This window comes from Phaethon aethereus (assembly GCF_964289735.1).
Source record: "Phaethon aethereus genome assembly, chromosome: Z".
NCBI lineage: Eukaryota > Metazoa > Chordata > Aves > Phaethontiformes > Phaethontidae > Phaethon > Phaethon aethereus.
In genome coordinates this window covers 777,404-838,351 of record NC_138577.1, presented here as the reverse complement: position 1 = coordinate 838,351, position 60,948 = coordinate 777,404, and the positions used below count along the sequence as shown (strand labels likewise).

Below are 60,948 nucleotides of genomic sequence, written 5' to 3'. Positions count from 1 at the left end.
CAGACTTGACCGAACAGCAGAGCCGATTAGTTTAGTCTCAGTGCTGTGCTACTGCAGCCACCTGACTGCCAGCTTGCTCACTGGGAAGGCAGGGCAAGCTTGCAGTCACATGAAAAAATGCTTCAGAAATACAGACAGACACATTTGAATGCTTGATCACTGATTAAAAATGTTAGTAAAGTTACTGTCTAAGGCACTTTCAGTCCACTTTGAGCAAGTTATAATTCCAGAGAGATGAGAATTCCCCTTAGATCATGGCCACACCCATCTGTCCATTAGCAGGTGATGGAGAGCAGCCATGGAAATGTCTCTCCTCGGGAGACTCGTCCCAAGCAGTGCCTCCTCTCCCTTGCTAAAAGGCACGTAAGGTGCCTGACCCCTTAAACTGGGCACTTGCTTGCCTGGGAGCTGACAGCAGACTGGAAGGGGAGTATGTCACAGAGAAGAGTCCATGTCTGTGTTGGTTGCAGCTAGAAAAAGCTGTTTCTCCTCAAAACGAGACCCCTGCCCCCAATGTTGTATGATTTTTGCCTGGTTTATCCCCCTGCCAGACTCCTCTCCCTCTCACAGAAGAGCTGCTCCCAGCAATCCGGCCATGTCTGGCCTTCTCAGTGCCACCTCCCGTGCTGGCAGCAGGTCTCGGCCTCAAAGTCCAACACTCAACTTTCCCGTTTCAAAGCGGGTAGAACAGAGCCCTGACCGCTTCCCCACGCTGCCAGCGGCGCCGGAGCGCGCACTCCCGGGCCGAGGGCAGCCCTCCCCCTTCCCAAGGATCACGGTGCCCCCAGGCACAGACATGGCGAGCGACCCCTCAGGGGAAGGCGGGAAGCCGCGCCGCGCCTCAGGCGCGCGGCACCGTGCGGCTGCGCTCGGCGCGTCCTTCCGGGCAGGAGCGCCGCCCTGGGCGGGCCGTGGCCCGCTGGGGAGGCAGGAGCGGGGCGATGTCGGAGCCGGTGCGGAGCGTGGCGGGGTCCCTGCCTCTCAGCCGCCTGGCGGAGCCGCTGCTCCGGAGGCTCAGCGAGCTGCTGGACCGGGCGGCGCCCGGCAAGGGCTGGCGGGATCTGGCGCAGCGAGCGGGGAGCCGCGGCAGGGTCCGGCTGAGGTGAGGGCGGCCTGCGGCAGAGGGCGGGGAGCGCGGCAAGCCGGCGGCGGAGGCTGGGGCTGGGGGCTGACCCGCGCCCTGCTGGGCTGCCGCGGGGGGCGGGACGGGCCTGAGCGCGGGCGGGGAGGCCGCAGGGGGCGCGGGCCGGGCGGAGGGGTCGGGCGCGGTGGCAGAGCGAAGGCTGAGGCCGCGGTGGCCCCGCGGGGCGGAGGGCTGGGGGCGCGGCGGTCCCGGAGTCCCTCCCGAAGCCTTCCCTGCGACCGCGCTCTAGCGCATCCCTTGCGGAAGTCGCAGGGGACCGGTGGTCTCGGCCCCGGTCGGTGGCGGGGCAGCGAGGGCGCGGCAGGTGCGGGTTCGTCTTTGCTTGCCAGCTCCTTTCTAAGGCGGTACTCGCGCGAGTATGCCGAATGCTGCAGTTGTTTTGTTTCCGCTTCTACCCGAATGCAGAGCTGCCCAGCCTGCGTTGGCCAACGCCCCCGCCCGCCAGCCCGCACCTCATGGGTACCGAGGGAGGGAGCATCCCGCACCGGCGGCCCGGTGCTGGGGCAGGTGGGACCGAGGACACGGAGCCCATCTCGAGCGGGTGTTTGCTTAGTCCCACGTGAGGGCTTCCAGCGAAGAAGTAACGGGGTGCACGTAGCGTGGATTTTGCTTTGCCACCTTTGTAGCTGGAAAACATCCCCGCGTACGTCGCCTGGCTTGGCTCAGCGCGAACGCAGGCAGCTGCTTGCCCGAGGCAGGAGAGACGGAAAACGTTTCTTCTCTGTTCCTTGCAGCCCCTCTTGTCTATAGAAGGGTGAACGCGTTCATTTTCTTCACCTCCTTCTGCCTGGGTCACGGTCTGTAGATTGCTTCCTGATCGTTTTATTTCCTTTGGCTTTTCAAGACTTTCTTTAGAGGGTGGTATCTCAAAAAAATGAGGCATTTCAAGGGCAGCACTGAATGTACATTATGAAGATGGGTCCTTTCTCTGTTATGACTGTATATATTAATATAGGGAAATAGAACCTGAGGACTACAATGTGACCCCTCTGTAGGGCCTGCGGCTATGTTTGTTTCTCTGTATTAATCCAGTAAAATACTAGGAAGGGCTACTCGATAAGCAAAATATCTCTCCTCCAGGTTTGCCTGGCACTGCAATTTAACGAGAGAAACATTGAAGAATCTTTCTAGTGGGAATTCATAAACTTGCATTCCCTTTCCGTAGCTGCGTTCATTTCCTTATTATCTGTGTTATTTTAATCTGCTGTGATTGAAAGCGCATGAAGACTTAACACAAAAATTTAAAACTATTAATGTTTATACCTGGAAATTAATTTATTGGAGCACCTAACTGTACTGTAGCAGTAGATGTGTGTATCAGTTAAGCTGCAGCAGTCACTTCTTTTAACAACTACTCTGAAAATCAAAGTCTTCCTGGGCTTTCAAGTTAAGTTCTGACTCGTTCTTTATTACTTCTGAATTAGGCACAGGAAAATGAAAGGTGCTGTACTTGTTTTTCTGATGACACTTTAAGAAGTGAAAATTAGAAGATTTCTTAATACATTTGGTCAGAATTGTTAGGTACAGACATCTCTTGTTTTGTAGCATGCAGCTTGCTAATGCCACTTTCTGTGCATGGCAGTGTTGGCTGTATAACCTCTGAACCCCTGAAACTTGAAGGAAATACTGCAAACATGTCCAAATCAGCTAGCAATTTACCATCTCAGTGGGTTTTTTAAGTCTTTTTATTTGTCTACAAGGGATTTTTAACTCTGTTCCTTTCTGAGGAAAAAGCAGTAAGAAGGTCTATGCCATGACTTTATCATATTGTTTTGTAGCCCTCTGGATTTAGAACAGTGTTCCCTCAAGGTGCTGGAGCCAGAAGGAAGTCCCAGCTGGAGTCTCCTGAAGCTACTGGGAGATCGGGGTTGCACTGTGGTGGAGCTTGTGGAGTTCTTGCAGGCCCTGGAGCATACAGAGGCTCTCCAGTGTCTCAGCCATTCAGGTCAGTTCTGGTTTGTGCTTTCACTACAGTAGTGTGTTTTACACTGGAAACAGTGAAGTATTTGTTTTCTACAGTGAGTAAAAACATCTTTAGTGTTTGAATTCTCGTAATTGGTATTCATATGATTACCATAGTAATTGGCTCATATGATTCTGTGATTAAAAGTAAGCCAAGTGGATAGGCAGGCTTAATGCGGTATTGTTGTAGACTTAGACTTGGCTGCATGGGTATGACAGGTGCTGTCATTCCCTCTGCTGACTTGGGTTCTGTATCAAACTATGCCTTTGAGAGATGCTTATGGAACTGAAATGGTTGAGTTAGAAAGACAAGTACTGTTGCCAGCCATCTGTTCGGGCTGCAGGTTTTGTTAGCTGTGAATTAGCTTACCCTAATTGAAGGGGAAGGGTCCAGTTAGTGCCAGTTCTGGTACATATTGGATCCAGTCCAACTTGCTAATTGGACATAAAAACAGACTAACTTAGAATAGAATGAGATTGTTTTCTGCTAACACATTCAGATTGCTTCTTCACAAAAAGTCTAGGAAACGGGGCAATGCAAGGAAATGCAAGGTAAAACCATGTAGACCAAGTGCTTCTTGCTATAGTACAAAACCAGGGCCCTTTTTTATGTCCTCCTCCTTGAGGATGTGGTGAAATTCAGCCTCCTAGGAAGTTACAAAAGCTTCCCTTCAGAGTGGGGAGTGGAAAAGAGACTAGGAAGCTCCTTGCCATACTGATAGCTGTCCTGTTCTTTGGACAGTGTGAGAAAAGAAGCCATGGGCTGAGAACCATTGTTAAGACAACCTTGGAATTTTTCAGGTAAATTGTAGTAATGCTTTGCAGCCATTTCATCTAGTTAAGGTTGCTGTGTCTTGCTGTACTAGGAGGACCATGGTGTGACTGAGTTACGTGGTAGCGTAGTCTAGCTGATGTATACCATTGGAGGCTTGGTGGGAAGAGGGTGGTGTTATAGCAATGTGAGTGGATTGCGCTCACAGGGGCTAGAGTTGAGGTGGAGACGTAGGCAGTAGTATGCTGTCCTGCACTATGAATGCTTGTGCGTTTTTCTTGTTCTCCGTATGGTGGTTACTGAGGGAGTACTGAGGACAAGAATGGTCCTGGTTGACACTTGTACTGCAGAGTGCCTGCACTGAGCCAAAATGTTGTGCTTGCTTGAACTGGGATCATCTCGAGTATCACCACAGTTGAGTTGAGGATTTTTATGTGGCTGTCAGTCAAGTTACGTTTTGAAATATGTGATGAAGGCTAAGTCCTGAGTAAAACAGGAACTTGCTACATAGCAGAATTGTGAGATAATGGTATGAATTAGGGAGCTGGATAGATGGCTAAGATACCCTTGTATTGAGAACAAGCCAGTAAGTAGACTTTTTGTCAAGACCCCTTGGAACTGCAGAGATGGTCTTGTTACAAATGAATCTCTTGCAGAATAGTATGATCTGTGACAGAATGGATTCAGCCTCCTCTAAGGAGGACTGAGTAGCTTCATAGAGACTGAGAAACTGGAACCAAGAGAAACCAAAGCAAAAAGGGTATTTTAAGAAAGTTCAAAAAAAGAATCGGCTATTTAAAAATAGGCCTTGGTATTTGTGATGAGTTTATTTACGTGTTCAGGGGTGGTTGATGCTTGAAGTCAAAGTACAAATTCGTAACTGCCCATTTGTTCTAATACACCAAAAAGAGATTGAGTGTTGCTCGAGTTCCTTTAGGAATGGGATTGTTTAATGTAAGACCTCTGTAGCTGTTATACTGGTTTGTTAGACTGTTTTGTACCAGCTTAGATGATGCGGTTAAAAAGACACAAACCTTTGTGAGCCTATGAGTGTACTGGTTAACGAGTGTACAGTTTTGATGCTGCTTGGTGGTTTGTTTTGCCCATGATACTACCTCAGAACCTTTTTTGGCAGAGATGTGTTGTTACAAGCCAAGACATCACTTTGTTTGCAGCCAATACAAAGGACCTCTCGGAGAAACATAGACTCTCAGAACCAAGTTCCAGAACTTTTTTGTCTCTGAGACTTGCCTGTCACATTGCATTAACTCCATAGAAGATCTTCCTATAAAGACACAAAATAGTAGTAATAATAACTTTAAAACTTCTTTTTGGTAGTGAGAAAGCCTTGGCATCTTGTTCCTTGGGTTGCCTCTCTGTCCCTATTCTTCGCTTTTTCTTATCTTATGTTATGAACTTGCTGGAAATGAATGACATGCAAAGAGCTTTCTCCCAGGCTAAGAAAGAAAAAAGCCTTACTATGCAATTTGTGGTATTCCAGTCTAGTGCTTGTGCAACCTCACTGAGTTGTGGTGATTGAAACAAGAGCAAAGAGGTGTTTTTCCTCTGCAGACAGGTCTTCTACTGCTGCAGTTTAGGCACTTCAATCTGAATGTGAGTAATTGAGGCTGAGTTTACAGAAATGACTGAAAATGTTTACCAGTGTGTAAGCTAAGAACGTAACAGTTGGATTATAGTTAAGATTATGAGTACTTAATTTGCACTGCATGTTTCAAAGTCTGGTAACCATAAATGTCAGTTTGGCATCCTCGATGGTAAAACTCGAGCTTTGCATTTTCCAAGGAAAATCGAAGAAGTATTTATGTATCTTTGTAATCATTCAGAAAATTGAGCCGCAAGGTTTTCTTTTTGAATCATTAAATTCTGTGATGCTTGCAGGAAGTAGCTGTATAGTGCTGAATGAATTGCAGGAAAATAAATGAAACCGTGAAGAAAATATGAATCAGATTTCTTAGAACTTGTTTGTAATACTTTCACAGAGTACAAAACACTAATCTTTCAGAGAATTTGTTTTTCTCAACTACTTTCGTAAGAGATGTTAGTTAGATGCAAATCAGCAGAGATTTAAAAAAAAAAAGTGGAAGTCTTTGGGAAGAGCAAGTCATCTTAATTTTTCTGTCTTTTAAATTGAAAGAACATAATTCCTGTTTGTGGTTAATGTTAGGTGATTGTGATGCTCAAAACCTGTACTTAGCACACTCACTTTAACTATGAAAAAAGCAGAGTAAGTGTTAAATGAGGAACTGAGGTAGCGATCTTCAGGACTAGGGTATAGAGGGAAGTTATTTTAGAGAAAAAAGGCAGGGAATTTTCAAGTCCTATAGCTACTTTGGAGTAGCTGCCTGTGTGACCAACTATTTCAGAATAAGATTGCGTGTGGAGGAAGTTAATATAGCCCGCTTCCCTGTTAGACAAATATTATGTGATTTCCAAATGTCATGTTATCTCTGTTTCAGTCTGACCACATGGTTTTCTGCTCGGGTTTCAGCCTGCTGATCAAATTTTTATGTTTTTTTTCCTCAAACATTCTCTATTAGGAAAAAGTTCTGATATGTGACTAATCCGTTAAACACATGACGGGGGGGGAGCAAACAAAAAAAAGTCCTGACAGAGTGCATTAAGAAGGCTTGGAGCAAATAATAATCTTGAGTCTTGTACCGGGATATTTGTGATCTCTTTGCAGCTATTTCTTTTTTTTTTACACAGCTTCTGGTTTACTCTATACTATCCTGTAAGATTATTCCCCCAGCAATCTGGAGTACAGCTTCTGTACCAGACTACGCTTTCAGCTTCTGAAATGTGTTTTCATTAAACCTATAAAGAAGGAACTACTTTCTCTCAAAACAGGGAATTTAGACTGACTCTAAAAATAATAAAAAATTTAAAAATGTAGTATGTGTACCTATTTTGTATCTGGTTGTTCATTTCTGAGAGCTATGAAATGGTGATGAAGTACCTCTGTACGATTCACTATTTCTGTGCCTTTTCTGTAGGTAGTTGTAATGGGCCTGGCTAGGATAGAACTAATTTTCTTCATAGCAGCTCATATGGTGCTGTGTGTTAGATTTTTGACCGAATCAATACTGATAACACCCCAGTGTTCTGGCTTTTGCTGAACAGTGTTTGCACAGCATCAAAGCCTTCTCTGTTTCTCACTCTGGGCCCCAAGTGAAGAGACTGGGGGTGTGCAGCAGGCTGGGAGGGGACACAATCGGGCAGATGACCCGAACTAACCAAAGAGCTACTACTCTGTACCATATGACATCATGCTCAGCAGTAAAGGAAAAGAGGGAGTTTTGGAGGGCCTAGCCATGTTTTGCTTGGGAACTGGCTGGGCATCGGTCTATCCATGGGAAGTAGTGAGTGGGTGCCTTTGCATCACTTGTTTTGTTTTGTTTTCTTCCCTATTCTTCCACTCATCCTTTACTTAAACAATAATAATTGTTTAATGTTTTTATTTCGACCTCTGAGTTTTCTTGGTTTTATTCTTCCCTCTTCCCCCATCCCATGGGGGGTGGGGGACTGTGTGGTGTTTATCTGCCCATTTGGGTTAACCCACAATACTAGTTGTAGCAACTAGTCATTAGTATGTAGGACTGCTTGTGGGCCCGCTGGGGTTGTTAAATGCCTTTTACCATCCATAGCAAATAACACTTTCAACTAATGACTTTTGATGGCTTATCAGCCTAGTATGTGAACACCTTGCTCACAGGTCCGTGTATTTTTTGACAGCAATATGAGGTTAACCTTTCTGTTCTGCAGCTGATTTCCCCCCGCCACGCCTCCTCTTCTGATGACCTTGGTTATACCAATGGGTCCGTGTTTGGGGTCATGCTGTAACTAAATCTCTGGAATGGTCTAGGTTAAGAAAACAACTGGATCATACCAGACCGGTGTCAAAATTTCACTCATGCTATTTCCTGGCAGTTAAAATTTGAAGTGGAAAATTTTACCTTGCTGTCAAAAGAAAACCCCAGCCCTGTGCTCTACAGGAGTCAAAGGCATAAAGCTGAAACCAATGTTTCAGCTGATAAGGTTGCGTGAAGAATAGTAGAAAAATGCACTATGTTGTAGTTAAACTAACCCTTATTGTTTTGATCCACCCCTCAGGCTGTGCTTAATCTTAATCTGAAGATTAACAACTCAAAGAAGTTGTTGGGAGCGAGCAAACTCTTAAAACTGGGAGTACCTTTCCCAGAAAGGATCTGTCATGCCATTAGAAGTATTATTTGCTTTAGTGAGTAGAGAACAAAAGGTACTGAAGTATCCTAAAATTAAAATGTCTGAATGACCTACTTTAAATCTTTGATAAATGCTGTAGAATATTGCTTTAAGCATGAATATTGTGTAATGGAAGACAATTTTGGATGTCTGAAAGTCATATAACTAATTGGAACTGCACGTATACACAGTACAAATTCTTTTCAAGCATATTCAATGACAGAAATTTTCTTTGCTCAAAGGACAATTTAAGGGCAAATTTAAATTGTGGAGTTGTACTACTTAGTAACTTTCCTGTGTGTAAATTCTTTTTTAAAGGTATAAAGATTGTGGTACAGCCAGACTCTCAAGCAGTGCTCTCTGGTCAGGTCGTCAAGCTGTGTTGCTGGGCAACAGGACACCCATTTGTGCATTACCAGTGGTTCAAACAGGAAAAAGAGGTAATAGTTGATACAGAATATAGGGGGTTTTAAGTTGTGAAAATAATAGGAAATTTTTTTGGGTGATAAATTTTTTTATGACTGTTATTCTTATTTACAAGGAGAGAAGATGGCTATATATACTAATAAAAAAAGAATTTTAAGAAGTGCTGTGTAACAACCCTATCAATGTGCCAAAACGGTAAGGTGGTTCCTTATATTCAGACCACTTCATAGGAATGTTGACAGTAAGGAAACTCTGAGTTTAGTTGTCTCTCAACCTACCAAGAAGTTTAACACAGGCTAATGAGAAACTGCCCCACTGGAACAAGTGCCAGTCGCTGTTGGTCTTGGACAGATGGAAACTGGCTTTCTAAGAATGAACAGTTCAAGGGCTGAACTTGGTGGTGCCACAGACTTTTTCAGTAAAATACTGGAATGCGTGTGAGCTGGTATCTCTGGAATTGGAATGGCAGCGCTTATGCCCATGTTTCTGGTCCTGGTTATCTTTCTATGATATGAATGCACTTTTTTTCATAATGTTATTGTATTGTAAGTACTGTTTTTAAAAATGCGGTAAGTTTATGTTCTTTTAAGTTGCTGTTAGGACAGAAATTTTTAACTCATTTTCTGTACCTTTCTAACAGCTTATTTAGATCATCCAAAATATGCCTTAAATATGATTACAGTCATTTACTGCTCATTACAGTTAAAATACAGATGTAATAAAAAAATTATTTTTCTGTGAAAGAATGTTAGTCTCCCGGTCATAGTTGAATATATCTTAAGACTAGAGCTAAAGGTAACATACATGCTGGTTGGAGTAGTGCTTAAGAAATTATTCCAAGTTGTTTGTGAAGAAAGGTGAAAATTACTAATTCCAGGAAGAGCTTTTCAAGTGGCTTGAAAGCTCAGAATTGTCTTAAATAAGAGGTATAGGAATTATTCTTGGAAGAAAGCCTGTCTCTCATCTGCTAAATACATAGAACAAGACTTTCTCATCCAGAAGTCTAAAGTAAATGAAGGAGTTGAGGCTGGTGTTATTGACATTGAAATAAATATTCTAATGTTTGATCCTGGTTTAGATTAAATCAATCTAAATTTAAATATTTCTTGTTCACCTGTAATTCAGGTTCCCCATGGTAATTCTCCAGAGCTGGTTTTGAATCCGGTGAATGTAAACGATTCTGGCTTTTACATCTGTCGAGTGAACAGTGAATCTTCCTTTGCATTCAGTCGGTGGGCACGACTTGAAGTTTGTGATCTCCAGGGTACATCTCACGGTGAGTGGCAAAAACATTGTCTTCAGAAAGTCTCTTCCCACTCGTTAGAGGAACTTGGGTCCCGTTGTTGTCTTGCACAGCTGTGAAAGAAGGCTGATCAAAAATGCAGTATCCAATTATTGGACTCCTGTGCTGGTCACAAACGCAGAAGGGAAATGAAGTTCCACAGTGGTGGATAAGAATAGATAGATGGAAAACATACAGAGTCTCAGATCCTTTTAATTCTTAGGGGATTCTTGGACCAGAAAAGAAGTTCTTTAACTCTCTTGTTGTTTACCTGTTTACCTCTTGTTGCAACTTGCTAGTGATTGGACACACTGAATCTGTCCTGAACGTCCACCCCATGGGCTCTGGCCTAGTAGGCAGGACTCCTTGTTTCCCCTTCATCTGTGTGCTGCCAGTCTGAGAAGACAGGTGTATTTGGGTAAAGGAGAATCTGATGAGGTTCTCTGCCTTCCTAGAAAGAGGTCCTGCCTTACCTAGAAGGTCAGAGCAGTAAACTACTGAAGAGCACATGCATGCTGGAGGTCTAGAAGCTTTAGAAAACCTAGATACTGTGGAATGGAAAGAGTGTCAACTGCACTCTGAGGAAACAGGACTGATGTCTGGAATGAGGTTTGGCAGGTAGCAAAGTGATAGATTCCCTTCCAGTCACTTTTTCAGATCAGAATAGGCTATCACAATTTTAGACATGTACCAATCAGGAAAGGTAAATTGATAAAACCCCAGCTCGTTTTTTTCTTTGCCAGAACAGCTGGCGAAAAGAGAGGCTGGGGATTCGTGGATATGTCTATTGCAGAATATATATTTGCTAACGCAATCTTTTCAGCTTCACGTAACCAACCCAGATAATAGTGAAGACATGCCAACAATTTACTGAAATAAACATGTGAGAGGAAGAAACACATAAGTTAAACTGAAGGTTTTTTGGTGTGAATTGCATCTTCGTGGGTTTTATAAATGGTCAGCTCATAGTCAAGTGTATGTTACCTGCATAAGAAAAGCCATAGTAATTTGTACCAGTCTAAGTCCATACGAACTTATGGCACTGGCTTGGCAGTACCTTTGCTTCACTGATCTCCATCTGCAGCATAAGTGATGGAAGTATGGAAGTGGAAGAAGTGCGAAGGGAATGGAATAGTAGCAGAAAGCAAATGAGATTAAATAGCTGTTTACTCAACGGTATCCAGCTAGTACTGGAATTTGTTAGGAGGATGTAAAAAAAAATCTTGGAAATTTACTTTCTGGATCTAGTATATTAATACTGTGCATTTACTTCCAGTTTCTGAGGTAGCTGGAGTGGCATCTTTTTGTTTTCTGGTGTGTGCAGGTTTTTTGGGTTAGTTGATTGGTTTTGGTTTGTTTTTGTTTTTTACAGAATAGTCAGTTGCATTAAATAGACATTGACTCGTGCACTAAGCCTACTCTTTATAAAATTTCTAATTAAATAGTCTGGAGTTGCTTGCTATTGGCCTCAAGATGAGTGAGAGAGAAGTCAACTGCACAGTCCTCAGACTGTGAAGTGTACTTGTTTTGCCTTATATCATGAGTCAAAGGTGTTTTCCACTTGCATCCCACATATAATAATTATTCATGCAAGGAAAAGAGAGAGAGAGAACCGATCTTCCAGTAAAAGATCAAAAACTATTGCAGTGTCATTTGAGGTGAACTTTTTACATCTTAAGGTTCCAAGAACATGTTCAAGATTATCTAAGCAGTGATTTCTTCTGCTTTTTCTTTGCTCCTGCCCCAGGTTCTATTCAGTTAGAAACCTGCAGTCTTAGATCCTGCTGATTACCTCAGGAAGCTGAGATGAGTCAGCTTGTAATGACTACTTTAAAAAATTTGAAGAACAGCAGTATATTGTTTCACACCTGTGGCAAATTTTTGGTGGCTGAAGGGCAGCAGGTATCCACAGACTAGTGCCTTGCTTTATGTTCTGTGACTCTTGGCCAACCAAGAACCATAGCAGAAGTGAATTTTAGCATGTTTAGGTCTTGGTGATGGGTAAAAGGGTGAGGGGCAGGATGGATTGCTCCTTCCCATAACATTTCCCCTCAGGGTCCTTACAAAGAAACCTGAAAGGGGTATGTAGTGCATGCACTGAGTGAATGCTCTCTGTCTCCTGTATCATTTGGCCTGGGATTACTGGTGTTTCAGCTGAACTAGGTGACAGTGACAGTACCATTTCTGCAGATGTTGACCAGGTATGAAATCTTCTATTTCAGCTGCTGTCTTTTTCTGCTCCCTTGGTTGCTTTTTTTTTTTCCAGATTTTTTTTTCCTCCTCTGTTTTCATTGCTTTCTGTCTGAGGAGAGCTCAGCTGTTCGCCATTCTGTAAAAGCTGTCTTGTGAGGTTGTGACCAGTAAGGCAGCTGGTCACAATTCTGAAAGATACTGGTACAAGCTTATTAGTGTATTTTGTGAGCAATACAACAACAGGCTGTACCAAAGACAGCCTGTAAATGAGATGGCAGGTAAGGGGTCCCACTGGCAGCAGAAACCATCTATCTTTCAATCTCCTGTTCTCTTTCACTACTCTAACTTTTGTGTTCCTTGTCTTAAAGACTAATGCTGTTTAATTTGAATACAACAGCAGTTCTTTTCTCTCTTATCTTCCTTCTGTCTTTCTGCCCTAAAGGGAAATAAATTCCTTACCTTTTGTTGAAAGATCCTGATATCAAACTGGGGCATTGAGAGGGAGAGAAGGTTCTCTAAACAGCTGAGTGAAAGGGAGTAAAGTTTATTTTGACACATAAAAATCCTTTCTATGATAACAGTTACAGAAAACAAAGCTCTTTGTAAGGACCTCCCCCCCACACACACACCCCCCATTGTAGAAGTTGATAGAGAACATGGTAAGCCAGCGTCTCTGTATTTGAAATGCCGTACAGCAGTGGTCATAGAACAGAATATTTGCGCAGGTGTCTGTCAGTCTTTTTACCAGCATCAAGTCTGCATTAGGAAATACAGCTTTTTTTTAAAAATGCTGGTCAACATTGATCATAAATGTGAAACATCTATTTGTAAAATACCCGAAATACAAGTTTATAATGCGCCAAGAAGCTCAAACACTTGTGGAACAGAGATACTCGTATCAGCATCTCCCTTTGTTTTACTACGGAAAGGAAAATTTCATCACCCCCTAACTGTCAGTCATGAATAGTTCTGATGACAAAACATAGGTATACATACATAGTCTAAAAGATGAGGGACCTTGCAGCCAAGACAAAAGATCGCTGGTGTGTCCTGTACGAGTAGGTCTAGGCTTGCTGTAGTATGTGTCAGTTAATCGAACTGTTCAGTTTGCAGAGATCAGAAACCTTTTCAGTAGAGCATTCGTGTGTGTGTAGTGGATGTTAAATGAACACTTAGTTTCAATAAATTCTATTATATATAGAAAGTGGAGAAGTCTGTAATGCATTTAGCGTTTTCTGAATAGGTTTCTTTCCCAAAGACATTTCTGTATGGGGACATGTCAGTGGCTGATCTTTGTTAAGCGTTTTTAGCTTTGGGATTTTTTTAGTATATTTACCGTAAGGTTTGGTGCTCAGTTTAGAATGAGAAGAACAGGGATATGCTAAAACTAACTGATTTAAAGTTTGAAATTCTTATTCCTGTGTACCCACTTGCACACACGTTGAATCCTTAGTCCATCCTTCAGTAGCCACTCTTCTTTCCCTGGAGCCTTTGTAATCCTGCAGGAATAAATAATGCAGAGGGCTGCTTCCCCCTCCCCCCCCAACTTTCTGGGGTATATTTAATGTGCATACCTTTTTACTTTTCAACCGAAGAACTGGAAAGCCATTGCTACTCATTTTTAGCATACTCTTAAAGGACAAGTAACTTAATTTCTTTGCTATTAAAAGTCTGTGGTAGTTACAGGAAGATATGACAACGTGTCATCAATTCTTATTAGTCTATATGCAGTTAGATGGTCTCACCGTTTCTTGTCTTTTTTCTTCCCTTTTTGTTTTAAAGGGAGCTTAATTGGTTTGCCTGAAAACAAGTTGTGCATTTGTATTCAGCCTCAGCCACAAAGCCTGACAGTGGGGGATGCTTTGGTGCTAGAATGTGGAGCTGTTGGAAACCCAATTCCTCGTTACCAGTGGTTCAGAAATGGATTTCCCTTGGCAAATGGGAGCAAAAATGTCTACACGGTAAGTTACTGCAAAGTGACAGCCTTGGGGGACTAGTGTGTGAGCACCTTTAACTTGTAACATAAAGCTTCCTTGAAGAAAGTAACTTCTTCATATCCTTGATAACTTCTTACGGGAGTGCATGCTGTGAGTTGTGCTCCTGTTCTGTTCCTCACTGTCGTGGTTTAACCCCAGCCGGCATCTAAGCCCCAGGCAGCCGCTCGCTCACTCCCCCACCATGGGACGGGGGAGAGAATCAGAAGGGTAAAAGTGAGAAAACTTGTGGGTTGAGATAAAGACGGTTTAACAGGCAAAGCAAAAGCCGCGCATGCAAGCAGAACAAAACCAGGAATTCATTCACCACTCCCCGTGGGCAGGCGGGTGTTCAGCCACCCCAGGGAAGCAGGGCTCCATCACACATGATGGTGACTTGGGAGGACGAACGCTGTAACTCCGAACGTCCCCCCACCCCTTCCTTCTTCTTCCCCCCAGCTTTATATAGTGAGCATGATGTCGTATGGTATGGAATATCCCTCTGGCCAGCCTGGGTCAGCTGTCCTGGCTGTGTCCCCTCCAGCTTCCCGTGCACCCCCAGCCTCCTCGCTGACCGGCCAGCACGAGAAGCTGGACAGTCCTTGACTGCTTAGCAACAACTCAAAACATTGGTATGTTAGCAACATTTTCTCATCCCCAGTCTAAAACACAGCCTCACACTGGCTTCTGTGAAGAAAATTAACTCTGTCCCAGCTGAAACCAGGACACTCGCTTGCCCATACTATTCTGAGGCTCTTGGGTGCATAATTTTAATCCTGAACATGTTTCATGTGGTAATCATGGGATGTAAGGATGCAGTGCGTTTTGGATTAGTGTGACATATCAAAATAACAAAGATTAAGTATCAGTAAAAGTGAAAGCTTCTCTTTCCATCCTGCGCTGTAAAGCACTCTGGTTTGTACGAGCTGTTGCATTCAGTGCTTAATGCATCTCAAGCCTGAGGGGGTTTTGCATTCTTTCTTCAATTCTTGAAAACATTTCTAGAACACATGCTCTCCAGCTTACTGAAGAATGAGGATATCAGCAGCTTTTGGATTTGTTTAGGCTTTGCTTTTAGTTTTTACTAACTGTTGCATGTGGGCTTATAGGAAACTGATAGAGGTGGTATCTTGGGGTCTGGTGGGATGACTGTGATGATGCTTCTATAGGTAACTTATGTGGATGCAGAACACCAAGGGACGTATTGGTGTCACGTATTCAATGACTGGGAAGATCAAGACAGCAAGAAGATAGAAGTCGTTATAAGTAAGGAGTTTTTCTATTTGATGTAGGTCAGCTGATTTATCAATTTCTTCCCTATCATTGGAATTTATTTTTGAAGCTTTCATTATTAAGCCAAACATACGCCTTCGGTATTTTTAATATATCCATTTGTTAAAATAGCTGTGCTTTCTTGCAGCAAATGGAATTTTAGAGCTTTATCAGTTATGAAGTACTTTGGGGTTTTATGGTAACCAGCATAGAAATGCTACTGCTTTTTGGCATTGCTAGCATGTACTTGTCACGTTAGCATGTGGCTTGTCAGCAGATTGCAAGCTGGTTTCTTCCTGTTTTTTGACAACTAGAAAACAGTTTAACCCTTGTTGGTGTTAGGGCCTGTGTTACACTGAGTCCTTCAGCAGTCTGGACAGGTGAGATTATTCATAGCAAGCAGAATAACTGAATGTAACATGGTTTAGTGTGTGTGTGCACGTACTTGCAGTAAACTAAAGAGATCTGTTCGTATAGCTTCTAGATCTGTCTGGGAATACCATTGCATAATTCATATGAACAGTCCTTTCCTATCCTAACAGATATTCTAGTTTAGTACTCTAGTTTAGTACTTTAGTACTAGTTTTAGTAATAATTACTATGCAGTGTTGTAGTCAGTGCTCATTTATACTGCTATAAAATGAACCAGATTGCAGAGAAGCTTGGAAGTGACCTTTGTCTTCTGCTTTGTGTGCTAACTCTCATAACTGAGAGCAATTGTCTTCCAATTTCCCCCCCCACTTTTAAACGCAAGGAAGGAAAGCTATGGCAGTGGAGTGCACAGAAGGTAAAGCAAGTCCTTAGTTGTGAATCAATTTTTAAAAATTAATGACGGGGGTGATGGATTGTTGAGTGTGGTGCTGGAAAGCATGTGTGGGTTAAGAGCTTCAGTCTATTTTAACACGCTGATATGTGATGAAAAGTTCCTTCTGCATGTGATTCTTTCTTCTTTGCCTTGATACCATGATCTAGAGCACACGGGAGAAAAACCAAGCTACTTTCTTCTTTTGTACTATCCAAAGTTGTTTGATTTTTGCACTGTGTTTGTGTCCTGTGCTTACAGTTTCTAGTGAAATGTAAAGATCTTGAAATTGCTTTGGCTGGGCTCAGGAGGCAACATCCTTGCAAGAAAAGCTGAAGATGTTTAGGAACCTAGGTGACCTTAGAGAGCTGGATAGAGCTAGTTCCACTGCCCGTTCTGTGCCTGCAAGAGGTGTTTCCAGCAACCTTATTAGGGTGATTTCTGTTGTCCTTTGCGTTGCTGCAATGGGGAGGAAGAAGTGTATTGTGACCTTTAATGTTGATGCCATCCCTTGATTATTGAGCATCTCAAAGTCTGTAATATTTACATCATAGGGGATCATATATAAAGATGTAAGGCTGCTTACAGCAGCCCCCTGCCCCAGCTTACCTACCAGCAATGAAAAAACCAAATGGATTTGCAAAGTACAGTAAATGGCTCTCTACCCTGTTTTTTCACAGAATCATAGAATTTTCTTGGAATTAAACTGTTCTGCAGCATTTCTTGTTCAAAGTTCAAAGAACACCAGCGCTGATGTTCCCCTTAGCCCTTTTATTAAAGGTTTAATGTTGTGAGCGGATTGTGTACCATCACTCACTGGAACATACAAGTGACACCCGTTTTGGTGTCAGCCACTCCATTGCACTGCTGCTGAGACTGACTATCTCTTCGAGCCTTCATGTCTTTTCTGTCTTGGAGGTGTCTGCATTACCTGATGGAGTGCTATGCAGAAGCCTCCTAGTTACCTGTAATTCAGCTACCCTTTGAAGCAGAAGTTAGCCACTGTATTATGATTCTGGTCTATGATTCTATTATTTGTGGGGCTCTACACTCAAACTACAGTTTGCTTGGGTGCAACACTGTTCTGCTACTAATCTACAGTAACAGCTACAGTAGTTTCACCTCAGGTCACTACCACCTCCCACATGGATATGTGAGCCTGCTTCTGTGGCTCAAGAGGAGCTCCCCTGCATGGAGCAGGCCTGATCCAAGAGACCTCTGGTGCTTCAGATAAATGACTTTTCCATAGTTTCCAGTGTTCTTGGAATAATTAGGTGAAATCTATGGTAGCTTAGAATGTTTGAAAACTGTATCTGAAGTCTTTCTGAATACACATGGTTTTACGAAGTGAGATTTCTTGCTCAGGATGTTGCTTTCTCATCAGTCCTTCAAAGATTTGCTTTTCAAATGGGTGATTCTGACATCCTGTTACTTAGTCATTCGAGCTGCTTGCATGTCTGTGGGCTTGAGACGTAGTATGTCTGTCTTCCTTTGTTTTGAGACCTACTATATTATAATGCTGTCTAGCGTAGCTTAGTATATTGATGTAGGATTTTTTCTTCTCTGCGTGTGCAGTAAACATACGAAAGGTTAGATTTACAGAAATGCAAAAACAAAAGTATTTTAGAAAGGTCGTTTGTTTTCTAACATTCAGCTTCTATTAATAATGGCATGACACTTAATTATATTTTTATTAATAAAAATGTATCTTTTGCTTCTTGTTTAAACTATGATTTTATTGGTGTATTTCTTCACAGAAGATCTAAGTGATCTTCAAAAACCAGGTAAGTGATGAGTTTTGAGAACTTACAATTTCGCATCTTCATTTTATGTTACAAATCACTGAAGCCTACCTGGGTTACAATATATAGTTTACATTATTTGGATGTATTTATAACTGGGGATTTAATAGGGGCAGATATCATGTTAAGAGCAGCACAGTTTTCTGCTTCCAATAAATTAACTTGAACATAGTAAATTGTAGGGTTGCTATTATCTTTGTAAAATCACACAAATCACTGTATATAAAAGTGTCTCTCTTATACTGCATGTATATTTCTACAAATACAGAAGGAATTATCGTCTGCTTTCTTGTCTGTGACTTTGGACTCTTAAGTTTTAGCATGTTGCTGCTTTTTCAGATGATTAAGGTGCGAAAGATGTAAGGTGTCTGGGTGTCACCCATGATACGTTGAATTAGTGTATTTCTTAACTTCATGTTGGAGTGAGCTAATGCGATTTGAAGCCTGTTTGATGTTTATTGTAGAAACAGAGATCTGGAAGAGTGCTCCATATCCTTGATACAGTGTTCCCAAAATCTCAAATCACAAAGGTCATACAATCTCCTGGGTTAGACATCAAAGATGTGTTTACTTTTGCCAAGACTTAGTTTTAGTCACTGAAGTGGTAGTGTCATGGTGCATAACACGTTCTCCGAAGTGTACCACTTTGGCATATCGCTTACCTGTTCCTCTTAGCAGAGCGCTGGCTCTACCACCCTTCTCTGAAGTACAAAATCAAATAATTTTCACGTACAGATGGTCATCCCCACTAAGCGTCCCCCATCTTGCATGTCTGCATTTCATTTGGAGAGGATGAACTGTTTCGGATGTTACTGAAAAAGCTGATGTGCAGTTTGAGAGATTCAAAAGTATGCTGTAAGCATCTGTTATTTCTTAATTTCTAGAACTAGCTATTCATGTCTATTAGGCCATGTTTGCTGGAAGAGGGTGAAGGAAATCGGATAAACAAGAACAAAACAAGACCCCAAAACCCCACCAAAACAAAAAAAGAGCACTTTTTTGTCTTAAACCAGTAACATATTAGGCAAAGCAGTACCAATAAACTATGGCTGTATGGAACACGTGGTTCATTTTCTGACATTGGCAACTATGACTGTAGTTACTGATGATCCACTCTTTTAATCTATTTCAAGCAGACCTACAAGAACAATCAAATCACAGGCCTGTTGGTAAGTAGTTTTGGAGCTGTAATGAACATATGTATTTCATATCTAGGAAATAGATTTTGCTTCTTGTAAATGTTGCTGCTTCTGCCACTGCTAGTGAAGTAACTGCATGTAAATAGCTGCAGGGAGGGACACTTCTGCGTATTTTTGTAGTCCTTTATAATGCTTGCCTGCCCTTTCAGTAGTAAACTGTGGTGAGGGCACACCGCTATTTTTAGTGTCTTGGTGGAGCGTCTGCATTTTCTCATCTGTTTCAGTTTACTGTTTCAAATTCCTTTGGCCACGACTTTAACCAGTGTGTTACTCTATTACTTTGAGTACTTCGACAGTTGGAGATAGGGGTATTAGGATGATGTCTGCTAAGGGCATGCTGTCTCTACGAGCTCAGCTCTTCCTGTGCACAGTGTGTGGATGCTTTGATCCTGAGCTAAAGCTCGTGAAGGCAGATGGATAGCGTGTAAGTTGCTGGGGATTTTTAATCACATTCTTAGATTTGCATGGTAGACTTGATGGCGGTCAGGCATGTTATCTTGTCGATGCCACACCAGGTGGAAAGGCTGCTGGCCTCTGTCAGAATTTTACCAGTCTTTCAGGCTCACCAGTGTGAAAGGGGGAAAAAAGTGTTTTTCAGTGACAGTATACCACTGTTGCTCAGTCATAGAATCACAGAATCATTAAGGTTGGAAAAGACCTTTAAGATCATGAAGCCCAACCATCAACCCAACACCACCATTCCCACTAAACCATGTCCCGAAGCACCACCTTTACAGCAGTCTCTGCTGTTTAAAATAGTTTACACTGTTCAGGACCCTGGAGGTTTTCCAGGTGCAAAAATGTTGAAAACATCTTGTTTGAAGGAAGCGAAATGTTAGACATTGAGGCTATGGACAGAGATCCTCTTCTGGATCTAGCTGTGTGGGGGTACTGACTCTGAAGCAGATTTGAGGCATTCATGTGATCTCATTTGCCACCAGAGCTGTGGGACAATAATTCCTATTGGAGAGGAGACATAACAAACCAGGGATGAAATGCCTTGCTTTGAATAAGTGCCTTTCTGTAACTTGGTGTGCAATTTTTGGATAAAAATCAGGCTAGTGGTCTCTAAAGCATTTCTGTCAATGTGACTTCTTTTTTCCCCTTTTGTTGCGGCTTTGTTTACTTATGACAGAATTACTTTTGACTTTATTAAAATCCAAGTGACTGCATCTCACGCTGTATGAGTGGACTTCCCTCCGAATTTTGTAAATTTCTTGCATCTCGGTATAATTGTTTTTAACCAGAGCAACAGTAAAAAGAAAGCTTAACAAACAGAAGAAAAGACTTTTTACTTCTGACCTTTAGAAGTTTCCACCTAAATGCACCATGGTTTGGAGAGACAGGACATGGGAGATGGAGATGTGAAAGTGGTCTTTTGTGTGTGCTGGTTGGTTGTTTGATTTTTAAGCATAAGAAAATGTGAGTTTTGGGGGGAAGTATACTGGCCATAGCTTTGGCAACTTGCCATAAGAATTTTCACGTTTGTTAAATTTCTTCTTGCATGGGGGAATTCAGTAATTGTCTGTGCTTTCAGAAACATGAAAGAAATGGGAGATAAACTTCGTGACTTCTTGACAGATTATCCAGTCTGAAATGCATCACAATTCAGATACGTTGACTGTCAGATCATGCCGAAACGCTTTTTTTTGTTTTGTTTTTTTTTGGATGAGAAGAGAGTTGAGCTGTATTGTTGATGTAGGATGACTTTTAAAATCATATAAAATATTGTGCCTGATGTGAGATTGGATAGTGTTTTCACTTTAGAAGAAGCTAAATTTAAAGGTATTGAACACATGGAATATGTAAATGTGCTGTGGTTTTGTTTTTCCCTTGTCTTTGCAGCAACAGACAAGGTGGCTCTCTTAATAGGAAATATGAGTTACTGGAATCACCCCCAACTCAAGGCTCCGATGGTAGATGTCTATGAATTGACTAATTTGCTAAGACAGCTAGATTTTAAAGTTGTTTCTTTGCTGGATCTTACCGAGTCTGAGATGCGAAATGCAGTGGATGAATTTTTACTTCTCCTGGACAAAGGAGTATATGGTAAGAACATGCGATAGCCTTTTGAAGTAGGTCAGTTTTGTGATGTATCAAGTACACAAACAGCTGGTATTTACCTCTACCAGCTCACTGTATGTGATAGCAAAACAAACTTCATCATAAATAGTATGTATGTAGAATGGGAAAAGTAAGTTAAAAACGCCCACCAGCATACCCTTTGACTTTGGTTAAAATGTTACTGTTTCTTTACTCTTCGAACAGATAAAATGTTTGAATTTTTGTCTTTAACCACGCCTAAAATGGCAGTGCACTTTTTTGTTTGATAGTACTGATGTGTTTGTCTGCCAAAAGCTGCTGCACCTGTATAGCATATTTGACAACATGCTCTGCAGAAGATGTACATTTGTACTAAGAAGCCATTAGTCCTAGTTTGTAGTAGTATTTTTAAGCAAGAGCAATAGTAGTCTGATGTGTCGCCTGTATTAGTGTATTATGGAAACGAGGAAGTAGCAGAGGAGTTGGAAACTGCGTAAGTGCAGCATACAAGACTACCTGTAGCCTTGGGCAGCAGTCCTTCCTGCTTTTAGGAGCCCTCTTAAACACCTTCTTCAGAAACTTCTATTCCGTTGTCCTCTTTCCTTCCCCGTGCCTGCAGGTTAACGATCTGCTTAGGGCTGGCCAGTCCTTGGCATGCCTGGCCTGCTGGGTTGCGTTTCTGCTGGGGAGGTGGGGAACAGCCCTCAGTGCAGCGTTGAACGTGTTCTGGGCTTGCCGGTGGGACCCTGCCGTTCATCCCCCGTCTTGCTACTGGATGTCTGCAGAATGCTCTTTCCTTCGGGACTTCGTCCTTCTGGCGCTCTTTGGGAGGGCTGCTCTGCTCTCCTGGTCCTCGCCCGCCAGCTCTGTAACGAACAGAGGAAGAGAGGTGCTTCTCTCTGCCTTGGCAGTGAGCTGCACGCTGATACCAGGTGTGTTGGGCAGCGGCGGGGAGCGTGGGACACACTGGCAAGGCATATCTCTCATAAAGACACTACACGCTAAAATACGCAGTACAGAAATAAGAGAAAAGCATTGTACTTTAGAGTTAGGGCATAGCACTCGACAGATAGGATGCAATCTTTTTTGCCAAGTTTCCAGGTTAAGTAGAAATCCTTATTTTGAATTGCCGGTTTCTTTTGGTTATTGTGATACTGGCCTGGCAAGTTTATGTTATGAAAAACTCAGTTTTTCATAACATCCTTGACAGGGAGTAAGAGAAATCCAGCAAATCTGGATTTCTCCTTCAAAAAGCAAATTGAAAAGAAGTTTGTTTATCTGAAATGAAAATGTAGTTCTCTTATGTCTATGCACTTTAAAGAAGTAAAATAAAACAGAGAAGAATTCACATTATCCATTGCAGAATGTACCTTGCATAAGGAAAGGCATTAACAGAGAAATTGGTGAGCTATGGACTTCAGGTTCTGCCTTTCTGCAGTTGTCAATAGAAAAGAACTTTTCACTGAGTTGAGCACTAAGATTCCTGTTTGGGCAGAACTCAAGTACAGCTGTCGTTTCACAGCTCTATGGAAGGTCTGAATATAGAGTATAAAATTTATTCTTTCTGTGTGTCTTTGCATATTAGATGGGAAGTGTAATAGTTGGTTATGCTGCTTAAGCAGAGAGCAGCCCACTTTTTTTCCTTATTCTTAAACTCTTCAAAGACTTCAAAGTAACACTGCAGAAAAATCCAAGGTGCTCGCCTCTAAATTGCTGCATCACTTTAATGACTGTACTGCAGCATCTCATCAGTATTGGTTTAAGTTACAGGAGGACAAATTAAGCAAAGTCTGCATACTAAAAGATGTGTGTTTAACACATCTCTTTTATTTCCTCTAAGTTTTTGCTATTTGAGTCACACATCCGTTTTTAAGATACCTGGAATAGGATATTAACAGTAATTTTAAGCTCTCCTCCATGTACTGCGGAGGAGGTGCCTTCTGCTGGGATAATGACTAACCAGTCGGGTCTGCTAGGCATTGCTACTGCTGGTACGCATTGATTCTTAGCTGATTACTCATATTGGGATTCCTTGTCTTGCATGAACTTGATTTTGAGGGACGAAGCACAAGACAGAACTGGTGGCTGTGCTAGCTGGGGCAGGGCATGGTGGAATTGAAGCACAGACCAAAAACCTTCATGTCTTGTGTGGAAGGAGGCCTAGAATGGAGTGTAACAAAAGTTCTTCTGTGGGCTTTGAGGAGTTTGCTGCTGGCTGCCACTGTTTTTGTCATTTTTCTAAAAGCTAAGATACCATAGACGACTCCAGAAATTATTTAGAACAGATACCAAAAAGTTCTGCCTGTTGTCCTATTTAAATTGCAGAATCCCTATAGTAACGCCCACCCGAGAAAACATTATTTGATTTTTTTTTTTGGAACACAAGGTCAGATTATTTCTTAGTATGACTTTTCTTAATGATGTGTTACCTGATGCTCTGTCTGTGCAGAACTGGCTGATCTGACATTTGGGCATTTGTCAGAGCCAAAACTTGCATGACATGAAGACCAATCATGGCAGTAAAGTTCAGTAGACTTTCTGATAGCAGTTTTCTTTTTTTGTTCCCTGGGAAATACATGTGCTTATACATTTAAGTGAGCTTTTAGATTCTTGTGCCTTCTCAATTTTTTTCTATATTGTTGACATGAGTTTAGGTAATAAAGTACTGAAAGGCTTTAATAAGTTTCTCACCAGCACCATATGAAGGCTCTTATAAGACATATTTTTGCAGTTGTGTTTTTCCAGTAAGCTGATATTTCTGAAAGGCAAGCAGAGCTTTCTTTCACAAGTGTTTGGCAATAACTGCTTCAATTTAAATGGTTACTTTTTTCTTTCTGGATAGTGGCTATTAATGGCTTAAAGCATACAAAAGATGGTGTCAGTGCACAAATAAATAATGATTTATTGCATTTTTAGTGGATGTTGCTCCAAATAGAAGAGGCATAGTGGCTACTTCTGTTTAGTCCTTGTTACATGTATTCATGATGCATAATACGACACTGTGTAATTCTTGCTTACTGCCAGGAAAGTGGCATTTCAGATACTGTTCCTTACGAGGCGGAGGAGTAAACAAAGTGATGACGATTGCCTCCTCTAATGTCTTACTATAGGTTGTTCTAAATGTAGGGTGCAATTAATATTGTATTCCACAAAGGGTAAAAGCATAGACCAATATGTTTTAAAAGCTAAAAATAGTTAGGCTGCTTTCTTAAAAAAAAAAAAAGAGAGAGAGAGTGAGAGAAATAGAGAGATGCAGATATCACTTAAATGCTGACGTCTATGAGGAACTTGAGCCTACTTAAAATTGTTGTGTCAAAGTGTCTAATGAGGTCCTCCAAACATACTTAACTCTGCTTCGGGTATGCAGAGGTTTATTTCTGATCTTGAGCTCAACATATTAACTGTTGCAGATACTCATCAGATAAGCATAGCACAGTCATCTGCTCAAGGATCTAAAAAAAAAATGTAGCTTATTTTTGAAATACTTATATTCATTGAGGAAATACTCTGATAAATCATGTTTTACATTAAAGAAACTGGTTTCCTTCAGTCCAATTACTTCTCTAACATACACTCAGATACATATAATCTCAAATACAACCTTGATTTAGGTTCAGAGCCAGACTCGTGGAAATCAAATTTAAGACTTTCCTTTAACGTAGGACCTGACATGGAGTCATGCATTCTCTTGAAACTACCTGGTCTCACGTAACCATTGGAATCTTCCAATAGCCCAACAGTACTTTTATTTCTGTAGGTTTTTAGTCATACGCTTTAAATTCTATGCCCTTTAGAAATCGTAACTTTTAATTGAATAAAGCTGTTGCCAGTTTTCCAAGACTGGCAGATGCACAACCACTAGGCTCCTTGTTTAATGAAACCTTGCATCCTGGAGTTTACTTTGTATGCGCTCCCGGCTGCTAATCTGGACTACGCTGTTTCCCATAAAAAGCAATTCAGCGCTGTTGATTGAATGGAGCAGTTTGCAAGGTCTTGGCATAGTTGTTAATGACTTCTGGGAGCCCACAAGAGAACCGAAGGCTTGCTTTGAAGGGCTATAGTTGTATCTTGGTATTCCTTTACAAAAAGCACAGGGCTGTGTGAGAGAAGTATTTTCATTTCATTAGCTATCTGTAATGACAAGGTAAAAACGTCTAGCACACCAACCTATACAAGCTGACTTAAATGTTAGGGTAAGGCTTATTTTGTTTTTTCTGAATATTCGAGTTGTGTAGTGACATAAATTTCACAGCTATTTTTAGTAAGAATAATGACATAAGAAGGCCGTATCTCCAGTTGGCATAAATTGTCATATCTCTGGCTTTTATTCAGCTGCAGCCCTATATACTCACTGAAGATCTGACCCATAGACTGTTTTGTATAGATAAATAAAAATTATTTTTAGAAGATGGAATTTGCCCTAGATCCCTGAAAACAGTACTGGAAAACCCCATTTAATTGAACAAGTTTCTGGTAACTGCATTTTACGGCAGTGGATGTTATTATTGCTAAGATCATCTAATTTTACTGCAAATTTATATGACTTCAATATTTGACATTTTTATTCATATAAGTAGAAGGTAAGCCCTAGGTTGCAGTTCCCTTTTTCAGGGTTAAGAAAAGCTTTTTTAATTCCATGGTATGTTTTCTTTATACAAAACTATTGCATGTTTTATTGAAGATTTTATATCTTAAAATATTGTAGACTGTTGTGTATTGGCACGAGGGAGATGATTGTAGGATAATCTTCTGTGTCTAGGTAGGCACGCAAATAATTTGTTTGTTTAGTAGACCCACAAGAGCCATGAATCTCTGACTCTAGATGTAGATGCAATCAACTATAAATGAGTTGTTGGTAGTGGGAATGTGCTCTGGAGTCCTACCAAACATGATCATGGATTAAATTTTTTTTTTTTCCCACTTCTAAATGTAAAAATATTTCTTATTCCTTCCTATAAAAAAGACAAAAACAAATGGAGAAACTGACTGTACGAAGGGAACAGTAAAACTAAATACTTGCAAAATGCTCTCATAGGGCAAGCAAGGTTTTTCTCTGATTTTTTTTCTAGTAAAAGTACTTTTAAGAATTGCCAATGATTAATGGTAAGTAGGAAAAAAAAGAATTTTTTTTTAAGATGACAGCATCTTTCATTTAAAAACAAAAGAAAAAAATCCATCCAAACTGTTCAGTGTATTTTTTTTCCATCTATAAAATCTGCACTGAGTCGCTGCTACACAAAGCTTTGTAAATGCACATGTGGAGAAGATGTTTTACAGGTGGCATATTTCCTTATTCATATCTGGGAGTTATATATCATACATAACACATTAGTTCTGTTAGAGGTCATAGCTCTACTTAAAGCATTTTAAGAGTATTTAACTTTGTATGTTTGATGCAGATATCTAATTGATTCTATTCCATGAGTGATTTAAAATTTTTTTTTTAATTTGTTGTGCCTGTGTACTGAGAAGTTGATGTTAACATGGTTCCCCCACCCCGCCTCCCCTTCCTTCCTGTACTAACAAAGGCATATCGATGTTAAAAAAACCTGCTTGTAGTAGCTTGAATGATCTTAATCTCCCACAGACACATAGGGTGGACATAGTGCATGAGGTTTTTGACCATGCTAACATTTACAGAAACGTTCTGATGTACTCTTGAACTGTGTTTTCAGTCACATATATTTTGAAATCTCAGGTTTGTTATACTATGCTGGCCACGGCTACGAAAACTATGGCAACAGTTTCATGGTTCCTATTGATGCTCCAAATCCCTACCGATCTGCAAACTGTCTGTGTGTGCAGAACATCCTCAAACTAATGCAGGAAAAAGAGACGGGACTTAATGTATTCCTACTGGATATGTGTCGGAAAAGGTATAGTCTCATAATTCATTAATAGAGAGAACTGGCATTAAATGTTTGAGGGATGTTTTTGCCTCACGATAGAGGGAGAGAGTATAATGACTGTAGTTTTGGGAACCAATTGTGAAGTTCAGTTTATTCACTGCAGCAACAGATTAAAACTGAGCCTATTTTAGAAATGAACAAATAAAACCAAACAGACACCCAGAGAATAGCGAGGGATCTTGAGAGAAAGCTGGACTTCAGCCTGAGGAGAAATCTTTAGTCTACGCTGAAAATTCACTGTACTTGAAAGTTCATGGTTCTGACAATTCACAGCCTGCACTTGAGTGCTTTTAAAAAATAGGATTCATTCACAGACTTGTTTTGCCTTTGGCCTTGGATGGAAATGTGAAGCTGGTGATTAGACTTTCTGTTTCCATGGGTGGAGACTTGCCTCTTGATTTGAATGACATTTAGTTCTTCTTTTTTTATTGTTGTTTAAAAGTTATAAAGCATCAGTCTTACTGGATAGAAGTGAAATTGGGCATTTTAAAGAAGAAAAATGACCCTTTCCCCTTGCATCATTAACCATCTCCTTCGTTAAAGAGACGAAGGAGAATTCATAAGATCGAAGGCATGTTAATTTGACAGAAGGGCTCAAGTGAAGTGCTTATTTTACAACTCTTAGGAGGCATGGATTTTGTGGACTGCTTTTATGTGGGGGATGTTATATCTTTACTTAGAGCTTAAAAATCAACTAGTAATTGGATTTTTCTAAACAAAGTGCTATTTTCTGTCCATGCTAAGAGACTACTATGCCCGATTAAACTTGCACTTGAAATCAGCTCTTCAGTCAGCACTTCTGAAAATTGGTCTCTAAGGAATGTTTCATAACAGAAAATTACTAGTGCTTTAGTGTTTGTAGAGCCTCTAAACTTCACTGCTAACGAAATGCCAGTGACCCAATTCAGCTTCACAATCTGCTGTCCAAATAGAAAATACTGCTATGTAAGCCTCATGTCAACTATGCAGACACCATGTTTGGGGAGGGGGGGTGAATCTTACAGTTTTTGTTATAACCTAAAATGGCTAGTTATCAGCAATCATTTCTGAAGAGATTGTAGCCAAACACTGCATTGGTTAATATAGCATGCCCTCATCTGAGTAATGTATGATACCTGACCGCATCTTTACATTGTCTTCGTGAAGAGTGTTGATGATGCTGATTTTTGTCTGTCAGCAGTCAGGATTCATTCCAGAACTGTAGGAGAGAAAAAAATCTGAACTGTGCTTGTTTGGTATTTTGAACAACTGTAGAGTTTGTAACCATTATTACTTCTCAAATTACTATTTTTACTTTTTTGTGTTTCCATTTATTGCAGAAATGAATATGATGACACAGTTCTTATCTTAGATGCTCTGAAGGTTACCGCCAACATTGTTTTTGGATACGCAACGTAAGGAAATTTTTCTCCTGCTATGCCACAGAAGTCTTGAAGCCAAAAGTGACCACTGAGATTGTATAGCTAATCTTTTACAAAAAAATAGTAACTGTGGTGTTAAAGGACTAGTAATTTATATCCATATCTGTGTCCTCATACTATCTGTTTTACTTTGAATCATTCCACAGTCTTAACTGACTGTGGAAATGCATTTGTAATGATTCCCAGTATGTAACGCTCCCATTCAGATATAGGGTAACTCCAGTGGGAGAACTGCATTCAGCAAACCAGAGACTGCTGGACAGTGTTCCTGATCTCTTTTTAATGGTTGCTTGTAGGTGTGCTCTACTCATCTAAGTATTATCTATTAGAGGTGAAAAAACCACAGAGAAGAGCAAATTTTACCCTCAGACACAATGTTCTGTTTCTTTGTGCTGATGGGGAAGGGGCTGTTGTGTCCTGTGTGTTCTAATGGTACTTGCTGCACTGTGAGCTTGTACAGAAGGTTAAGTACTGTGGAGCAGTTGATGAATTATAACCTACATGCTGTACGCTCTTCAGTCATGTGTCTCCTCTGTTAATGCAAGTTAAATTTCTAGAAGAAAATGTTAGAAGCATAAATTAATGAATTATTGGAGGAGTGGCATATAGATTGGCCTCTGTGTTTCTTATTCTAGATGTAAAGAATAAAATTACAACTGCAGTTGATCTATTTGAAAAAGTTACTTATGCGGAAAGCTGAATAACCTCTTTCTATAAGTTTTCAAGTCAAGTGCAAAAGCTGTTGAATAGAAGTAGTCAAGAGCTTTAATAAAGTCTTCTATGAGAAATTTAAGCTCCTCTCATAAACAGTTTGACATCAGCTCTGGTCTGTGGCTTGATTGTGAGTGAAGTCTTTCCAGGATGAGTTGCTTGCAAACGAACATGATGAGCAGGTTGGCCTTAGACACAACCTAGTTTTCAAATTTTTGGGTTTCTTTCCTCCATTCCCAACATAACTTTACTCCTTTTGTCCTCATGTTGATCTTAATCATGCAGATGTTTCAGTGTTTTTTCCTTGTCTGATGCTGATGATCTCATAGGTGCCAAGGAGCAGAAGCTTTTGAAATTCAGCAGTTGGGGTTAGCCAATGGAATCTTCATGAAGTTTTTGAAGGACCGTTTGTTAGAAGACAAGAAGATTACTGTACTGCTTGATGAGGTTGCAGAAGGTAAACTCCAGCTTACTGCACTAACAGTCTTCTCAGCCTGCATTACTAAAAGCTTCTTTGCTGAAATGTAATTCTTCTCATGGCGAATGCGTTACACTAGGCTTTCGTGGTGCATTTTGTTAAAATAGCAGCTTTTATCAAAGAAGCAGGTGCTACTGGGCAGCACATTGACAAAGATCATGATATTATAAAGGGATTTGAGCTTCTTTAATAGTGATCAATTTATATTCTCCTTTTTAGTGAACTTTATGTGTTTTGAGTGTCTTTCTGCATGGAGCTTTGAATTGTCCATCCACAAAAATTACTCTTCTGTCTTGTGGTGTCAGCTGCTAGTGGTAGTCCAGTCATTTCCACGTTCATTTAAACAGGTGACCTGAGTCCTACCTATCTCAGAGTGCTGTAGTGGTGATTAATTACTTGCTCTCTATCAAAGGGTGTAAGTGCACTATAAAGGGCAATCCACTGTTCTAATATGCCTGGTTCAGTAATTGTCTGTTATAATTGATGGGAGAAGTGCTAAAGTGAAAACTGTTGAGGGAAAATGTATTGTTTCTGTGCAACCATTTGCTCAAAAGATAAAAGAATAGATACAGCCATTAACAAAGAGCTGTCTGTGTAAGATTCTGTTATTTGTAGGTAATGTACGTAATCAGCCAGGTTCTGCTGTGGTTTCTTGGTGTGTACTTGGTGCAACTGCAGATCTCAAAATTTTGCCCAGTCTGTCTTTCGACAGGGATCCAAAAAGCAGAAAAAATCCAAGAGGATCCTAAATGCACAGTAAAGTTTTGCTGTCAATGAGTCAGACTGGTGGAAATGAGATGCAAAGATTAAAGTGACAAAGCTTCTGTCAGTGCTCATACTGAGGACAGGGAAGATACCGTGGGCTGACTAGCTGAAATGTAAGCATGGAATTTATGTCAAATTGATGGCAAAAGGAATACAGCATAGCCCCAGAATATAAATTGAAATGTGGTGGTTCTTGGTTACCATTTGCTTGTTTGGTATGTATTCCTGGTCTTTTTGCTTATAGGTGGTGTGCTGCTTGACTAGATGCCATAAAACAAACTTATCATTCTGTATTTTCAGTCGTATCCATTAAACTTTTCATGAAGTTTATGTGAAAAGTTAAATAAAATTTCAGAAGATCTCAGAATTATCCTGAAGAAATAGGATCTGTAAATGGTAAAACTAAAATGTAAATGGTAAAACTAAAATGATTATTCCAAGGCCTAGGGCTGAAGTTGATTTCCCCCACACACACACACCCCCCATGGGGCAATGTGTTTGGTTTTTTTTTTCTTTTGCCAGGTGCAGTCAAGCAGAGTGCTCCTTGCGTTAAGATTTGTACTTTTTATTTGCTTACAGCACTACTGAATTTTGCCGTTACCTAAATACAAAGGAAGAATTTGAGGACTTGCTGTCCTCTCAGTGGTAGAAACTAGAGCTGGCTATAGCCGTGTTTCTTCAAAGCCTGGCAGAAGCCTTAATAATGCTCTTCCTGCTGCATGCTCACCAGCTGCTGTATTTAGGTCCAAATTCATTAAGCCATTGTTCCTGAAACTCTTTGTTTTGAAGCAAGCCCCAATATTTTCCCTTTTCTTCACCTTTCTTGCTTTCTGGGACATTCTGAAACTGTTTTGTGAAAAGAGAACCCTGTAATCCACTCATCCTAGCATCAATACTGTGTCTGTAATGTATTTATATACTACGTCTTCAGTTTTTATCCCACATTCTCCCATTGTCAGCCTATTCAAAGCAACAGTAGGAGTAGAAACTATTAGGTTCTGCTGGTGTCTACTAGTAGGAGTAGATATCCACTTGCATTTTGTAATGGTTACAGACCAGTCTTCCAACTTGCATAAGAACTTTACAAATTTTATAATGAACAAATATCCGAAAATATTCTCACCCTCTTCCTGCCCTCATCCTTTGTCATTGCTTTTGGGTGTTCTTAAGTGGATTAGAATTCTCTGAGATTTCTCTCTCCTCTTCCCCCCCACCTTTGTGGCTTCCCCATAAGAACATGTCACAATTTTGCCAGCAGCCATTTTCACTACACTTCCCTAAATGTCCCATAAGATACGACTGACTTATTGCTTCATCTGTACTGCAGGTTAATGTCACATGCTGTAGATGTTCTGATGTGTGACCTATTACTTATCTCATTCTTGAACTCAGAGTGGAGAGAAAGATTGATTTGTCAGGCAATGTGACAACTGTTGTTGTCAGTATTACTAGGTATTGGGTGTTAGTGAGTACACTGGTGCACTTGAAAATGTTCCAAAGGAGTGTTCATGTTAGAAGTGTTCCATGTAAATAGCTTTCATTGTTGTGGTTTTTTATGAACTCATAAATGGAAATTTTCCAGGATTTTTTTCTCTTTGCAGGCCATAGGTTTTGACTATCTGCATGCAATAAAACTATGTGACCTTTAAATGTGATTGAACTAAATATAGGGAGACCGTAATAAATTGGAGTAAGTTTGAATCACAGAATAGTTGAAGTTGGAAAGGACCTCTGGAGATTGTCAAGTCCAACCCTGTTGCCCAAAGCAGAGTAAACTAAAGCTGGTTGCTCAGGACCTTGTCCATGGGGGTTTTGAATGTCTCCAAGGATGGGAGACTCCACAGTCTCCCTGCACAACCTGTCCCAGTGTTTGCTCACCCTTAGAGTAAAAAGTTTTCTTATGGTTAAGTGGAATTTTCTCTATTTCTGTTTGTATCTGCTTCTTCTTGTACTGTCACTGGTCTTGACTGAGAAGAGTCAGGCTCTTTTTTTACTTTCTTGCAAAAAAGAATGTAAAAACTTACTTTTTTTTTTTGTTGTTTCTTACTTTTATTTTACTTTCCCTCATCAATTATTTATATGTTGATAAGAAGTCCCCTGGGCCACCTTCTCTCCAGTGTAAACAGTCTCAGCTCTTTCAGCAACTTCTTATAGAACAGATGCTCCAGTTCCCTTATACTTCTCTCATGTGAGAGGTGTTCCAGGCCCCTCATCTCTGTGACCCTTCGCTGCACTCTCTCCAGTATGTATGTGTTATCCTTGTACTGGTGAGCCCAGCACTGGACCCAACACTCCAGATGCGGCCTCACCAGTGCTGACGAGAGCGGTCAGATCACCGCCCTTGATCTGCTGGCAGTGCTGTTCCTGTTGGCTGCCTCTGTCACAAGAATGCATTGCTGGCTCATGGTCAGCTTGGTGTTTAGGAGGGCTCTGTAGAGGGATCTGGACAGGCTGGATCCATGGGCTGAGGTCAACTGTATGAGGTTTAGTAAGTCCTGCACTTGGGTCACAGCAACCCCAGGCAACGCTACAGGCTTGGGCAGGAGTGGCTGGAGAGCTGCCCGGCGGAAAGGGACCTGGGGGTGCTGGTTGGCAGCCGGCTGAACATGAGCCATCAGTGTGCCCAGGTGGCCAAGGAGGCCAACAGCATCCTGGCCTGTATCAGCAATGGTGTGGCCAGCAGGAGTAGGGCAGGGATCGTTCCCCTGGACTCGGCACTGGTGAGGCTGCACCTTGAGTCCTGTGTTCAGTGTTGGGCCCCTCACTCTAAGAAGGACGTTGAGGTGCTGGAGCGTGTCCAGAGAAGGGCAACAGAGCTGGTGAGGGGGCTGGAGCACAAGTCTGATGAGTGGCTGAGGGAACTGGGGGTGTTCAGTCTGGAGAAGAGGAGGCTGAGGGGAGCCCTCATTGCTCTCCCCAACTACCTGAAAGGTGGTCGTGGTGAGGTGGAGGTTGGTCTCTTCTCCCAAGTAACCAGCGATAGGACGAGAGGAAATGGCCTCAAGTTGCACCAGGAGAGGTTTAGATTGGATATTAGGAAAAATTTCTTCACAGAGAGAGTGGTCAGGCATTGGAACAGGCTGCCCAGGGAGGTGGTGGAGTCACCATCACTGGAGGTGTTCAAAAAACGTGTAGATGTGGCACTTCAGGATATGGTTTAGTGGGCATGGTGGTGTTGGGTTGATGGTTGGACTTGATGATCTTAAAGGTCTTTTCCAACCTTAATGATTCTGTAATTCTGTGTCCACCAGGTCCCCAACCTCTTTCTCTGCAAAGCTGCTTTCCAGTGAGTCGGTCCCCTTTCTATATTGCTGCATGGGATTATTCCTGCCCAAGTGCAGGACTCGGTGTTTCCTATTGTTGAACATTATGAGATTCCTCTCTACCCAATTCTATAGCCTGTCCAGGTCCCTCTGAATTGCATCACGACCCTCTGGTGTATCAGTGTTGTGGTTTAACCCCAGCCCTAAACTAAGCCCCAGGCAGCCACTCGCTCACTCCCCCACAGCAGGACAGGGGAGAGAATCGGAAGAATAAAAGTGAGAAACCTCACGGGTTGAGATAAAGACAGTGTAACAGGCAAAGCAAAAGCCGCACGCACAAGCAAAGCAACACCAGGAATTCATTCACCACTTCCCATGGGCAGGCAGGGGTTCAGCCATCCCCAGGGAAGCAGGGCTCCATCACGCGTGACGGTGACTTGGGAGGACAGACACTATAACTCTGAACGTCCCCCCACCCCTTCCTCCTTATTCCCCCCAGCTTTGTATACTGAGCATGACGCCCTATGGTATGGAATATCCCTCTGGCCAGCCTGGGTCAGCTGTCCTGGCTGTGTCCCCTCCAGCTTCCCGTACACCCCCAGCCTCCTCGCTGGCCGGCCAGCACATGGAGCTGGACTGTCCTTGACTACTTAACATACCGATGTTTTGAGCTGTTGCTATCAACATTTTCTCATCCCCAATCCAAAACACAGCCTCACACTGGCTTCTGTGAAGAAAATTAATTCTATCCTGGCTGAAACCAGCACAATCAGCTACTCCTCTCAGTTTTTAATCTGCAGACTTACTGAAGGTGTACTCTGTTCTGTCACCCAGCTCATCAGTGATGATTTTAAATAAACAGTATTGGCCCCTTTATCGACCCCTAAAATACTCCACTGACCTCCAATTCTTTAGAAGTCTCTTCCAATGGTATTATTCACATTCTTGAAATCAGTCACTTTAGGAATTTACTGAATCAGAGCTGTGATATTGCTTGAACTGGTTTTGAAAAACAGGTGAGCACGTTGACTAGGACACGTGCAAAATCCCCAGGATTCTCTACAGGCATCTGACATGCTGTTTTAGCCTTAAATGAGTAAATAGCTAAGCAGTGAATACTTCTGAAACTACAAGTTTTTATGGAAGTGCTGATGCTGGTATAACCATAGCAACCAGACAGCATTGCAGTGATGTACTTAGAATTTCAGCAGCATTGATTCTGAGAGAAATGATATGCATCTTATTTTCTAGATATGGGCAAGTGTCACCTTACCAAAGGCAAACAAGCTTTGGAGATCCGCAGCAGTTTGTCTGAGAAAAGGGCATTAACTGATCCCATTCAACAAACCGTATCTTCTGCAGAGTCTCTGGCACGGAACCTACAGTGGGCCAAAGCTCATGGTATAGTACAGTCTACTTTTAGATGATCCTGCTGGCATGATGGTAAAAATAAGAGGATGTAATGCCTCAATAATCTCTAGTCTATGGGTTGTGATATTGAATGGCAGTAGAAGAAATTCAAGTTCATATCTGAAATTTCATTAGTATGTTCAGATCTTGGAAGTTTTTGTGTTGGGGTTTACCTCCACATGAGATTATAATGAACAAGATGACATGCAGAATTCATCCTGAGTAAGTATATTTAAGACCACTCAAACACTGTAGGGGACACTTATATGATGTCTACCTCCTGGGATAATCTCCCAGTAGTCTGTTTATGACTAACAGTGACACTTAAGGCATCATTAATCTCATTCTAAAGTCCTCACCTAAAATAGCCAGGTGAACTCTATAGTAAAAGTGCATGATGAAAAGGAGTTTTCAATGTATACAACTAAGAAAACTAAAATAAGGGTGAGATCAATTCCAGGCTTTCTAGACTTCTTCTAAGGCCAGTGGGGTTTAAGAGCTTTTTATCTTTTTCATCTAACTATGTTGGGAGTACATTTTAAAATTTCTTTGACAGATTGGGCAGAGGGTTAGTGGTGGCATTTTTAAGACAACTAGTCATGTAGGCAGACTCTTTTGCAGATATAGGTTTTTATTTGTGGAATCAAGCCCTTTATTCTTGTTTGTTAAATGATGAAATGCAAAATAAAATTTATAAAGACATAATGTTATCTTATGGTTTATTTGTTTTAAGCCATGCATAGAAGAGAATGTGTTTGGAATTTGAGAAGAGAATAACCTTTATATTTGTATAAAGGTATGTCTGCGATAATGTTAAATAATCTACTTCCAGTGGGAGTAGAAAAATCAGTACAAAGCATACAGACACAGAATGATGTCATTGAGCACTTTCAGATATATTCCTACAGATTGAGAAAGATCCAAAATATAAAGAAGAAAAATGCTGCAGGCTAGGCTTTGTGAATGTGTGCATGGGCTGTGAAAGGAGAAAAAATGAACCTGCAACTTGTTCTGCTGTCAAATTCAAAGGTTCTTATAATGCTGTAGCTGTGTCTCCTATATTTTGCATATATACCATATTAACCTTAGTGGTTTGATTACAGATACATAAACAAATTCTTGGGTCAGTAAGCTATACCCTAGTTACAGTAAATCCTGCCTTGCTAGTTGCACAGAGATTGGAAAGAAACCTGCGAAGCAGAAGTTGAGCCAGCTCCCTCTGGCAGTGGCTGTGTGATACTAGCAAACGGTGTTGCTGCCTTGTTGGCTTCTAACCTGGTTTGCTTCAGTGTAAATATTTAAGTGATAGGTAGAGGGAGGGCAGGAGGAAGAGGTTTATACCTTTTCAAAACTTTTGAATTTAAAAACAGAATTAAAAAAAAATAGAAAATACATATGCTAAGTTTTATTTAGACTGTAATGATGTGTTGCTTACTTGCAGAGCTTCCAGAAAGTATGTATCTTGAATTCAAATGTGGTGTTCGGATTCAGTTGGGGTTTGCAGCAGAGTTTTCCAATGTCATGATAATCTACACACGAATAGTAAAGAAGCCACCTGAAATAGTAGTTTGCAGAGCCTATGTTACAGACTTCGCACTCGTAAGTGCTTCCTGTTAGCGTCTCGGTGATCTCCCTCCACTGAAGTTGAAAACTGTCTGGTCTCTCCGTGTCAAACTGCATCTTTTGTAATAAAATGGTTCTAAACTGTTGAAATCAAGTGTTTACGTGTGTGTGTCTGTACAGACACATTTACTCTTTTTTTAATGCATATTTTTAGTATTTATAAAAAAACATTAAAATGAATCTAGGGTCATCTTTTTCAAAGTCTCCTTTGTTTTTCATTATCTAGTATCAAGTATTTGTTATATTTAATTTGATGAAGTTAAATGTCAGTAGCTCCTACCTGAGCTGAGGACACACCCACCTTGCAGAACAAGGTTTCTTAGGCTTTAATTTTACAGTTCTTTGCACCTGGGTGATCCTGTCCAGTTCCATTGATGTTACTCAGCTGATCACAGTAAAATGACGGATAGGAGTAAAACGGAAAGCTCCTCGGGGCAGAACACCTTTTTTGATGTCTATGAAAGAGGATACGGTGCAGAAAACCTTTTTAGATGGAACAAACAGGACACTTCTGATGCTTTATGAATAAAATATTTGTGGTTATGTGCATAATAAATACATGTATTTTTAGCCCACAGAATTAGTGTTGTAGTACCGTACTTCACATTAGGTAAAAAAGAGCAACCCTGAAACAAGCACAGCAAGTTTGACAGGAACCATCAGCAAAAGAGGGTAACCTACTCAAATGTAACCCCTTCTGCCCGTCGCTAACAGTGGTTTCAGCAGCTTTTGCAAGCAGTCCGACTGGTGTTTTCTTTTCTTTTAAGAAGAAGAAAATGCTGACTTGATTAAAAGAAAGACTGATAACTATTTTATGATCTACAAATTCTGTACCTTCAACTAAGCTCTCATTTCTTTCTTGAAACAGGACCTGGATGTGGATCCTAAAGAGGCCAATAAAGGAACTCCTGAGGAAACTGGGAGCTATTTAGTATCAAGGGACCTTCCCAAACACTGCCTCTACACCAGGCTAAGTTCACTGCAAAAACTAAGGGTTAATACATATTATTCCTCACAAGTTTGTTCAGATAATTGAGATTAATCATGTTGCTTTGCAGTTCTATTGAGGTAGCTGTGTATTGTCTGTATATTAAGTAACATGTTCTTTGGAGGGAAAAAATGGCTAATATCACAAGTTAGTGACTTCAGTTTCTTAGCTGAAAAATAAAAGCCATGGAATCAACATATATGCAATCCTGATACAGTTGTGCAAGGCACCTTGTGTTTTCTAGGCCCGTACTGAACTTGGACAAGTTGATTATTTTTGTGAAGATCATCTGTTGCACACTGTGAGGATGTTCCTATGCCCTGTAGTACAATAAGAATGTGATCTGAAGCAGAGCTGCATCTTACAAAGTCATTAGTAGGAGATAAAAATGTTACATATCATCTCCTTCTGTTCCAACCTGTGCTCTTGGGCATGCAGTTTTCAAAAGGTTCTCACTTCACCATACTGTGGCACTGTTAAGTTATCTCTGTGTCATGAACATCTGTGCTGGACATCACTTGGTAACTCTTTTTCAATGCTTTGGCAGCTGGTGTAATCTAAGTTACTTTAGAAATAAAGACTACCAGGTGAGCAAGTATTAACCAAAAGAGGTCCTCAGTAAACAAGTCTTGCCTAATATATGTCTTCAGCTCCTCAAAAGCTAAAATATGTCTTTAGCTCTCCTTCTGTGGTAGGCTCTGCCTCATTAAGTGTTTCCTATGTTGTCTACTTGGGGAGGAAGTATAACTTTTTGTTTGTTTCTTTTTTCCCCCTCCTCCATTTCCTCTTTTGCAGGAACACTTGATCTTCACTGTTTGCTTGCACTATGAGTATCCAGGAATAGAAGACACAATGGATGAAAGGAAGGAAGTTAATGTTGGGAAGCCCCTTATTGCTAAATTAGGCCTTCATCATGGATTCAAAAATAGTAACTGTCTCCAGACCTGTTGTGCAGCTAATAATCTTTTTCATAATCAAATAGAATCAAGTCCAGTGGCAACTAAATACTATGTCCCTAGTCACTGCCAACCAAATTCCTGTTCAGGAATCTGCCATCCAAACCATATTTGCTCAGACAGCATCAGACAAGCAGAGACATGTTCATGCAATGGGACTTCAAGGATACTAGCTTCAAGACATGAAGTACAGAATTACTTGCCCACGGTGGAAAAGAGTAACGTACCAGTAGAGACCACTGATGATACCGTTGAACTGGAATTCCTTCTTTCTGAGAACCTCAGATTCTCTGAACAACAGTAGCTGTGGTGTGTTCAGACTAGACCAGAGTATCACCCTTGAATAGGGGACCTTCCACGCTGCTTATCCGTCGTGCGTATGTGGTCATAACCAGTTTCAGATGGGAATGTTAATGCATCATTAACTACGTCTGTTCATCTTCAAATTCATCTATGCTGAAAGGTGGATATCTGTACATGGATTTTAATGTAGTTATTTCCAAAATCACAGTTATGCTTGAAGTAATCTGCAAATGAGCTTGAGTTTCTGACTTTCTCCTTTGGAGGGTTTTAAATAGTGAAATATTTATTGATGAACGAGATGTACCTGTGCATTAATTATCCCGTGTAATTGACTTAAATAAAAAATTATAGCTTATTATATGGTCTAGTACTGTAATATTTAGCTGATACTTTGTCACAGTTTTCTAATTTGTATAAAAGGTTATTCTGTTTCTTACTGTGTAATAAACTGTTGTCCACAAAACTATATGTCTGTGTATATGTAATTGCTATAGTCTTCTACTTCTCCCAGCTTAAAAACCCCCAGATTGTATTAAAAATGTAATAAAATAGTTTCCTTAACAAAAAAGAAGGGGAAATTGGAATCATGAGCTTCAGCTCAAGTTAAACATATCTGCACCCTGGGCCGATTCAGGTTTCTCAAACTATGCACTTAGAAGATTTTGATTTTGTTTTTTTTTTTTTTTTTTTTTTTTAAAATGCCTTCTAGCTTCTGGTACCCCACTGTACTGGTGGCTAAACCTGAATGATCCTTCTCCGTTGCTTCACAAAGGTACCCAAATGAGTTTCAGTAATATTTGGACAATTTCCTTGAGAAATGTGGATGAGAAAGAATCCAATTATTAAACTGTAGAAGTTGTCCACAGAAAGGCAGGGAACTTACTGGCTGGTTTTGCTTGTCTGTTTGCAGGTGTGCTCCTTCGTGGCACAGGAAGGGCCCCCAGGAGAAGCAGAGCTGATGTGAGGAGCTGTCTCCCGCCACGACTGAAAACTAACCGTGCGCAGTCAGCTGGCGCGTTACAGCGGAACAGCTGGTCCGCGCTCGGTGGTGTCCTGCTGCTGGAGAGCTCTGACGCACGCTGGTTAGTTCTCAAGTTTAGTACAGTCCACGATGGTATGCGGTCTTTGTCAGCCTAGGTAGGAACTGATTAGCCTTTGATGCTTGACTTGTAGCTGTATTTGAACATGATAAAGAGAACACCACAGAACTGTAGAGATCGGAGTGGGACCCGTGCAATCGTCTGACAAAACACTACCTCTGGCAGTAGACTTGGAGGGGGGGAACCTGTATCGTTCGGAGCCCGACATAAAAAGGGAATGGTGATGGAAAGGCATTTTCTTACCACATTGCTGCCTTTAGGAACTGCTTTAACTGTTTTAATCATTGGTGTTAAGGGTGAAATATTCTGGTTCATAAGAACAAGCTGCAAGAGGCATCCGTTTCCTTTGGCTCATATCCAGTAAAGCACTTTAAAAGTTCAGCATGCATAAATTAAGCCAACATTTAAATCCCTGTGAAATCAGTGGGATTAAAACACATGACTAAACCTAGGCATTTGTTAAAGCTCTTTTTGGCTTGTGATGCCCTTTATGAACTGAAGCCTTAGGGTTTTTTTCCTGAAGTGCAATTGTTTGGGGATAATACATATTTTTTGCTTGAAGGATCTGCTAGGCGAAGTTATTTATGTGTTTGTTGTTTGGTTTTGGATATTGAATAGGTTTGGAAGAAAGGTTTTAAGGTGATCCAAATAAGCTCCAGCTTCTCTGGAAAAGGAAGAGTTCGTATGCTTCAGAAAGGCCAATACACTCCTTCCATTTTCCCTCCCCACTCTGCAGTAAGGTGGAGTGATTTAAATGCACGAAGCTGTTGTTAATGCGGCATTAAACTTCTGAGAGTGATCCTATTTCTACCAAGTGATAGGAATAGAGGAGCGTGAAAGGCTTATAAAGAAAGAGCTCTCCAAAATTAATGGTTTGAGATTCATTTGGTCACTTGGCAATGGTTTGGCATTTTGAATTTCACATCCTTGGCCTTTGCTGACTATACTGGCCGTGCTCTTCGCCAATCTGTAGAAGACGGTGCTTGGACTTAACATGGCACCAGCTGCCACTGGCTTTGGGTAAGCATCCTCCTGTGCGTTTCTGTGTTGTAGCAAACCGCCCAAGGAGATCAGTACCGATCAAAGCAGTAAAACGCTTGTACTGTCTTAGATGAGCATCTTTCTCTGCCAGTCCACTTTGTTTTCTGTCTTCTCCATGTTGTATGAGTTCTGTAGGGCAGAAGATTTCTCTCTTGCGGTGTTTCTTGAATAGCCCTGTAAAATCATGATGCTGTTGGTAGGTTTAGTAGGAAGGATTTTACAGTTCTGCTAAGTCTGTCCTAGTGCGCTGTTAACCATTTGTCGCACGCTGTGGGAACATCAGAACAGTTGTTATATCAGGAAAGCATTGAGTGGCCAGAATATCATTTTGGAGGTCAAGTTGAGCCTGGCTACGAGTATTAACTGCAGTAATTCTCTGACCTGCTCTTTGGCATAGCTGAGGTCTGAAACCTTCTTGTGGTAGAGGTGATCAGCTGGTGTTCCCGAATTGCACCATTTGACACCAGGGGTCATGGAAAATGGTGAACTTCATACCTAATGTGGAGATTGTGGGAAGACAATAGCCAAATTTCATGAGTAAAGTTTTATTCTCAGTTTAGTTCACATAGTGCATTGACCTAGTGGAGTTTTTCAACTTTTCTTTGCGCAGGATGAGATACTGTTATTTCTTTTAAAATGCAACCGTTTGAACAGCAAGAGGTATTTGAGTAGTGCCATCTCTTGACTTGCTTGAGCCGTTTCCTCTTGCAGCCCAATCAAAGCGCTGCTCATACCGGACTGGAGAAATACCTGCCACAGAGATGGCATCAGTGAATTTACCTGCTAGAGCTACATAAGGCTCTGCGAGCTACCTCCTCAATAAAATTACATTTTGTCCTCAGAGTCCTTAAATTGCCTCTCTGGCTACAGAAGACCATCTGCACTGTGTAACTCTTCACTAAGAGATTTCAAGGCTGGTTTTGCTGTCTCTGTAGTTACTCCTTTTGTTCATGCATCAGCTACTTGTCCCCATTCTGGGTCAGCTAATTAATAGCTTTGGCAGCTCTTGCATACATTAAGCTTCAGGGCTATGTTCATCTTGACATGGATTCCTGACTGCTATAAGTATGATGCATTTCAGTATTACTCCTTCCTTGCACAGAATTTTAATTTAGGCAAAGTAAGATCTGCTCAATTTTTTTTTTTTTTTTTTGAATGTGACATTTTGAGATCCAAGGTGTTTTCTATGACTTGGAGATAGGCTTAGGGTATCAGGTGTAGGAAGAGGGGCTGGGAATTTTGGGGGTTTGGGTTGTTTGTTGGGGTTTTTTTAAAGTTTGATCATCCATTTAGTTTAGTAATTGCAATAGTGTAGGAACAGAGTAAGAACACCTCCATGGTGTGGAAATTAAGCAGCTACTTATTTTCTAAGGTACCACTGCTGCAGTTTAGTCATACCAGGCTTATGTTAAGAGCTAATAAGAAAAAATGCTGTCTCCCATCCCTTGTGTTGCCATGCACAGTGAGCAGGATCATGTGAGGGTGTGTTACCAGAGCAACCAGCCTCGCCATCTGCATCCGCAGCGGATGCGGGAGGAAGGGGCTAGGACTTCCCCATCTGCTCCTTAGGCAGAATCCCTTCAGTCGTCTGCTGCAGTTTCCAAGGCCAGTTGAAATGAGTATGAAAAATCTTCAACCTGTCATGCAAGTGACTTCACTACAGAGAGCCACGTAAGATGAAACAGCTCCCAGATATGTCTCCTGGGCTCTCTGAGGACTTAACCTGGTAGTTAGGATTTATTTCACCTCTAAAGTGAGGCAGCTCTACTTTCCGACATCCTGTAAGAGGAAGCATGTTGGGCATGCACAAGTTACCCCGTGGAGGTAGGTGCCCGTCCTGCCAGTTACCATCAGACAGCCTAGAGACCGAGAGAAACCTTGTCTGCCTAGCCTCTACAGAGCTGGAACTGCTCACGTTAATTCCCCTCTGAATGTGCTGGTTTTCAGTGCTGTAGGTATTAAAGTGGTCCCAGGATTCTTCCCTGTTGATGTCCGTGACTGTCAGCTTTCCTCCTTTCTTTCCCCTTCTGTTGAGTGCCAGTAGTACCCAGTAGTACCTGCCTCGCAGGACCAGCTGGGGATTGCTCTGGAAATTTTTAAGAACTGCTTTGAGATTGTCAGAGTGTAACAAATTAGATTTTTTTTTTGTTGTTGGCTGTAAGAAGCATTACAGTCTTTCAGGGAAGTACAGAGTAGCTACAAAATACCGATCTGCTGATTCTCTAAGTTTTGTAGGTTTTGCTTTATGCCTGTCTTAGTGATACACAGAAAACTGCTGCAGACTGTTTCAGTGTTGCAATCACAAAGAAAACACTTCATTTGAAACACCCATTGGATTATCAGCTCTGCTTTTTAGTGGAAATAGTGGGTCCGTTTTAATCAGAAAATAGCTGTGCTCCGTGCCAAGCGGTTTGCCTGTCCTGGCAGGTAGCGAACCGCAGCTGTGGGCACAGGCACACTACGTTGTAATCAAATAAATGACTTGCTGGTTAAAGGTGGAGTGGGGTTTGTAGCACATAAATCGGAGGTAGGACTTGTTAGGCGTTACAGCGAGACACTCCCTGCTAATTTCTGTCATGCTGTCTTCACTGACATAGTCCTGGTTGTAACACAGCAGCCCATTGGTGTTGAAACGCACTTTCCTCTGATGGGATATAGGGGAGAAAACCATTTTCTAGCAGTGTGCAATATATTTTGTTTGGCTTTTCTTTTTTGAGGAATGTTTCTTGATCCTGTGATGATTGATCCATGTCTCATCTCACAACTGTGAACCCAATAGAAGTAGTTTATAAATGCTGATGAAATACACATTGAATTATTTTGTACTTTATGAAGTATAGAAAAGAGAAAGAAAACTCTGTGTTTCTGTAACCCTTCAGAAGCAATGGCAACACTCAGCTGGCATGAAATGGATGATGAACTCAACCTGTGCCAGCTGCCACCCCTCGAGCTCTCTGTTACGGCCTCTCTTCTGGAAGCTGCTCTAACCTTAGGCTGAGCTCAGCGAGTCCCAGCCAGCTTCCTGTGCCCTTCCGGGGCTTTTCCTGAGCGACCTTCAGGGTGGTGCAGAAACAGGTACTTGATGCTTTCCCACTATAAATGCTGTCATGTAATGAAGGGCTTTGGAGGCACAAAAATCGCAAGTACTAGAACTCACCCGCTTGCTGGGAGTTAGCTTTTGTCAAACACGGCAGGAGAAAAATACCTGCAAAATTGCATGATTAGCAGAGAACCATGAGTGAAATAAATACTTGTTCAAGTGCACAGAGCTAATTAAGTTATGAACTCTTTTTCCTGATGAGCCAAAGTGATAAATTAAATCTCCTGGTACCACCTAATGCCGTAAATTCTAAGGATGTTTTTTTAATAACTCTGTAGATTGTTAATAAATTTAATTTAAAAACTATGGAAATATTTTTGCATTATAACTCTTAGTTACTGCGTACCGTGTTCACTTAAAAATATGAAGTTTATGTGCACATATGTGTATGATTTTCATTGTTTTAAATGGACCTTAACACAGCGCAATGTTTGCTCTTAATGAAAGCATTGAAGATGTAATATGAGATGTAAAGTATTACAAGTGTATTGCAAACAACCACCGAGCTCTTATCCTTCTTTCCCTCGTGGTCTGCTTTTTAATTGCTATCCTTTTACAGAATCCGCATCTCCGCACCTAAGTTGGTTACTGCTGCCTGAGCATTCATTGATTTAGCAAGCACCAGCACCATTGCTTTTGAGAAGCCCCAGGACAACTTTAGGTGATGTGTTTATCCACTGAGTTTCCAAGTTCTTTTTGATGTTCTTTCTCCAGCCATAACTCTTTGAGTCCAGCACACTGGGCTCATGTTGCAGGGGCTACATCCACATTCTTGCTTGGGAGTTCATACGTCATCCTCTGTTTCTGGTGGACGTGTGAACATCTGGCAGTGCAACCCCTTGTTCTAAGGCAAACCTGGAGACAGAGTTTTATCTACACTGTTCTGCAGTTAATGAATAGGTACAAAGCTTTCTCGTCTGTTTAGTGTTTAATGTTAAAATTAAACTCTGCCATTCCATTTATTTTCACAATAATTGGCATTCAGAACGCTCCTTTTTCCACAATACTTGTCTGTATAAGCTTGGGCTGAAGAAGTTTGTTGGCTTATGGTTTTCCTGTGTAAAGGAAGCACTTGACTGAAGTCTGTATAGTCACTAAACTTTGGATCATGGATGGATGGAAGAGGTCGCAGCTCATCTGCACCTTATTCTTTGGCATCTTCTCTGAGCTGTAGTGCTGCTTTACGTAACGATAATATATAATCAGATGTCCATTGCTTTTGACTTGGACATATTCAGCTCACATCTTCAGCACTAGATAATCTACAATAAATTAAACTCTGAAATTTCTGTGGATCTGTAAGTTTCCATTCTCCAAACTTGGCCTCTAGCTTTGGACTGATGGTCGTCAGGTGAAATTTCTTGGGTTTTTGGCTTCCATGCAACTTTACAACTGTTTGTGAGGTCATTCATTCTCTGGGATGCAAAAAGGTATTTCTAGAGCGCAAATTCTACTTAGCATGCAGCAGTTTTTATTTCAGTTCTCATGTGAGAAAGTTATTACTATTAAAACACTCCCTGAAGAAATACCAATAAATTGGTCAGATTCAGACTGTATTACTGAGGTTGAGACTGGTTACTTTGCTGGTTCCGAAGTTATTTATGGTGAAGACAAAAGCCAGTTAAAAAAAACCCCCAACATTTAGCAAGAAGCTTTTCTATCAAAAAGACATTTCTGCCTACAGCTATGTTCTGCCAAAGCCCACATTGCTTCTGATGAAAAATTGTCATTAATATCTTCAACCAAAAAGCAAATTTCTGGAAAGGGAGAGAATAGTTCTGGTTGAATAAAAAGTCTGATTCCAGTTCTCTGAGAACCCTTCCTGTCTGGACGGAGGCTTGTGCAGCAAGGGCCTAAGGAGCTGCCCACAGAGGTTGTACTGGCCAAGTGAGTGCACATGCTGGACGTTGCCCAGTGCCCAGGATACCTGGGCTGTAGAAGGGACTTGAATGGGAGTTTGACTTGCTTACGGCGATGTTAAGTAATGATAGCGTGTTCTGTAGTGTCCCCTCTCTGTCTGGAGATGTTTCATGTAAAAGTAAAACGATGCTTCTGTCCCCATGACAAAAATTTTGAAACTTCAGCACTCTACAAAAGAAAGCTGTCGGACTCTCGTCTGCAGCGGTTTGCAGCTCTGCTCTCTTCTGCAGTTGGCATGGCGGAGGGCCAGGGAGTGGTGTCTTTTTGGAGAGCCTCTCGCTTCTGCATTGCCGGTTCATGTTGCTTAGTCATTTGAAGTGACTGACTGTTAATCCTAAGTGACCTCTTTCTACAGCACAGGGTCCCCAGGCAGCATTCCACCAGGCAGGCTGAAACACAGAACAGCATTAAAAAGCTCCCACTGCCCCCGCTCCCTCGACCCTGGGGCTCAGAGTCCAGAAACATTGAAAGTGGCCAGGATGAGGCAACTAATGTCTCTGCAAACTGGTTGCAGCGGCATTAACCTGAACGTTTTTCCTTTTGCCTGATACGCTTCTTTTAAATAGACATATTTTATACTGTGTCTGTGAATGTATAATTTGATGGCCCATCATTCTTAAGAGTATTTGGCATTTAAACATGTCTACAAAATAAATGCAGACATGGATGCCCTACCTGGTGTGTAAAGTAAATGACATTAAGATACGACTTTGCATTTCACTGCGTTGCAAAACTACGTTTGCAGGTTTTGGTCCCCAAAATAGAGTCGTGTAATAAAATTTGCCTCATATAGCCACTTGTGAAATTATTCTGATAGTGTAATTATACATCAAAAGCAAGAATTTTCTTTCCAGCTCTGCTGTTTTAAGTCTGGTTGAGCAGAGGTCTGTGTGTGCTACCGCTGTCTCTAAGGATGTCAGCAAAGTGCCAGTGGAAAAGCCCAGGGCTGGGAGTCAGGGGACCTGTGTCCCCTCGCGACAGGACCAGATGTCCCAGGGAAGCTTGGAGCCCGCTAGAACCATAGGTGCTTTTGGTGCCTGAGCTTGTAACGGTCCCTTTCTTTTCGTAGCATACGTGGTGGTGTGTGGCTCTGGGAGAATAGGATCGTTCGTTGGACTGACGCTGTTGCTGCATTGCTTTCGTGCCGTCACACGCTCTCTAGTGGGTGAACGCGAGCGTACCGCTGCTGGGGGAGGGTACAGGCCTGGCAGGGGCGGCCCTTCAGCAGCCGTGGCGCGAAGGCCGCGGTTTCCAGCGCCCGCTGCCCTTAGTAGGCCGCAGGGGAGCTCAGCCCCTCCCCAAACCCGCCTGTGCTCCGCGGCGCGCGTTGACAGCCCGGCTGAACTTACCGGCCCTGCTGCGGGCCGGGGTGCCGGGGATGAGGGCGCCTTGGGACAGAAAAGGCCTGGAAAAGAAGTGCTGGGCCTGCTGGACGCTGCGTGTAGGCACTTGGCACGCGGGAGACCCCGTTAGTGAGGGGCGCGCGGCGGGACCGCGTGCTTGGGAGAGGCCGCAGCAGGGAGCAAGCCTGAAAGGCGGGGGGCCGGGCCGCCTCGCCTCGGGCCGGCTGGTGCAGCTTGGCGACAGAGACGCATCGGAACTTCTGAAGGGCCGAGCGGCTGCACCTAATTTTCATATATGTGAAAATACTCGTATTCTTGGGGAAGGTTCCAGGTACGCAGGCACGCTGTTTGAGCGTACCTGGTTCTTTGGGGACAGCAGAGTAGTAACTGCCCGGGGCACGAATTTATCTTTGCTTTTGGGTGTAAAGCAGCGGCAGTCTGCTGGTACTTGGCTGGAGCGAGGGAAGATCAAATCCAGCCGGTAAGGTGGGAAGAGCACTGCATCTCCTCGGTGCACAGAGGTGCGCTGCACTGGGCGATGGCAAGGAAAAACGGCGGTTTAAAGCCATTTCGTTACCTGTCTGCCAGCTCAAAATCGGGGCTTGACTCGCGATTTGGTTATGTGTATATTCACTACAGAACTCAAATCGTGCAAGCCTTCCTGGCCTGTGGAGTCATTTTACCTGTTTGGTGGCTGTGAAGAATGAGGGGTTTTTACCCTTCGCTCAGTTGCTGTCTTTCCATCAGCTTCTTTTTTCCTTTTCTAATCCTGATGCGATGAGCCACATGCTCAGCAGGCCCCTGGTGCCCCTTGTGTGCTGGGACACCGTCACACCTCGTGGTCTCCTATCATCTTGTTTTATAAAACAAATAATTGTAACTCTTCATCTCTGCTGTTGGCAATCCAGTAATCCGTTCTTTTCTTTAGAAGCTCTGGTAACCAAACACACCCCCCCGCCCTTTTTTTTTGTGTGTGTGTGTGAAGACTCTAAGTTTCCAGAACTGGAAAAGCTCTGTCTGATGTCAAGCAAGAAATATTTCCCTTTCTTAACAGAGTATGATAGAAAAGAAGGATAAAAAACAGGTTTGTTACCTAAAGGTTCCCAAGAGAAATAACTGCCTTTTCACAACAAATTCTATTTAAAGTTATTCTCCTTTTAGACTCATTAGTTACAATATTTTCTTACTGCTGTCATCTTGGTGCTAGTCAATAGGTATGATAAAGTTAATATATAATAATAGCTGTCTTGAGAATGGTATTAGTAATATTTTTACGTCTACAAGTGATACTGAGTCATCAGTGACAGCAGCTTCTCAAATTAGCAGATGGTGGCCCTATAAGAAAACATGTTTTCACGCCTTACCCCTCAATTTATTCCCAGACTGAACAAAGATAACTAGGTAGTAGCATCTGTTGATGTAATATTTCCTGTTAAACTCCATCTGCCTGCCAGATCTGAAGATGTTCAAACTATGGTATATCTAAGGTACAAGAAGTATAATTAGAATTTTGACGTATCACAAGCTGGAGCTGGTTTTAATTATGTAAGATGGACATTTTTGGACAGCTCTGAGAAGAAGTAATAAAAAATGTAGTGAGTAGAGAGATAATGCTCAGCAGTTGACTTTGCTACCTAGATTATTATTTGCATGCATTCAGTGCAAATGTAAATAAATGTTGGTCTTGTCTAAAGCCAAGCCCTTTCTTGCATGTTGCATGTATAATCGTCTGTATTGTTCCCGCAGAAGGGAGGTGGAGAGAGGCTTTCAGAATGGGTCAATCCAATTTCTCTGCCTGCAAAGATTGTATTGTGGCATTTGAACCTAGCTTGTAGGTGTGACAGGCTAAGCAGGCTTTAGATCAGGTTTTGCTGTTTACCATTCTGTTATCACGAGTCCGTAACACAGTCACTGAACAATTTTTACCCCTCTTTAATGTAAAAAATGATAAAAATAAGGCTGTGAGGTTATTTTCTCATCCAAAATTATAAGGGGCTCTGAAGAGGACCCTGCTGCCAGCCCCGGCCCTGCCTGCCAGGGTCAAGCGTGGGACGGAGCCTGGGGGTGAGGGCACTGCCCACGCTGGGGTCCCCCACAGGTCCCCCCAGCTCAGACCCCCAGTGTGGCCAGCCCCGATCCTGCTGCACCCTGACAGCCACCTCTAAAGCCTCCTGATGGTTGTTTGAAAACCTCGCTTTACTGTGAGAGTAAAGACTGGACGCCTAACCGACAGTCGGACCTTTAGGGTGGGAACTCAGCGGGCTCTTTCATACTGTGTGCTTTCACATCAAACTTCCACTGTTACTCAACTATTCAATTTTCAGTATGATTTCAACGGGGCAGGGGTTGGCTTTATTCCTCCTTCAGAGAACTCACCAGGCACACAGCGCCTGCGCCGTGCCGCCAGCTGCAGGAGCGAGCCCCGAGGTGAAGGCCGTGCCCAAGGTGGTGAAGGCCGTGCCCAAGGTTGAAGAAGGCCGTGCCCAAGATTGAAGAAGGCCGTGCCCAAGATTGAAGAAGGCCATGCCTGAGGTGAAGGCCGTGCCCAAGGTTGAAGAAGGCCATGCCCGAGGTGGTGAAGGCCGTGCCCGAGGTTGAAGAAGGCCATGCCCGAGGTTGAAGAAGGCCGTGCCCGAGGTAGTGAAGGCCATGCCCAAGGTGGTGAAGGCTGTGCCCGAGGTTGAAGAAGGCTGTGCCCGAGGTGAAGGCCGTGCCCGAGGAAGCCCCATCCCCCGCCATGGACCCAGACACACTGCTGGGGAGAGGCCGCTGCAGCCTGGTGCCGCTTTCCCCCTCACCTGACACTGGGGCCATTGCGGTGACACCTCCTCCTCCCTTGGACCCCGCAGACCGGAGCTGGGAGGAGGCGAGCAAAGGACTGTCGCTCTGTGCCGGTGCCCCGGGGCGTGCAGGGACTGCATGTGGAGGTGCAGGCCTCCCTGAAGTGACGGGACCCGGGAACCCCCTGCTCCTCCACCTGCTCTTGCCTGCGGGGATGCTTTCTTCTCTGGTTCCGGAGATCTTTGCTGTTGGTCTGGGTTTCTCAGTGGTGTTAGAACCATCGCTGTAACTCGGGCATCGGTTTTGGTGTCAGAAGTTTATTCTTTCCTTCCTCCCATCAGTCGGGGGGGGGGGGGGGCGAGGAAGGGAGGGAGCAACATGCAAAACTGACTGACATTTAGGGGACAGCTTTGTCAGGAAAAAAAGGAGAGATGAGACATTTCAATAAAATCAAAATATTTTGCTGTTAGACTGTTGTTGGCATAATGTCTGTGCTTTGAGGTTGTCTTAGATGTATTTCTTCATTAGTGAAAAAGATGGTTTGAAAAATCCAGAAAAAAAACAGGTTGGGTTTTTTTTTGGCAACGTTTGTTGCCCGTGAGTCTGACTGTTGTTTCTGCTCTTGATGTAGAAATGATACAGGTGAGATTATTCATGGAGAACGTAGCGCAGTAGCTCAAAAGGAATAAATGATACTTTCCATCACGAAGGAAGGCTACAACAGTATTTTTAGGGGTTAGTTACTCAGTCCTAGAGGAGGCTTTTTAGGACTGCGGCTCCAGTGCGCGTGTGTGTCTGCTGGACACGTCCTGCCTGGGGAGGCTGGGGACCGCTCCATCAGACCCATTCACAGGAACTCTGGTTCTGGTGTTCCTCCAGGTGTGTGCACACACCCCTCTCACACACAGACACATACAGGATAACACCTGGTTAATGCCAGTAAAGCTGTAATTATTTCTCTAATTGTTTGGTTCTGCTGTTGAAATCCCTTTGACACAAAGGCTGAAGCCCTTACCTGGGCTGCCGACTGCCACCTGAGCAGCTGCCAGCCCAGCCACCAGCTCTTGACGTTCTTCTGCAGAGACGTGCTCCTGTGTCCGCTGCCTCTCCACCCGCCCCGGGCCTCTTCTCATCGGCGGGACGCTAATTTTCTTTTTGTGGCAAGAATCTGGGTAACGATGTGAATTTCCAGTACTGGACTATTAAGGTTATGGTATGTAAGGAGTGTTTTTGAGAACTGCGATTCCACTAAAATGTGGTGAAAAGGAGGTCTTCTTGCGCAGCCAAAACCTCCAAGCGCTCCCTCGGGGCTGCAGCCCCGCGGGTGACGGATGCCCTGCCTGCCCCCAGGTCACACCCACCACCGCAGGCTGCGATGGCAGGGGGAAGGAGGCAACGCAGAGGGACGGCGACAGCACGGCGAGGTCCGGGGTGGAAGGAAGCTGCGGACACTGAGCCCAAGGCGTAGGCAGGCATTGGTGAGGGAGCAGCGGGTGGGTGGGAGCATAATTTCTGAGACAGAGGTTTCTGAGAGGCGAAGGGACAAAGAGGAAAGATACCCCAGGTCTGAGATGGTGGATTAGCCCCCGCAGACAATGTGTGCAGATGCTGGAGAAGCCGATGCCCACGACGTGCTTGTAATCTCCCCCAGCAGCCTGCCATTAGGCACAATCTAATCAGGGCTGCAGCAGGTGCAGCCAGACCCGATATTGTCACCAGTGACAGCAACGCATGTCTTTCCGACGGCTGATGGTTAGCCGCCGCGCTGGACGGGAAAAAACGCTAATTTAATGGGGAGAGAACCAGGCCAGAGCAGCTGGGGGGGGCGTGCGGCCGCCCCACCTTGCATCCCACAGGGAACACTGTCACCTTCCAGCGAGGTAACTACCCTCTATCTCCCTCTTCTATGTGAACGCACCGAAAGAGCCTCAGCGCCTGCCCTTCCGTACAAAATCGGGACAGCCACCAGAGACTGCTCATCTGCCTCGAAGGCGGCGGCTAAAGCTACGAGCGTGGGCTGCCACTGAAGGCCGAAGGCCGCAGGGCTGGGTCTGTGCTTGGGCTGGATGCCCCCCGGTTCATCCCCTCCCTGCTCTGGAGCCTTCGATCCTCCCGCACCGTCTGCCTCCCTTTGTCAAAGGGGAAAGGGGTGTTTCCAGAGCTGGGCACGCCAGGCGCGCGGGGTGGCGTGCCACAGGGCGACGCGTTATGCGAGCACAAGCGTCTCCCTAACCCGGACGTCTTGTAAAACATTTTTGCTGGTTTAGGCCGTTGGGTATTTTTAAGAACTTGCAGTGCTCGCCAGGCAGGGAGCAGGCGTTTCCAGTGCCGTGCCCCTCCCTCTCACCATGCCAACACACACAAATTATCTACGATGGAGTGCGCATACGCGGGCAACGCCAAAGCGCAGCAATGCTTTAAGATGACTGGCAGGGACAGCAGACGTAGCTTGCAGCAGACCTTAGGTTAAGCTGGTGGTGGAAGGAAGCCAGCGAGCCGTTAACGCTATTGGCTCCTGTTGTTTGAGTCTGCAAACCTTCCCTAGGGTCCCTCTGGATGGTGGCTACAGGTATTTCGTTTTCCTCAGGAGTTTCTACCAAAAGAAACTTGCCCTGTTTTATTCATAGTTGTCCACTTAACTCTTAGGTAGACTTCCGAAACCTTCTGCAGGCCTGTGAGTGAGCGCAGGGCCGGCCCCCGGCCTGTCTTCCTCGTGCAGCAAACGCTTCGGGCGAAGGCTTGAGAGCGTGCAAGGGGTACGTACTGTGTACGGGTACGGGCTGGAAAACCCGAGCTTTCAGGTTTTTCTGTGCTACCTGTTTGTAAGCATGCAGCCTAAATTACGCTACAGAAGGAAGAGATGCGTGAACATATATACGTGTGCGTATCTGTACATAGACTACACACGTCTGTAGTTCTACGTGCCCTTAAGCTGGGTCCTCGCGTGCTGCCGTCAGCCCGTGAGTAGGGCAGAGGCAGGGGGTTGCCCCAGCTCCCTGCTGCCAGCCTCCGGGGGCACGGGGGAGACCCACCAGGCCCCAGGTGGAGCCGGCCTGGCAGCTTGGTGGCGGCATCCTGCCGAGCAGCTGCCGCGGGGGTACTGCAAGTCCTCTGCACACGTGGAAGCTGATGGCTGCATGTCCAGAGAAGGGCAACGGAGCTGGGGAGGGGTCTGGAGCACAAGTCTGATGAGGAGAGGCTGAGGGAACTGGGGGTGTTCAGTCTGGAGAAGAGGAGGCTGAGGGGAGACCTTATCGCTCTCTGCAGCTACCTGAAAGGGGGTTGTGGTGAGGTGGGTGTTGGTCTCTTCTCCCAAGTAACCAGCGACAGGACGAGAGGAAATGGCCTCCAAGTTGCGCCAGGGGAGGTTTAGGCTGGATATTAGGAAAAATTACTTCACAGAGAGAGTGGTCGGGCATTGGAACAGGCTGCCCAGGGAGGTGGTGGAGTCAGCATCACTGGAGGTGTTCAAAAAACGTGTGGATGTGGCACTTCAGGACATGGTTTAGTGGGCATGGTGGTGTTGGGTTGATGGTTGGACACAACTTGATACAATTCTCTGCCAAGAAGCTTTTCTGACACTTGAGTTTCAGTTTGTTTTCCTCAGCGTCGGCCCCCTCCCCTCCGCCGCCATGCCGCGCAGCCCTGCAGCTCCCTCACTGCAACCGAGCCCCCACAAACACCGAAAACCAGGTCGCACAAGTGCTGCAGCCCCGGTTTGGGTGACGGTTTGCTAATGGCTGCATATGTAGGGGTCTGTTCAGTAGAGATCTTCATGGCAGCAGAAAAGGAAGTTTTCAATACAGAAAGTAGTGTTGTTACACAAACTAAATGGAATTTGTATAATCCTGACTCATCTTCTATAACCTGTGGTGGTGATGAATCAGATGTCCTTCCTCCAGCAGGAGATACCAAGTACCAGCACCGAACGTCTGAGATTGCTTGAAAGACTCCCAGGCTGTGCTGGCTGCAAATCAGCAAGCTGCCTTTATTTTTATTTTTGGATCAACTGCAGGAAGAACATCATGAGCAGCTCGAAATCACAACCACAGACAGGCTAAGCTGCTGCTGACATCCTCATCCACAAGGACAGCGTTTTCTGAAGTGAAGTAGCACAAAAATCACTCTTGCTGGAAACAACTCTGCACCTAAATGAGCTGCTTCCAGCTGCAAAGGTTTCTTAGTTGGCTGGTAGCGGCTTTCGCTTAGTTCTTCTGCTGCCTCGCTCAGAGTCCAGCTCTGGATGTTCTGGATTCCCCTTTATCCTACTGTTATTATGGCTTGTTCCATTTTGCAGGCTAGACTATGGAAAGGCAGCAGTAAAAACGCTTGAAGTGATGTAGTGAGTGGTTTGGTGGGATATATACTCAACTACACCAAGGTTTTCTATTCTGAGAAGATTGTATTAGATACTGCCTAAACCAAAACTTAAGTCTTGCAAAAACACTTCCTCTCCTCGGACGGTTTGTAGGACCCAGCTTGAGAGAAGGTGCACCCCGGGGTCAGAAAGTGCCCTGGGGAAACGCCACCTACAGCTCCTATAGGGAGTGCCTAACGAGGCCGTCCCGTGGACTCCAGCATCGAGTGAGCCAGGCAGTATTGTACGTGACACTTAACGGATATTATGGCAAGAAATCATCTCCCAACCCCACATTTAGGCTGAGCTCTATCCTTTCGCTCACAGCGCTGTGTAAACGCAGGTGAACATACAGCATTCAAATAGCTGTTGATAGCACCATCTGCAAAAGGCTAATGGCTCATTCATTAAGCAGTGGGAGCCAGCACAGCCACGGTCTAATCAGATATCGTATGATGAATAATTCAGAAATAATCCTCGTATACTTGAATAAATATCAGGAGAAGGAAGGAAAAAACCCCGTACATATGGCATGTTGAGGGAACAAAACAGGCATTTTTCAATGTCCCAGGCTGATGAGCTTTTTTACACTGGATGTTAATCACGCAGGTGGCGAATGCTTGAAGAGAAAGCTGACTGAGGGGTTTCTGGCCCAGCATTTGGAAGGTGTTAGTAAGCGGAAAAGACCATAGTGCTCACAGGAAAATCCATTAGCCATCGTTTTGCCACATGCATGTGGTCCCGTTGCGTGACTTGCTGGCGACACAGCTGGAGGATGGAGTTGGCGAGGTGACGGCTGGGAAAGCCCCCGGCTGGGTCTGGCCTTCTGCAGTGCTCTTCATGCTGCTGATCGCCTCCATCCCGTGCGTGCTGTCCCTCTCGCGGCTCCTGCCCGCACCCCACACACCTCCCACTGGAGCGTTTTACCCTTAAACTACTTGTTTCACTGGAGTATGCAGCATGGTATGTTCGCAGTACAGACCAACCAGGTAATTGTTCAGTGGGGCCTCTTTCACCTTCCTTTTCTGGCTGACATACCTGTAGAAGCCCTTCTTATTATTCTTCATGTCCCCATGTCGCTCAGGACTGCGAACTCCACCAGTGCATGATCACTGCAGCCCAGGCTGCCTCCAGTCTTGACGTCACCAATGAGCTCACGTGCGTCGGTGACCAACAGGTCCAGTACGGCATCCCCTCTGGTAGGGCTGTCTGTCACCTGGCACAGGCGGTTCTCCTCCGTGCACCCCAGGAGCTCCGGGGTTGCCCACCGCTGTCCGGGCTGCGTCCCAGCAGCTGTCGGGGCAGCTGAAGCCCCGTGGCAGGACGGGAGCTCGCGAGCACGACGCCTGCTGCGGCTGGAGGGAGGAGGCTTCGGCCATAGACTCCCCGTGGCCGGGCGGCCTGCGGCAGACACCAGCCACGAGGTTCCCTTTGTCGCCTCGGTCCCTGGTTCTCACCCATAGGCTTTTGACCTGCTCGCGGCCGTTCCTCGGCAACAGCTCTTCCTGCGCAATCCACCTCCTGACGCAGAGGGCTGCCACTGGCACGGTGCCTCCCGGCCAGCCCGTCTGCCACGGCTCCCGCCGTCCCAGGGCCCCAGGGACAAGGGCTGTCGCCGTCTCAGCCAGCCGCGGCATTCGGAGGCTTAACTGCCTCTGCACGGGGGTGGGAAGCCCGGCACAGCTGCCAGCCCTGCGGCTGTGGTTGCTCGAAGACACCGTTCGCAGGAGCTGTGACCCCTCCAGCACGGCATTACGCTAATACCTCTCAGCACACGTGGAAAAGCTGAGGCACTGACTGTAACTCCCTTACTTACTGAACCACTTTAAGCCCATGGGCCTGCTAAATAACCGTGGTTTCTTTGGAAAATGGTTAGTTTGCTCTGGCTTGTTAACAGCCAGAAAAAAGAATTATTAAGCCCTGTCAAATCCTCCTAGCTTTGTATTATATCTGAACTCAGCATCTCTTCTACAGATGATTAAAAATCTGGGTCTCTTGTTGTTCGAGACATTACCATATTCCCGTTTTTCCAGCATTTAGCATCCTGAGAGTTGTTAGGGTTTCTCACTCTTCATGCTACTGCGGCATTGCAGATGTTCACTTTTTAGTTAAAGATTCTCTTCCACAGAGGGATAACAAGAATTATCAACTTCTGTGCAGCCGTTAGCCTTTGCCCAACACATTCTTTAAATCTGGGGGAAATTGCCCGTTGCAGAGGTGTTGCTCCGTAGCTCCGGGCAGGTTTCGCTGGAGGCACAAGCACAGGTTGTGCAGCAGTTGTGATCTGAACGCTGCCCGCCCCACGGAGGCTGCCCTCACGTTATATTCTTGCATTCTCCCCCGCCCTGAGACTATGCCCATTGATCTTGGGTTGCATCTACTTCTGCGCTCTTCCTTTTCTCCTCTTCCTCTTGTTTCTCTGAAAGACAGACGGTCTTCAAAGCCAGTTATAACAGGGAGAAAAGGCCAAGGAAGACAGCCCAACATTGGAGAAAAAACCTGTTGTTAAGAACGGGTTTCAACCGATTTCTCACTTTCTGACCATAAATCTAATTCAGCATCATTTTCAAATACACATATGCTACACATGGGTATATATAAATATATATATATATTTATGGGTTGTACTTGCCCCATGGAGGTTTCAACTGTAGTTTGTTGTGGTCTGCACTTAACATTTAAACTGTGTGCAAAACTCCCATTGTTCTGAGCTGGGCGCTGATTATTTTGGTCAGTAAGTGCCTGTATCGGCAGCAACGGTGATGGAAAACCATTTGCTAGCTGCTGAGCGTACGCACAACCTGCCAAGGCAGCAACGGGGACCTGGAAGGAGGTCACCGCCAGAGGAGAGACATGTCCCCCACAGACAGAAGCAGCGGGAGGGACCCTCCCCGCTCCCTGCGCCTCTCCTCCGCGCGCCTCTGTGGCCATCCGCCCCAAGTCAGTAGCGACCAACGGTTGCTAGTCCTAAAAGTAGTTGGCAGCATTTCGGTCACGAGGAGAAAACCCTGGACAGTCACGCTTGGTAGTTTTCGTAGTGTAACCAGGCCCTAGAAGAGACCGACAGTGGAGCCAGCGGTTTGTCTTCTCCAAAGGAAAAATGGCACTAATTTTCACGTTGTGACATAGGCATTGCTGCAAGATTACCACGGGGTCGGACAACCTGCAGATTAAAAACCCTCCTGCTTCCTAAGTGAAGCAGCTACTCATAGATTTACGTATGTATGTTCTCCATTAACCTCTAACGAGTGGAGTAAAAGTCATTTCACTACCCACCAAATTTAAAACCGACTTGTAAATCATATTTATTAAATAGTAAGACCTCTCTCATCAGACCATAGCTTACACTTCAAGGCTTAGGAGTTAGAACACATCTGTACGCAGTCCGCACACGTTTCCTATCACTGTAGTTTTGCTATTACCGACAATTCCGTGCTCTTTTTCTGAGCTAATCCCAGCGGGAAATGCAAGCTGCGCTGCTTCTGCAGAATATTCTGCACAAGGATTACCAAAATATGCTTCAAAAGCCCAGTAGAATTGGCACACTTTTTAATTATTTTCGTTCTAAAAACTGAAAGCTAATACCCAAGACATCAGTCCTCAGTTTATTTCTTTACTTTTGGGTGGCCGGTCAGGCTCCATCCTCCATGCAGCAGCAACCTTTCCTCGCAGCACCGGGGGCCGCTCGCTCATGATGTCCGGCCCCAGTTAACAGCGGTTTCACCACAGACCTCAAGCACTTAGCAGGAGGGACCCAGACCCACGCTTCACTTGTGCTGCTGGTGGCGGCAGCTGCTTGCTTCCTCCCCTTGCTCTACATGAAGCACAGAAGCAAAGCGCCGATCTACCAGCATATCCTTAGAGCCAAATACGTTATAGGGGGAAGGAAATGGAGGTTTGGAGATTGTCTTTACAATGACTCCCCAAAACCCTGGGAATAACCTAACGACCGAGCAGCGGAGGCTGCACGAGCGCCAGCCAGAGCGGCCCCTTCGGCCCGGGTACAGACCGGTGCCGCAGCTTAGATGCAAGGTTGGGCTTCACGCAACCCCCAAGGGCGAGCTCGTGTTGTGTGGGGTTTGGCAAATCGCAGATTAAGTCCAGGCGTCTAGCGTGAGAATTAGGCGAACTTTAACTCCGCCATCCGCCTGCGGGTCGAGTCTCAGCTGTGAATCAGAGCCCTGGAGTCTAGCAGGGGCCGGGGGCCAGAACGCTATAGCACTTTGATAAAGACGTTGCAGGACAAAGTCAGGTTTTACTGTGCTAGTGGGCCAGAAGCACAATTTACAATTTAGTCTACAGATGTGGATGCAAGTTCGTGTGCCTGCCATGTATTTGTCTGTTTGCTAGAATGAGAGACATTTTCCATCCAAAATCACTCTAGTTTTTAATTTTTACTTGACCTCAGTAGTAGTTAAAATGTATTTTGAGTCTGGTTATAGATTTCTCCCTATCAGAGTCTTTCATCTTACCTCATATGAAATCCCTTTCTTTTAATAAATCTCATCTTTCTAGAAGCAACCCTTGAGCTTTTAGTCCAAATATAATACGAGACTTATTTTAATAACCAGGAAAGGAAATTGATTATTTTTTTTTTTTGGCCAAGAAAATATCTAGAGAGTAGTAATAGGAGCATATGAAAATGTGAAGTATAGTTGTAGTGAAGTTTAGGGTTTTTTTAGGTTTTTTTAATACCAGATGTTTAAATATAGTGGTTAAAGTACCATTGCATTCTAAACAGTGATAAAAAGAAAAATATAAGTATTCTAAAACAAGAAATGCAGGCTTCTGCTCTGCTCTTGTGGATAACATGAAACAGGAAATCTTAAGGTCAAAACCTAAAAATGCAACTGAAGTAACAGACAGTATTGAGTTTTTGCCAAAAGTTATAAAGCTATTAGTCTAAAAAAGAAATTTAGGGTTGGAAATATGGAGTCTGTATTTTACCCTTCCTGCTTAAGCTAAGGATGTTTCACTAGCTGGGAAGGAAATGTTTTGTTGCTGAGTAAAAACAACAAACAAAATCAGGACAGGACAAAAACGGCAGCATGTATTCCGACATTAAAAAAATTAAATGTAAATTGACCTTATTTTTTATTGTGTCAATCCACCTGCAAAATCACCTTTGGCTCCAGCATATTTTTAATGTGTAAAAGCTATGTTTGTAGCTATTTATATCTGATACAGTTAAAACTGATTCCTATACAGAAAGTGTGGGATGGATACACCACGTTTTAGAGTTCTGGATTTCAGGAGCCTTAAAATCCTTAAGAAGTTAAATAATTAAGAAGTTATTATTGCACACGAGTTCAGCATTCAGTGCAGCATCAAAGGGAAAATGTTTTGAATTGGCAGCACTCCTTGCTGGCTGCCGAGAAGTAATAGTGGGCTGTACTGGAGGTCTGCCTTCAGGAAAAAGAGAAGGTGGGGTTAAAGATTCTCAGTTCCTGGAGAACGAAATTACATGGTATGCGACTCGATAGCAAGGTTCACCGCTCCATCGGCACAGGTGACCAGGTGATCCCGTCTCAGCGCTGTTCTGGAGTCCAAGTGGACGGAATCCACTGGTGGTTTCATTTGTCTCAACTGAGACTCTCCACCCCGAGGACCCCGGTGTCAGAGACTTTGCTCCTGGGCACTGCAAAGCCAATGGAGAAAACAGAATCATCTTCAAAACCAGTAATTTCTTCCGCCACTGGTTCTAAGGACTATATGGCGTAGCGTCTGTGGGGAAGTGAACAGGACCTCTATTTTGGTCACTCATCATCTGATACGGAAGAGCAAGTCCTAGTCCAATCTCGACTGTCAACTGTGTGCTGCCAGCAGCTGCTGGCAGCCAGAGCGCCTTGCTGCTGACAGCACGGGCTCTTCCAGCCCACCTTCCTTTCCAAGCCACCTTTGGGGTCTCCTCCTTCCCCACCCACAGAGAGGGGCCATGGTATGGCGCTTCTAGCCGGTTGCAACATGGTAAGGAAGTACTTTCAGATGGAAACTTCAAGGGTGAAAATTCAGCACCCAAAGCTTTGGGGAACCAAAGCTCTCCTAATTCACTACGTAAGTTACATCCCTGTACAGACCCAGCTGCTGAGACAGGATAAAGTGAGGGACTCTGGTTCCTGCCTCTGGAAATGCCGAAGTAACCTAAAACCACCCGTTGCCTCCCCAGCTTTACTAGCGGAGTCACAACACTCTTGAGGTGACTTAAGGACTAAGCCTCCAATCCAAGGTGTGAGGTCAACATGCTAAAAACCTCCCAGAGCCTCACAAAGCGCAAGTGCCACTGTAGGGACACTTTCATTGCACTTGCCTGTTACTTCATGCATTTGAACTAAAAAGCCGTTGGAGAAGAGCTGTCAGCCTGGCACCA

At 43.5% G+C, this 60,948-nt stretch overlaps 1 protein-coding gene across 1 annotated transcript; it reads left to right on the top strand.

The window, feature by feature from the left end:
- Positions 1–803: 803 nt before the first annotated feature.
- On the top strand, positions 804–38,940 carry LOC309416036 (mucosa-associated lymphoid tissue lymphoma translocation protein 1-like; the record flags this gene model as incomplete). Its single annotated transcript, XM_082013771.1, has 17 exons — positions 804–1,102; positions 2,923–3,089; positions 8,439–8,560; positions 9,672–9,822; positions 13,804–13,982; positions 15,164–15,260; positions 16,021–16,053; positions 17,826–17,852; positions 19,007–19,039; positions 20,915–21,118; positions 26,811–26,988; positions 28,341–28,415; positions 29,483–29,610; positions 34,911–35,060; positions 36,511–36,668; positions 37,561–37,686; positions 38,476–38,940. Exons 1-17 carry the CDS (start codon positions 942–944, stop codon positions 38,938–38,940), a joined length of 2,454 nt encoding a protein of 817 aa, XP_081869897.1. The 5' UTR covers positions 804–941.
- Between the last annotated feature and the right edge of the window lie 22,008 nt (positions 38,941–60,948).